This window comes from Salvelinus sp. IW2-2015, linkage group LG14, assembly GCF_002910315.2.
Source record: "Salvelinus sp. IW2-2015 linkage group LG14, ASM291031v2, whole genome shotgun sequence".
Taxonomy (NCBI): Eukaryota; Metazoa; Chordata; class Actinopteri; order Salmoniformes; family Salmonidae; genus Salvelinus; species Salvelinus sp. IW2-2015.
The window spans coordinates 28,230,021-28,301,400 of NC_036854.1; the positions used below are offsets into that span (position 1 = coordinate 28,230,021).

The window sequence follows — 71,380 nt, forward strand, 5'->3', positions numbered from 1 at the left end:
CCCGGGTCGTCCACCTTGAAGCTCTGGAACATGTCCAGGTTCTGCTGGCGGAATTGAAAGTACTGGGCCAGGAGCCGGAAGGTCTCTGCCTGGTTAAACTTGCGCGCCCGCAGAAACCTCAGGATGAAGTCGTCGTCCGTGCGCAGGAAGCCGATGTCGGGCCGCGTCACGATCATGTCGCGCACCTGCTGGATGTCTGCGTGGAGGCTGTCGGGGTTCTCGTTGAGCTCCAGCCGAGCTTTCTCCGTAGTCTCAGAGCTCAGGCCCGCTTGCAAGTGAGTCATTTTTTTTGTCAAGTTCACACTCTATATATCTGTTTTGGATAACTACTATTGTTTACACCTGCTTAGGAAACAGTCTTGATTGCTYTACAGCACATTGCTGTTAGTGGCGTCTAGCCGGCACACGTGTCTCTCCAGTACAACACCTGATCTGTGTCTCCTGTAGTGTCTAGCCTAGAAAGACAGAGAGGTTTAGCATAACTGGTCCACCAGTGCACAAATCCCAGGATCCCGTTTGAAAATTAATCGCATGCATCCTTTCTCCTGTCTTCCTTAGAGTAGGCCTATAGGCTAAGCAAAAGAAAACGTAAGATGCAATAATTTCAACGATTTTACTGAGTTACAGTTCATATAAAGAAATCAGTCATTTTAAATAAATAAATTAGGCCCTAATCTATGGATTTCATATGACTTGGCAGGGGCGCAGCCATGGTTGGGCCAGCCCACCCACTGGGGAGCCAGGCCCAGCCAATCAGAATTAGTTTTTCCCCACAAAATGGCTTTATTACAGACAGAAATACTCCTCAGTTTCGTCAGCCAGATGTGGAGGTCCTGGGCTGGCGTGGTTACACGTTCTCTGCGGATGTGAGGTCGGTTGGACATACTGCCAAATTCTCTAAAARGACGTTGGAGGCTTATGGTAGAGAAACTAACATTAAAATGATCTGGCAACAGCTCTGTTGGACATTCCTGCAGTCAGCATGCCAATTGCATGCTCCCTCAAGGCTTGAGACATCTGTGGCATTGTGTTGTGTGACAAAACTGCACATTTTAGAGTGGCCTTACACAAGTGCACCCCAGCACAAGGTGCACCTGTGTAACTAATGCTGTTTAATCTGCAACTTGAAATGCCACATCTGTCAGGTGGATGGATTATCTTGGCAAATGATAAATGCTCACTAACAGGGATGTAAACAAATTTGTGCACATTTGAGAGAAATAAGCTTTTTCTGCATATGGAAAATTTCTGTGATATTTTATTTCAGCTCATTAAGCATGGGACCAACACTTTACATGTTGAGTTTATATTTTTGTTCAGTATAGATAGGAGAAAGTAGTGTTTCCACCTCATATCTATTCAGTGCTGACTTGGACTGAAGTAGGTTCAGGTACTCATTTTGGGTGCCTGCACTGGTTATATTAAGGTGCAGGAGCTCCACAAGACTTTTGAGCTAATATTCTATAATGCAGGAGCTCAAGCAGTAGAAATGTTGAGGTGTGGGTACTCAGTTCCGTTGAGTTCCTGCCCAAATCAAGCACGGTATCTATTACAGATCAAATCATGTCAGATCAGTAGATATTCCACAGAAAAGGGAGGAAGGAAAAATCCCTTTAAAAATTAAAAAAAATATTCCAACAGTGCCCAGGTTTGGGACATGCATAAGGGCTGACTATTTCAATGACATACACAGAATGACATACACAGACACCGGCGGGTATTACTGACTTCATGGAGAAACCCATGAGCTATATTTTGTTGTGCATAGTCATCAGATCAGAGTTCAATTATAACAGGCACGCATTTGCATTCATTAAAATGAAGCGTGCCAAAATGTAGGCAAATCATAAATGCATTTTATATGATAAACTCAAATATGATTAACAAAAGAGTTTATGAATGTTATGTAATAACACTAATAATAATTATTAGGCTATTATCATAAACCCTATTGTATTATTTTTGTACATGTTACTAATAAGGATCATTAGCAAGACTGACGTATAGCAAGCTGGTACACAAGCAGGTTATCGATGACTGTGATGCTCACCAATTGATGGGGCAAACGCTGCGACAAATATTATGCCAGTGCTCAATAATAAAAATACCTATTCCATCCATCTGCCGTTCAGGGATTAATTGCGTCACATGACGTTCTGCACCCACCACAATGTGAATCGGGACGACCTGCCATGTACCCGTAAAAACATGCCACATATTGATAAATCATTTTTCTATACACATTTTATAAATCCACATTAAGATAAATGAAATACTTACATGAACACCACGCCCTGTAAAACCAGCCAGGTGTCCGATGACGCGCAGGACCGCACAGCAGACGTATCATTTCATTGATAAAGACTGGCCATAGGGGTTTCAAGAAAGACAAAATATCCAGTTGGCAAGGAAACGTTGGCCTAAATAAGGAAAAAGAGAATAATTCTTTGAAAGAATACCCGGTAAAATGTTCTTTGAAATCCTGTAAGGGACTGCTTTGTCCAAATGTTGGCTATCCTCCGGTGAAGGCTGCCTAAAATGATGCTGTGACCCATAAACGAGACAGATTGGCGACCATGCGCGGCTGTAGCTGCTTCGATGAGGGTTGTACGCGCTCTGCCTGGAGGCGGACCAAGAGGACGCAAACGGAGAACATATTGATAGAGACCCACAGAGGAGGTGAATCACCCCGCGGTGCTCAATGCCGTGTGCCGCAAAGTATCACACCATTCTCACGACATAAACCATAAGCTATTCTCATCCCAATGGTATTTTCAAACCTCCAATAAAAAAAATTACGCAGTTTCTATCAATTCCGTTTGCCGCAATTGTGCCTAGTTGGTTAGAATATGGGTTCTGAAGGACGCGCGCATCGCATCCTTGTCCTGTTCACGCTAGTCCRCCCCCCCCCCCCCCCCCCATTTGACAAGTAAGCCTAGTTTTTGCCTTTTCACTAGGCCTAATGTAATTTATTATAGCCTATTGCACAATGCCAGAATAAGCATAATATATAATTTATTAAAGTACTGTATATAGGATGGGTTAGGCTACTCACCGGGTCAATTCAATTTCAATTCAGTCAATTCCAACTAGACTACAAGTGACATTTTTCAAAAATTATTTTCTTTCTTGAATTTGATTTGAAAGAAAACCAGAATAAACCCGCACTGTAAAAAARATTGTGCCCCTTTTACTTAAAAAAAACGTAGGTAACTATTTGCATCAGCTTTTTAAGTAAATCCAACAAGGAGGACCTTTTGTATAATATACTTCGCTTTTAGTGTATTACCAAACTCAAATATATGAAGTGCCAACAACTAACTGGGTCTCAAAACTTTCTTAAATTCAACTTAATTTTATTAGGTTCAGAACAACAAAAAAATAGTTGACCTGCTTAAATCTTTCAAGTCCCAGAACTAATGTTATGGGTTTGATATACTTAATGTAATCAGTTACAGAACTAATATTGTACGTTTAATTTGCTGAATTTACTCAGTATGGTAATTGATATTCTATGTTTTTTGCTCAGTTACTTATGGTACATGTTAGTAAAATGTATTTAAATTGGGTTCCTACTACTGAAATATATACTCAAAAGCTGATGCAAATAGTTACCTCAATATACTTGGGATAATTTACAAAAAAATATTATTTCTATACAAGGGAAAATGCAAAAAACAACAGTGTTCAACTTCAAACTTCCACACCTTTATTTTTAAACTTTAATCTCAAATTGTCCCTTAAACCCTACTCCTTAGGCAATCGTATTTTGTAATCTGTAAGCATTCTGGGTATAACTACACCTTGCCTCCTTAGGTATAGTTACATCCAGATAGCTTGCACCTGACTACAAATACTTTTAGATCTTCACAACTGCATAAAGTTTAGGTGATAGTTTGGGATTAGCATTTTGACCTCACATCTTGTACAGTTTGGCAAGAAATTTCTGGTGGTCTGTGTAACAACAAAGCAATATTTTAACAGAAACGTAAATTAACGATTTGTCTTAATAGAATTTACACAAAGCACAATATGAACTTTAGCTCAAATACAACCTCATTCAAACTGTTTTAGATTAATGAAAACATCGGTTTTCAAAACATACATTGCACATATTGTTACACAATATGTCAAATTGTCCCTTAAACCTGACTCCATATGCACAAGTGAAGCCCGTATGGACATATTATTTTGACAGGTATAAGCATTCTGGGTATAACTCCACCTTGCCTCCTTAGGTTACATCCAGATAGCTTACACCTGACAATTAATCTCAGATATCCACTAGTGCATATGGAGTAAGTTTTAAAACAAAGCGTTTAAAAAAAAACAGGAATTGACAATGTCTCTTATGACTTCACCTTAAAGAGCATAATGTAAACTGTAGCTCCTATACCACCTAGCACCTCTGTTTACTGAGTAGGGTTTAGACTACAGTTTGAGTGGCCTCTCGGATCATGGTGTCGTCAGCATCCTGAGTGAAAAAATAAAGAAATAAGAGACTAGGCTACTAGATTAGCTGTGCAACTTCAGAGAGAGGGAAAGAAAGGAAGATACCTAATTTAGAGATGAATAAGGATACAAAAATATCCCATTCTGTGATAAGGTCTTCAACCCTCTTGCAGAGGTATATGATCAAGCCACGGATCACACTGTCTCTTCTTTCCTGGATGGTGTTGCACTGTAATATGATGTTAAACAAATAATTGCATTTAATACCGGCAAAAAAATGCACAGTATAACCTATATACTATTGTAAAGGTGTTACTGTGCATACCCTGTAAAGAACTTCAAGGATTTTCTGCATGTCTACCTTTACAGCACCTCATTTTGACTTAAACAAGTCCAATAGTTTTGGTGTAAATTCGTCCAGCTTCTGGATAAAGGTGGACTCAAGAGCAATAGTTGTAATTCTTCCTTAATATATAAATATATATGAGAGAGAGAGAATTCTGATCAGATAAGGACAAAAGATGATCTGAGAGCCAGAATACTATTGGGAAACCCCTCCCAAAGCACGTGCATAGTGAGAATGTTCAGACTAATCTTTTAATACATATTTAATTGTAGATTAGAATATTAGGTCAAGACAACACAAAATATTTCAATCAATATATATATATATATTWTTTTTTTTACTTACATTGACTATTTTCATTCAGCTGTATTTTGTACCTGAGTGGGCTCAAACAGGGCTGCCCATCTTTCTTTGAAGTCCTTCACAGGAAGGGCCTGCATGACATCTTGTCTTCAATATGAGAAGGTCTTTGCCATTTTGGCACTCACAAGGTTGTGATTGTCACGTATTTGTACTTCTCCCAGTAGCTCCACTCGCTCCCTCTCCAGGGTCTCATCTGTTTCTCCAGCAGGATGGCGTGGGAGGTAATTTACCTCCGACTTCATTGTTTTTTTTAATGTTCTTGGCAACGGGCCTGTCCTCTGGTGACTTTCTCTTGACAGAGTTCACTTCCAGTTCTGGGCAACCAATTCCTCTCAGTTTCGATCTGTAATTGCCCATCTTGTACTTCAGACTGGTTTGCCATCCGTACAGGCCTGAGAAGGACCCAGGCTCTTTAAGGCATGGCTACGGGCCAAGCTTTTTTACCAAAGCTTCTGCAACCTGCCAAATTTGTAGACTTGAAGGATAGGCTGTTAACTGGAAGATCCTGTGTTTTTCCAGGATGTCTGATTTCACAGACAGATTGTTGAGTAGTGTTCCATCCTTCATGTGTGCTTCATTAGCTGCCTCAAGAATGAGCTCTGTATCATAAGCAAAGCGAGGAACTTCAAACTCAGATGGCCACAGACTGGAGCGTTAGGAAGAGGTACTTTCTGGAGAGGACAATATCACAGTATCACGTGATCCACGGGAGCCCCTCTCATCCCATGTCTCTGTGGAGATGTTATTGAGTTCTTGTACATGTAAAGTAATAAGAGGGGGGGTCAAGGTCAACCACTTTGATGGTGTCTTCATCCTTTAGGTCTTCAGTATCAAGCAAAGAAAATAACTGATCTCCAAATTCACTGTCCATGTACTGTAGAACAAATTATTTTTGAAGCTGAAATGTCTCTTGCACAATTGTGCCAAGCTCAGCCACAGTAGCAGGGATTCCAGAAGGCAATGTACGCTTACGGATATCAGGGCCTTCCAATAGGACCCGTAGCCTGGCAGACATTTCTGTTTGGTTGTAGCGATAGTGATCCTGTCAAGAAAAAATGCATAAATGTTATCAAATCGGGATGATGTCAAACATGGGTATCCCATGAAATCGATATCAGGTGCTGCTTACTAGATCTCGTAATAATAAACGTGCAAAATCAAATCAAATCAAAGTTTATTTGTCACGTGCGCCGAATACGAAATGCTTACTTACAGGCTCTAACCAATAGTGCAAAAAATGTATTAGGTGAACAATAGGTAAGTAAAGAAATAAAACAACAGTGAAAAGTCATGCAGCACATCTGGTGGATAGCCAGACAGCACGTCAAAATGTGTCCGTGTTTCAGTCAAAGCACACTGCTTTTTCACACCATAGCAATATATTAAGGTGGGATTTTCTAAAACTGTGTGTATTTGTTCAGAATGTTGCTGCTTTGTTCTGGGTTGGAATGCCCCAGTTCTCACTTCTTTTATCTGGATCGCAGATAGCTCAGCCAAACAGAACCTGCAGACATGCGTTGCACTAAAACTTTCTAAAAAATCCACCAATAGAGTGGGCTCCAAGATTACAGAAACAGAAACTGCAAGCTCTGCAAATTTCACATTTTAAAAGAAAAGACCTCTCTTGGCCTTACTGACTTGTCAGTTGCATGTTGCATCAACAAATGTACCTTAAAGGAACCCCATGTTTTGAAGGAACAGACACAATCTGGGTGGAGGCAGGGCAGTGGTTGATTATGTCCATGCCTCAGTCTATAGTGCTTCTAAAGTTATGTTTGTTAGAATGCAGAAAAACTGCAGATCTTACATTGCATGTGCCGCCTGATCCCTACGGAATTAAGATAAAATCAATCATTTTTGTGTGTATATATAAGCTTAAAACATTATTACTAACACATCCCATATGCTATCTCATTCTAAAATAAGGAAGACACACATTGTCAATACCTTCCTGGGCGACAACTTTTGCTGTTTTATTTTCCGAAATTCCGTGTTAACTTTTTGTTGCCTAACTTGTTCAATCCATTTGGTTGATTTAAAAAAAAAAACGGTATATATGTAATACCTATTATTCACACGGTTGGGTTACTGTAATAAAAATATCCTGCGTATCCTGTCCGAGGGGTACCGTGTATTCTGTTTACATTTCTGGATTAGTCAGAGTTTTCAGCATTGTGGAAATCATTGGGCCCGACAAGCCCTAATGTGAGCTACAATCAAAACACAGACATTTGAATATATTTACATACCATGTCAATGTATTCTGGAAAATATGGTCTGTCCTGTACTCAGGAACGTCTGAAAACGTGAATACCAATAACGTTACCTAAAGAAGAGGAGTTGTATTAAAATCTATGACAATGTCAGGAAAATAAAACTCGACTTCAGCTTTAGATAGCTAGCAGAAACATCACAATCCTAGCTGACTTGGAGAGCTGCTTGTTATCTATATTACTAGCCAGCCCAGTTATTTCATTTAGCCAGTGTGGCTGTTAGATTATTGACTAGATAACTACTGCACAAGGTGAACGTTTGCAGTGCTGCCTTGAGCATGTTGTGAATACGTGAACAACGAGGTTTCTGCAAGAACAGGTGTAGCTAGATAGCTAGGTGGAGCTAGATACAGTGGGGCAAAAAAGTATTTAGTCAGCCACCAATTGTGCAAGTTCTCCCACTTAAAAAGATGAGAGAGGTCTGTAATTTTCATCATAGGTACACTTCAACTATGACAGACAAAATGAGATTTTTTTTCTCCAGAAAATCACATTGTAGGATTTTTAATGAATTTATTTGCAAATTATGGTGGAAAATAAGTATTTGGTCACCTACAAACAAGCAAGATTTCTGGCTCTCACAGACCTGTAACTTCTTCTTTAAGAGGCTCCTTTGTCCTCCACTCGTTACCTGTATTAATGGCACCTGTTTGAACTTGTTATCAGTATAAAAGACACCTGTCCACAACCTCAAACAGTCACACTCCAAACTCCACTATGGCCAAGACCAAAGAGCTGTCAAAGGACACCAGAAACAAAATTGTAGACCTGCACCAGGCTGGGAAGACTGAATCTGCAATAGGTAAGCAGCTTGGTTTGAAGAAATCAACTGTGGGAGCAATTATTAGGAAATGGAAGACATACAAGACCACTGATAATCTCCCTCGATCTGGGGCTCCACGCAAGATCTCACCCCGTGGGGTCAAAATGATCACAAGAACGGTGAGCAAAAATCCCAGAACCACACGGGGGGACCTAGTGAATGACCTGCAGAGAGCTGGGACCAAAGTAACAAAGCCTACCATCAGCAAGGGCATTGAAGATGAAACGTGGCTGGGTCTTTCAGCATGACAATGATCCCAAACACACCGCCCGGGCAACGAAGGAGTGGCTTCGTAAGAAGCATTTCAAGGTCCTGGAGTGGCCTAGCCAGTCTCCAGATCTCAACCCCATAGAAAATCTTTGAAGGGAGTTGAAAGTCCGTGTTGCCCAGCAACAGCCCCAAAACATCACTGCTCTAGAGGAGATCTGCATGGAGGAATGGGCCAAAATACCAGCAACAGTGTGTGAAAACCTTGTGAAGACTTACAGAAAACGTTTGACCTCTGTCATTGCCAACAAAGGGTATATAAGAAGTATTGAGATAAGTATTTGGTCAATAACAAAAGTTTATTTTCCACCATAATTTGCAAATAAATTCATAAAAAATCCTACAATGTGATTTTCTGGATTTTTTTCTCTCATTTTGTCTGTCATAGTTGAAGTGTACCTATGATGAAAATGACAGGCCTCTCTCATCTTTTTAAGTGGGAGAACTTGCACAATTGGTGGCTGACTAAATACTTTTTTGCCCCACTGTACGTATGGTTTGTTCCTGTCTCTGCCTGGCTAGCTTGCCTAGCAGGCAAATATTAAATTGCAAGGGCACCATGTGTTCCGTTCTACTGTAATGTTTGCTGACGATGCATTTTTTGGTAAGCTAGGTAGGTAATATGTTACATAGCTATTTTGGTTAATATAAAACCTACACAAAAATGGCAAAGGTTAGAAACAGCGCAAAGGCGATTAAATGCACTGCTAACTTACTAGCTAGTAGCATGCCCACCACTAGCTTACTATATAGACATCACGGCCCGTAACTAGCTAGCTTATCAACGTGCAAATATAACATGCTATGGCAATATAGCTAGCTAAATTCTTTTCGTACTTGAAGAATATTATCTAACGTTTTCCACAAATATTTTCGAAATTGTCGAAAATATATGTAAAGAGATCCAAACTACATTCCAGGTTAAAATTAGATCCTTAAGTTACCTGCCACATGACCATTCCAGAGGAGAAAGATCAAGACAAAGTCCGTTGAAATGTTCCAAGCACAATTGACATACAGAACTAGATTTAGCATGTCAGTCCAACATAATAATGATACTTTGAATAATATATTTTTAAGTTGTTGGTTGTTACTTAGAAATATTAGTTATAATTTAGCAGTATATTACCTTGGATTTTTATTTACAAATGCCAGTCTTTTTCAACACATAAATTAAGCATTATATTCCAAAATGTAAGTAAAACCAAAAACCTATTATTTTAAGTAAAAATCATAGATTTTCTTTTGCAATATTTACTAAGCCGGTGGGTCATTTTTTACAGTGCGCGCACGGCTCTTGCTAGTATCACTGCGCTTTATTAAGCTTTACGTATCGGCCTCAAATCCTTCGTCAGAGCTTTCGTGAGCTTTTAATTGGCACCGTTATGTAGACATTGCTCCACACACATCCGTTCAATACATCGAATGGGGATGGAGTCGAAGGAAAATAACCATGTGTTACCAAATATAACAATGTGCATTTCATATGTATTCTAATAAAGTGTGTACATGAAACGTTATTAAGCACCTCTGTAAAACCACAAAAAGGACAGCAAGTTTTCTTAAATCATTCAGTGTAACATTGATGTGGCAACTCTCTTATTCTCTGCCATTGCACATTCTAATTTGTACATAGGTCACAGCTATTGTAGCACAACTCATGAGCCCACATCCTGCACTGCTCACACCTAATCTAGTCCCCATCTGTGACTGAAAACGGGGAGAGATGCTCTCTCTTAAAGAAAGCTCTCTTAAAAACCAAGTTAGCTATCTAGCTATATGACATAAAATGCTGTGGAAACTAGCTAAAGGGCTATAAAGTAACATTAACTGTAAAGCTATCAGTCACCAGTGGAAACATTTACAACTGCAATTAAATTATGTTTCTTTTTAATGTATTTTACCTCAGACGATCTGGTACTAAGGTTTCTAGCTAGCACTCCTAGCAAGCTGGCTAGCATTTACCACTAGTGAAGTTACTAGCTAGCAAGTTAGCATAAACTAGCGCTAACTGGGCTAGTCATTGTCTGACAGATAGAAACACATTCATAACCATAAAGGGGTAACTAGCTCCTAGGGGCCAGTTACCCCATAGTAGGGGGGGCCGAGTTGCCCCCAACAAACTCATCCAACATATTACTACTTTACTCAAAAAAGTATCTACATTTTTTTCTCTAAACAAGTGGATTTTTTATCTTAAGGCTTTCCTACTTTCCTATATTTAAAGAACAATTATAGATCTAACTTCATTGGAATATATCTAGAACAAAAATAAAAAAAGACAAACTTACCACAAAATCGTTTTGTTTAAATATCTCCAAAAGTTATGAAGACACTGAGGACATTTTTTGTTGAGCACCAGGGAAAGTGTTGGGGAAATAATTTGGTGAAATCTAGTTACCCCCTAGTACCCTACCATGTGATTGAGTTTTTTTTACAACATTAGACATTTTCATGATTAAAACAAATCTAAATGATTGATTTGACAAAATCCCAGGTGGAGACAAAAATATATTGTTGTCCATTTTTATGGGTTCCCTATGTACAGAACTGGCGACTCTTTCAAAAAATCTGTTTCTGCTGAATGTAAAACAATGGGTACCTAGCTGTTCAATAGTTGACTCTTGAACCAATAAATGGCTTTGTATACAAATAACACACACACACACATGCACATTATATGATTGTGAACAACGATGTGTGTTCTGCAGGGCTGGTGTCCCCCATCAGAAAGAAGTTGACACACACAGGAAACACTGAAGCGGAGAGAATAGAATAACACACACACACACAGACACAGAGAGAGAGAGAGAGAGACTAGCTAACCTACCCTCACTAGGAGGAAGTAGGAGTAATCTGAAGGTGAGAGACAGGAGACAGCAGCTTACTAAAGTCAGTATAGACAAATTGAGGACAACAGTTCATCATGACAAGTCTTCGAAGAGTGTTCTTTAGCCTCTCTGGTGAGTTCATCATCATATCTACAGAACATAACATAAAGCTTATTTGAAGAACACTGGACATTGTCGCAGTTGCTAAGCAGCTAGTAACTAAAGGGCATATCTGTGTCTGATGTGAACTTGTTGTCTCTCTCCAGCTGCTCTGTGGAGTGTATCTATTGCAGATGGGATCGTAGTATCAGGATATGAGGGAGGAGAAGCAGAGATCAGTTGCTCCTATGGCCATGGGTATGAGAATTACAATAAGTACCTCTGTAATAGGGGCTGTGACAACTCTGATATTGTCATTGAAACTCAATTGGGAGTTCATCACACTAAGAAAGGCAGCTTTTCTCTGCATGATGACGTAAAGAGAAGAGTCTTCACTGTGAATGTCACTAAACTGACCCTACAGCATGCTGGGATATACTGGTGCGCGGTGAGCAGATATGGGAAAGACGTCTATACAGAAGTCAGACTGCGAGTAGTCAAAGGTAAGTTACCTTTTTTATACATGTATTTTTTTCATAATTTTACACGAACATCAACACAAAAATGACACAGGCACATTTAACAATTTCAAAGAAACTCTAAAGACAGTTAGATACAGATGGCATTGACTAAACTCATGACAATTTACTAACGTTTCCTGTGTATTTGTATATAATGTATCTAAAATCGCTTTGTCCAGCACATCCCTTACAGAATGATTTCACATGAAATTTCCGCGTTTTGCACGTAACATTTTATTTCACATGTAAAATTTCACATGTGAAACCATGTGATTTTGGAACGTGTTCACCGTGACAATCACTGGGCTGACCCAAGAGGATTCTGGGATGTATATGTGTGGCGTCCGTGTCGATCGAGGTTTGGATGTCTACTCTGTGGTTCATCTAAGGTCAAAGGTGAAAAGTTTTTTCTCGAACCTTTCAGTCATGTGACCCTCACCCCTACCTGCACTCAAAGATGATCTATAATATTTGACAAGATAGTTTAGTGACAGCTCTAACAATGGAAACACATGTCCTCAAAGATGGAAGGCAGGCGGGAGGAGGCGAAAATCCGGTGGGACCATTCTAGCCAATGAGAGCAGATCCCCGTGTGAACAACTGGATCAACTCTGATATAAAGTCTGTTAGTTTGTTTCCGATATAAAGTCCACTTAGATCAGCACAACAACCTTACATTACAAAACTTATGTTCTATCAAATAAGCCTCACGTAGCAAATTGGAAATAAAAAAATATGTTAACCAAATTCGACACTCTCATTGACTTCCGTACAAAAATTCTTATTTTTGTGGACGTATTTTAGGCGGAATATTTGTATTTATTTTACCAGGCAAGTCAGTTAAGAACAAATTCGTATTTACAATGACAGCCTACTGGGGAACAGTGCCTTGTTCAAGGGCAGAATGACAGATTTGTACCTTGTCAGCTCAGGGATTCAATCCAGCAACCTTTCGGTTACTGGCCCAAAGCTCTAACCACTAGGCTAACTGTAAACCCTCTCACTTCGCTTATTCCTCTCTGCTGTACCCACTACCTGTTTCATAGCATGAGAATGTGTAGATCTTAAAGATTTGATTTGAAGGTACTGTATAATTTATCCAAAAATCTAATCTAATCTGGAATTTTATGCTATATGTATGCATTAGAGAGAAATCTGCATGTATCAATATCAAATGACTGGGATAGATTATTGAAACTACCCCTTTAATTAACTACACTGAACAAAAATATAAACACAACATCTAAAGTGTGGGTCCCATGTTTCGTGAGCTGAAATAAACGATCCCAGAAATTTCTCATACGCACAAATAGCTTATTTCTCACAGATTTTGCACACAATTCAAATCAAAGTTTATTTGTTACGTGCGCCGAATACAACAGGTGTAGTTGACCTTACAGTGAAATGCTTATTTACAGGCTCTAACCAACAGTACAAAAAAGGTATTAGGTGAACAATAGGTAAGTAAAGAAATAAAAACAACAGTAAAAAGACAGTGAAAAATAACAGTAACGAGGCTATATACAGTAGCGAGGCTATAACAGTAGCGTGGCTATATACAGGTACCGGTTAGTCGGGCTGATTGAGGTAGTATGTACATGTAGATATGGTTAAAGTGACTATGCATATATGATAAACAGAGAGTAGCATTAGCGTAAAAGAGGGGGTGGCGGGACACAATGCAGATAACCCGGTTAGCCAATGTGCTGGTTGGTCGGGCCAATTGAGGTAGTATGTACATGAATGTATAGTTAAAGTGACTATGCAAATATGATAAACAGAGAGTAGCAGCAGCGTAAAAGAGGGGTGGGGGGGGGGCACATAATGCAAATAGTCCGAGAAGCCATTTGATTACCTGTTCAGGAGTCTTATGTCTTGGGGGTAAAAACTGTTGAGAAGCCTTTTTGTCCTAGACTTGGCACTCCTTTACCGCTTGCCATGCGGTAGTAGAGAGAACAGTCTATGACTGAGGTGGCTGGGGTCTTTGACAATTTTTAGGTCCTTCCTCTGACACCGCCTGGTGTAGAGGTCCTGGATGGCAGGCAGCTTTGCCCCAGTGATTTACTGGGCCGTACGAACTACCCTCTGTAGTGCCTTGCGGTCGGAGGCCGTGCAATTGCCGTACCAGGCAGTGATGCAACCAGTCAAGATGCTCTCGATGTTGCAGCTGTAGAACCTTTTGAGGATCTGAGGACCCATGCTAAATCTTTTTAGTTTCCTGAGGGGGAATAGGCTTTGTCGTGCCCTCTTCACGACTGTCTTGATGTGTTTGGACCATTCTAGTTTGTTGGTGATGTGGACACCAAGGAACTTGAAGCTCTCAACCTGCTCCACTACAGCCCCGTCAATGAGAATGGGGGCGTGCTCGGTCCTCCTTTTCCTGTAGTCCACAATCATCTCCTTAGTCTTGGTTACGTTGAGGGATAGGTTGTTATTCTGGCACCATCCGGCCAGGTCTCTGACCTCCTCTCTATAGGCTGTCTCGTCGTTGTCTGTGATCAGGCCTACCACTGTTGTGTCATCAGCAAACTTAATGATGGTGTTGGAGTCGTGCCTGGCCACGCAGACGTGGCTGAACAGGGAGTACAGGAGGGGACTGAGCACACACTCCTGAGGGGCTCCAGTGTTGAGGATCAGGGTGGCAGATGTGTTGCTACCTACCCTCACCACCTGGGGGCGGCCCGTCAGGAAGTCCAGGATCCAGTTGCAGAGGGAGGTGTTTAGTCCCAGGATCCGTAGCTTAGTGATGAGCTTTGAGGGCACTATGGTATTGAACGCTGAGCTGTAGTCAATGAAAAGCATTCTCACTTAGGTGTTCCTTTTGTCCAGGTGGGAAAGGGCAGTGTGGAGTGCAATAGAGATTGCATCATCTGTGGATTTGTTTGGGTGGTATGCAAATTGGAGTGGGTCTAGGGTTTCTAGGATAATGGTGTTGATGTGAGCCATTACCAGCCTTTCAAAGCACTTCATGGCTACGGACGTGAGTGCTACGGGTCTGTAGTCATTTAGGCATGTTGCCTAACATCCCTGTTAGTGAGCATTTCTCATTTGCCAAGATAATTCATCCACCTGACAGATGTGGTATATCAAGAAGCTGATTAAACAGCATGATCATTACACAGGTGCACCTTGTGCTGGGGACAATAAATGGTCTCTCTAAAATATGCCGTTTTTTCACACAACACAATGCCACAGATGTCTCAAGTTTTGATGGAGTGTGCAATTGCCATGCTGACTGCAGGAATGTCCACCTTAGCTGTTGCCAGAGAATTTAATGTTAACTTCGCTACCATAAGCCGCCTCCAACGTCATTTTAGAGAATTTGGCAGTACGTTCAACAGGCCTAACAACCGTAGACCATGTGTAACCACGCCAGCCCAGGACCTCCACATCCGTCTTTTTCACCTGCTCGATCGTCTGACACCAGCCACCTGGACAGCTGATGAAAGTGTGGGTTCGCACAACCAAAGAATTTCTGCACAAACTGTCAGAAATGTGTTTGTCATCCTCACCTGCGTCTTGACCTGATTGCAGTTCGGTGTCAAAACCGACTTCAGTGGGAAAATGCTCACCTTCGAGGGCCACTGGCACGCTTGAGGTGTGCTCTTCACGGATGAATCACGATTTCAACTGTACCAGGCAGATGGCAGACAGCGTGTATGGAGTCGTGTGGGTGAGCGGTTTGCTGATATTAACGTTGTGAACAGAGTGCCCCATGGTGGCGCTGGGGTTATGGTATGGGCAGGCATAAGCTACGGACAACAAACACAATTACATTTTATCAATGGCAATTTGAATGCACAGAGTTACCGTGACGAGATCCTGAGGCCCATTGTCGTGCCATTCATCCGCCGCCATCACCTCATGTTTCTGCATGATGATAGACGGTCCCATGTAGTTAAGATCTGTACACAATTCCTGGAAGCTGAAAATGTCCTGCATACTCACCAGACATGTCGCCCATTGAGCATGTTTGTATGCTCTGGATTGACGTGTACGACAGTGTGTTCCAGCAACTTGGCACAGCCATTGAAGATGAGTGGGACAACATTCCACAGGCCACAACCAACAGTCAATGATCAACTATGTGAATGAGATGTCGTGCTGCATGAATTGTGGCCACACCAGATACTGACTGGTTTTCCGATCCACGCCCCTACCTTTTTTAAGCTATCTGTGACCAACAGATTCATATCTGTATTCCCAGTCATGTGAAATTCATAGATTAGGGCCTAATTTATTTATTTCAATTGACTGATTTTCTTATATGAACTGTAACTCAGTAAAACCTTTGAAATTGTTGCGTGTTGCATTTTTATTTTTGTTCAGTGTGGAATGTTTCACTAGCCATGTATGTACTCTACGGGAGGTTGGTGGCACCTTAATTGGGGAGGACGGGCTCGTGGTAATGACTGGAGCAGATTCATTGGAAGGGTATCAAATAGATGGTTTCCATGTGCTTGAAGCTCCGTTCCAGACATTATTATGAGCCGTCCTCCCCTCAGCAGCCTCCACTGATGTACTCATATTGACTGAATTCATGTGAGATATTTTCTGATCTCATTCTGATTTATCCAACAGAAACAACAATGTCTCCATCTCCGATGACCCTAGTCACCACCGTGACCTCAGTGACCTCTACATCATCATTATCATCAGCATCAACATCATCATCACTAATGTCCCCGTCATCAGCAGGCTTCACCAACAGTACAGTAACACTACATCATTCAGACACTATTCCATTAGAACACTAGTGGTTATAATTTGTGTTGATGTGTTACCTGTTAATTGATGGTAGCTGTGCTTGTTGGTTCCCTGTGTTCTAGGGACCTATGTGTTTATTACGTTCACTGTGATGACTTTTTCTGTGAGTCTGTTTGTGTTGATGTTGGCACTCATCATAATATACAGATGCAAGAGGATCCAGGGTGAGTAACAATCTCTCTTTCTCGTTCTCTTTTTTTTTATCTCTCTCTCTCTTCTCTCTCTGTTTTCTCTCTCTCTCTCTGTCTCTCTATTTCTCTTTTCTCTCTCTGTCCAGCTCTCTGTCTTTTCTCTCGCTCTCTTTTCTCTCTCTCTCTCTCTCTTTTTTCTCTCTCTCTCTTCTCGCTCTCTCTGTCTCTCTTTTTTCTCTGTCTCTCTCTCCCCTTCTCTCTCACTCTCTTTCTCTCTCTCTCTGAGTGTGCATGACATGTTATGTGTTCCACAGGGTCTGCAGAACCACACAGAGAAACAGGGCTGTCTGAGTCGGTGTATGAGGTGAGGGCCTTTTCTCTACTCTGTCCACTCTATACATGCTGCTCTGTCCACTACCTTGATCTGATTACTATCTGCTCCAAAGGTTGACACACTAACCACAGTCCCTAGATTCAGTCTTTTGAGTAGATATGCCCATGTGACTTTGTTTCCCCTTTCCCTCTCTTTAGGATGTTTATGAGAATACAGAAGCTGTGTGTGTGAATGTGAAACTGCCTTCCTGTAAGAACCAATACTCCTCCCAACCTTATGATGATGATGTCGATGATGATGACGACGCCCAACAGGAGTCTGTCTATCAAGACATCACACCTTATGACAACATCTATCACAGCCTCAATATCACAACCACAGACAGACACTGAGTGTGTGTGTGTGTGTGTGTGTGTGTGTGTGTGTGTGTGTGTGTGTGTGTGTGTGTGTGTGTGTGTGTGTGTGTGTGTGTGTGTGTGTGTGTGTGTGTGTGTGTGTGTTGTGTTAGATAGTTGTAAGGTAGTGTTAAATGATGATGCAGTGGCATATGAGTTCCAGAGGGGGATGCTGTTTTTTTGTCATAAAATAAGAGGAACGGCTGCTCAACTGAGCATAATATAAGACAGGCTGATTGGACATTGAATGTGTGTGATCAGTGAGAACTGACAAGTTACCAAGTTGCGCAGAGGTAGACTGGCCATTTGACATTTCTGGCAAATTCCAGATGGCCTGGTCCATATTTTGCATTGTGGGCCTGTCATTATCTGGCTAATAATGGGGTCCTCAAGGAAGAAAATGGTCCGGTGGGTTAGAAATGCCAGCGCCGGACGACTGTGTGATCACGCTCTCCGTAGCCGACGTGAGTAAGACTTTTAAACAGGTCAACATACACAAGGCTGCGGGGCCAGACGGATTACCAGGACGTGTGCTCCGGGCATGTGCTCACCATCTGACAGGTGTCTTCACTGACATTTTCAACATGTCCTTGATTGAGTCTGTAAAACCAACATGTTTCATGCAGACCACCACAGTCCCTGTGCCCAAGAACACAAAGGCAACCTGCCTAAATGACTACAGACCCGTAGCACTCACATCCGTAGCCATGAAGTGCTTTGAAAGGCTGGTAATGGCTCACATCAACACCATTATCCCAGAAACCATAGACCCACTCCAATTTGCATACCGCCCAAACAGATCCACAGATGATGCAATCTCTATTGCACTCCACACTGCCCTTTCCCACCTGGACAGAAGAAACACCTACAGGTATGTGAGAATGCTGTTCATTGACTACAGCTCAGCGTTCAACACCATAGTGCCCTCAAAGCTCATCACTAAGCTACGGATCCTGGGACTAAACACCTCCCTCTGCAACTGGATCCTGGACTTCCTGACAGGCCGCTCCCAGGTGTTGAGGGTAGGTAGCAACACACCTGCCACACTGATCCTCAACACTGGAGCTCCCCAGGGGTTTGTGCTCAGTCCCCTCCTGTACTCCCTGTTCACCCACAACTGCATGGCCAGGCACGACTCCAACACCATCATTACGTTTGCTGACGACACAACAGTGGTAGGCCTAATCACCGACAACAACGAGACAGCCTATAGGGAGGAGGTCAGAGACCTGGCCGGGTGGTGCCAGAATAACAACCTATCCCTCAACGTAACCAAGACTAAGGAGATGATTGTGGACTACAGGAAAAGGAGCACCGAGCACGTCCCCATTCTCATCGATGGGGCTGTAGTGGAGCAGGTTGAGAGCTTCAAATTCCTTGGTGTCCACATCAACAACAAACTAGATTGGTCCAAACACACCAATACAGTCGGGAAGAGGGCACGACAAAGCCTATTCCCCTTCAGGAAACTAAAAAGATTTGGCATGGGTCCTGAGATCCTCAAAAGGTTCTACAGCTGCAACATCGAGAGCATTCTGACTGGTTGCATCACTGCCTGGTACGGCAATTGCACGGCCTCCGACCGCAAGGCACTACAGAGGGTAGTTCGTACGGCCCAGTACATCACTGGGGCAAAGCTGCCTGCTATCCAGGACCTCTACACCAGGCAGTGTCAGAGGAAGGCCCTAAAAATTGTCAAAGACCCCAGCCACCCCAGTCATAGACTGTTCTCTCTACTACCGCATGGCAAGCGGTACCGGAGTGCCAGGTCTAGGACAAAAAGGCTTCTCAACAGTTTTTACCCCCAAGCCATAAGACTCCTGAACAGGTAACCAAATGGTTACCCGGACTATTTGCATTATGTGCGCCATTTTTTCAAATGTCTTTTTACTGTTCTTTTATTTCTTTACTTACCTACACACACACACATACCTTTTTTCCCCGCACCATTGGTTAGAGCCTGTAAGTAAGCATTTCACTGTAAGGTCAACTACACCTGTTGTATTCGGCGCACGTGACAAATACACTTTGATTTGATTTGGTCCCAGTCTGCCCCTGCACACACACACTTTGAACAATTACATGTATTCTGAATGAAACTTATTGAATGCCAATATTGTGTAGTATACCTTGATTAATGGTGACCTGTATAGGTGTCTGGCCTACTAATTTACTTCAGAGATAACGTGTTTGTGTTTTTAGGATGATATTGTTAAAAATGCTTGTGAAAGAATAACATACATTTTAAAAACAAAATTGCAAGACTGGAGGCATTTTTTTTATACTTAAAGGAGGCGAATTTTGTTCAGGCGCAGGGTAAGAGCCATATACCGTATATGGTAGGAGCAGGGAAACACATTGAACTGTAGATGACAGCAATGCGCCTGGTTTAACCTGCTGGTTTCCTTTTTTTTCCCGAAGAAGGATCGAACGTCATTTCCTTATTCAGGATGAAGAACCAGAGATACTTTTGAGGAGATGGGAAATTCTATTGAAATCAATTAACCGCGCGGTGCATTTTGGGCGATATCACTCCTTCACGGAGTAAATGGGACTTAATTGGGCGCTAGTTCAAAAAACATGAATTAGCATGAATTGCGTGAGCAACAGGTACAAGATTACAAATATTTTTTCGAGATATGAGATAATTAACTTGTTCTTTATAATATCGTGTAGCTTTGAAATTACGTTATTTTGAAGAAAATAGGCAAGTTTCTCGACTCAAACTCTTGACTTTTAGAAGGGATTTTTTGACGAATAGTGTAGCAAATGCGTGACGCAGTAGAACAACCTGAACGCGATTGGTCAACAGTCTGCTGGGCGGAGCGTTATACGTTGCTCTATTCATTCCCGGCTGAGTTTCTTCTCTTCCTTTTCTAATATCTCTGGAACAACGCAAAGCAGAATTTGCTCTACAGCTCTCGTAAAATCCTTGTCATTTAGCAAGAAATCTGTTCATTAGTGACATTAACTTTATTTGGCTTAAGATAACACATCTTAACGGTTTCATTATCGTGTCTAATTCAGGAAACGAAAAAAGGAGACTGTTTGTCGTCGTAAACGTGTTGCTAACTAAGATTATTGCTCGTCAAGTCCGACATCTGACTGTCTGAATTACTGCTGCTGTCATGGATCAAATAGGGATCACTGCAGAAGGACCAAAGGTGAGTTGGTTTGCTAATTTAGCTAATCAGTCCGACATTCTTGACATGTAATATGGCCCTGGTCGTGGCGAAAACCGAGCCTTAAAAGGCTCGTCTTGGGGAGGACAGATTAACGTGACCTAAATTAGTTTTAAATAACGTTACAGACATACATTAATCGATCTACTGTAGCGCTAATTCACATTTGTATCCATCAACAGCCAACTCTGATAGCGACTAACAGTTAGCCAAAAGGCTAACGTGCTTCAAACGTTGGCTAATTCTGAATAAGTAACTAACGTATTAGCTAGCAAGCTATATTAATGTTAGACAAGTCGCGGCATGTCCCTGGCCTGGCTTTTTTGATTGACGGGATGGCTAACGTGTGTATAGTTAGCTTAGAATGTCAACTAATTGGTTAACTACTGCTTTATTCAAGTAGTTATTCAAGCACATAACGAGTACATCGATATGTTACCAAAGGGAAGCATCATGTTGGACTGTATTTCTGTTTGCTAATTTGAATGTATGGTCTTTCAGAGTCCATGGGGCGCCACCACTACCAAGGTGGTGTCACCCTGCTCCCTCGCTGACGTCATGAGCGAGCAGCTGGCCAAGCAACTGGATGAGGAAAGCAGTGCTTTCCCCGATTCCCCAGAGTAAGTGCCATAATAATAATACCATCAATATGCCAATCCCTTACACCACCGGTCTGTGTTGTTGATTCACTTTAACCAATCTGTAAATAGCACACCCAACTACCTCATCCCCATATTATTACTTACCCTCTCTACTTGCACATCTATCACTCCAGTGTTTATGCTAAATTGTAATTATTTCGCCTCTGGCCTATTTATTGCCTACCTCCCTACTCTTCTACATTTGCCCACAATGTACATAGATTTTTCAATTGTGTTATTGACTGTATGTTTGTTTATGTGTAACTGTTGTTTTTGTCTCACTGCTTTGCTTTATCTTGGCCAGGTCGCAGTTGTAAATGAGAACTTGTTCTCAACTGACCTACCAGGTTAAATAAAGGTGAAATAATAAAATAAAAACTTGAAAGGACATGTTCACCCTCTTGTCTAGTGTAGGCACTGGTGTAGGCACTTCAGTGTCAATTGAAACTAGCACCACACTCACATTAGGTTATTGTGGGGGTGTGGGACGGCATGTTCATGTCCAATATCCTATGTGTTCTAGTGCCAATGCTGCTCTGGATGCCGGTGAGGAGCCAGAAACGGACTGTGATCTGATGCTGGCTCAGATGCTGCAGATGCAGTTTGACAAGGAGTTTGACACCCAGCTGCGCACGGAAGAAAAAAAATTAAATGGGGATAGCAAACGTAAGCCTATGAACAAGTCTGGTATTGGAACAATACAAGGGGCGTTTTCATTAGATACTGAACGGAATATAACAGACTGAAACGGGGAGAGAACACCTGGACCGCTCATTTTAGTTTTCCGTATCAAAACATTTTCAAGTGTTTTGTACCCTAGTAAACATGACCAGGTTTCTAGAATGTGTAAAAAAAAAAAGAATGAACTGTAGTGGAATTCTGAATAATTTGAGAGATAATTGGTCTTTACTGTTGCAGTGTCCATCTCCTTTGAGAACTATCGCATGGTGCACCCTTACGAGGACAGCGACAGCTCCGAGGATGAAGTTGATTGGCAAGACACTCGCCACGACCCCTACAAAGCCGGTAACGTCCATCCCTTTATAATTTTACCCCTATATCAGTATTGATGCTAGGCCCAATACATCTACTTTATACTTGTAACAGGTCAACATCTTGCTGCATAAAATATTGGTTGCTGTTGATTGGTGGTTGTTTTATGTTAAAGCAATAGTCAAACTTACTACATCAACCTTTTTTCAATTTTTTTCTCTAAATGTGTTCCAGATAAGCCCACGACAACTCCAAGAAAAGGCTTTACTGGGAAAGGCAAGAACATCACTACTAAGCACGATGAGGTTGTGTGTGGCAGGAAGAATACTGCACGCATGGACAATGTAAGAGTGATAACATGTTCACCTTTTGCCTTGGTTCAGCGTTATTCTATAGATAGACACATGGGGGAAATTGTATGAGTAGTAATTAGCATCATTAGCATTTGTCTCCATTTAGCGTTGAAATATGTGGCTTAATTTGTGTACACACTAATGTGAACATATCCCAAACTGTCAGCCTTTTTGTAAATCTCCCTCTCTGTCTTGTCCTCCCAGTTTGCCCCAGAGATCAATGTGGGAGATGGGCTTGGCATGGACCTGAAGCTCTCTAACCAGGTGTACAACTCCCTGAAGCAACACTGCTACTCCGAGCAGCGTCGCAGTGCTCGACTGCATGACAAAAAGGAGCACTCCACTGCTGTGAGTCTATGCAAAAGGAGGAATTGACAATACAAAAAATAACTTGAAAATGACAACAAAATGGCCTCATGCCATGTTCAGATCTGTATAGTATTTTAATATATTTTAATTCCATCATGATTATCCACTTCTGCTTTCTTTTCTGTCCTTTTCTCCCTTTTTTCATTCACAGGAACAAGCAGTGGACCCAAGGACCCGTCTGCTCATGTACAAAATGGTGAACGCAGGCGTTCTGGAGAACATCAACGGCTGCATCAGCACTGGAAAGGAGTCTGTGGTGTTCCATGCAGATGGGGGAAGGTGAGGGTGACATCATGACAAGTTGTGTCGCAAGAACCCACACCTTGAATTGACTGACCCAAGGCGATTATCACCTGGCCTGATGAGTCAGATCAGGAACTTTCATTGCCTGAAGTTATGTCATGACATTTACATTGTCATGATTGACAGAGACACTATAGCAGTAGATTAATTTGCCATAGTTGTAGTATTTGTTTAAACGTTTTTGTGTAGAACTGCCCCCCCTAAATGTCTCTGTTAATTAAGTTGTAGTTGGTTTCTAAGGTTTTCCAATACTGTTGTTTTTTCCCCCAGCATGGAGGAGAAGGCTGTCCCAGATGAGTGTGTACTCAAGGTCTTCAAGACCACACTCAATGAGTTCAAGAACCGCGACAAGTACATCAAGGACGACTACCGCTTCAAGGAACGCTTCAGCAAGCTGAATCCCCGCAAGATCATCCACCTCTGGGCTGAGAAAGAGATGCACAACCTGGCTCGGTGGGTGGTGGTGACGTCACTTAAATGGACCAACACCAATTCACCTCATTTATCTAAAAACTCAGTTCAAATAACTTATTTTATTTTTTATATCAGATTCCAATGCTCCAACTGTTACGGCTCACTCTCTCTTCCCCACTCCATCAGTATGAAAAAGGCTGACATCCCATGCCCTGAGGTGGTGCTTCTGAAGAAGCACATCCTGGTGATGTCGTTCATTGGCAAGGACCATGTGCCGGCTCCCAAACTTAAAGAAGCCATGTTGGGCTCTGAGGACATGAACAGGGCCTACTACCAAGTGCTTCATGTGAGTGCAGTTGCTGTGCCGCCATGCACTAATGTAGACGTTACTTATGTTGTGTATTTACGTACGTCATAGTAATATCTGGTTGTGTGTACTAGTTTCAAAGAGATGAGTATCCTCAAAACACGCCCTGACTGAGAAGTATAATTCTGGATTATGACCCCTGGGTGTGTCTGTCTTTGTAGATGATGCAGCAGTTGTATCAGGAGTGTAACCTCGTTCACGCCGACCTGAGCGAATACAACATGCTGTGGCATCAGGGGAAGGTAGGTCAATCTACACCTTATTTTTATACCTGATTCCTCATGGTTAATTTTAACTGGAAATTCTGGCATGAGATTTTACCTTCATTCAGCATGAGTGATTTAATCATCTTGTTTTATGTAGGTTTGGTTGATTGATGTAAGTCAGTCCATTGAGCCCAATCACCCTCACGGCCTTGAGTTCCTGTTCAGGGACTGCAGGAACGTGGCTACGGTAAGTTGGCTCACAGTGATGCAAGTACTGTAGGTTTAAATTGCCTGTTACTTACAGCTCATAGTAAATACTGACTAAAGTCCTGATTTGCACAACAGGCTCTGTCTCACTGCAGAATTCATGTGCTTCCACGTTCTCCAAATGTCAAATTTCAAAGTGTTTTCGTTGCTCCTGCTGCTCTCTCGTTTCCATTTCTTCAAACGTCAAATCCTGAAGTTAAGGTTTGAGTTTAGTCACTCATTCTGAATGGTTGAGTTTAGTCACTCATTCTGAATGGTTGAGTTTAGTCACTCATTCTGAATGGTTGAGTTTAGTCAATCATTCTGAATGGTTAAGGGAAGGGTTCAGGTACATTTGAATGGATGAGGTCCTGTATATTTAGCTGCCACACCTCAAAACATACGATAAGTGTTGGTGGATACTGAGCGACAGTCAAAACAAAATATGTCCACTATTCTTACATCCGGTTTTGTATCAGTGACACGCTGGTGGTTTTAATAACAAGATATAGTTTTTATCTCATCTCTGCAGTTCTTCCAGAAGGGCGGGGTGTCGGAAGCCATGAACGTGTACGAGCTTTTCAATGTTGTGTCTGGGCTGCAGCTCAGCGGTGACAGCGAGGCAGAGTTCCTTGCCCAGGTCAGAAAACATTGAGGCCCCTATGAGGGTATTATTTCTCTGTTGAAGATTCATGTAGTTGCATTGAATTTACAGAACTAAGTTTTACAGGCAGTTTAAAGTGGGCTCTTGTCTTATCTAGAGTCCCACACACAGCAAAATCTATCATGCACTGAAGTGTCCTTTTGGGGTGGGAAATGTTTATACTACACTGAACAAAAATATAAACACAACATGCAACAATTTCAAAGATTTGATTTACAGCTCATATAATGAAAACAGTCCATTGAAATAAATTCATTAGAACCCGATATATGGATTTCACATGACTGGGAATACAGATATGCATCTGTTGGTCACAGATACTTTTTATTTTTAAAAGGTAGGAGAAGATCAGAAAACCAGTCAGTATCTGGTGTGACCACTATTTGCCTTATGCTGCACGACACATCTCATACGCATAGAGTTGATCAGGCTGTTGATTGTGGCCTGTGGAATGTTGTCCCACTCCTCTTCAATGGCCGTGTGAAGTTGCTGCAAATTGGCGGGAACTGGAACACGCTGTCTTACAAGTCAATCCAGAATATCACAAACATGCTCAATGGGTGACATGTCTGGTGAGTATGCAGGCCATGGAAGAACTGGGACATTTTCAGCTTCTAGGAATTGTGTACAGATCCTTGCGATATGAGGCCCTGCATTATGCTGAAACATGAGGTGATGGCGATGGATGAATGGCACGACAATGGGCCTCAGGATCTCATCACGGTATCTTTGAGCATTAAAATTGCCATCGATAAAATGCAATTGTTTGTCTGTAGCTTATGCCTGCCCATACCATAACCCCACCGCCACCATGGGGCACTCTGTTCACACCGTTGACATCAGCAAACCACTTGCCCACATGATGCCAAACACTCTCTCTGCCATCTGTCCGGTACAGTTGACATTGTGATTAATCTGTGAAGAGCACACCTCCAGCGTGCCAGTGGCCATCGAAGGTGAGCATTTGCCCACTGAAGTCGGTTATGACGTTGAACTGCAGTCAGGACAAGACCCTGGCGAGGATGACGGTCACCAGATTAGCTACCCTGAAATGGTTTCTAACAGTTTGTGCAGAAATTCTTCAGTTGTGCAAACCCACAGTTTCATCAGCTGTCCGGGTGGCTGGTCTCAGATGGTCCCGCATAAGAAGCCGCCGGATGTGGAGGTCCTGGGCTGGCGTGGTTACAGGTGGTCTGCGGTTGTGAGGCCGGTTGGACGCACTGCCAAATTCTTTAAAACAATGTTGGAGGCGGCTTATGGTAGAGAAATTAACATGAACTTCTCTGGCATCAGCTCTGGTGGACATTCCTGCAGTCAGCATGCCAATTGCACGGTCCCTCAACTTGAGACATCTGTGGCATTGTGTTGTGTGACACATCTGCACATTTTAATGGCCATTGTCCCCAGCACAAGGTGCACCTGTGTAATGATCATGCTGTTTAATCAGCTTCTTGATATGCCACACCTGTCAGGTGGATGGATGGATTATCTTAGCAAATGAGAAATGCATACTAACAGGGATGTGCACAATTTGTTAGAAATTAACTTTTTGTGCGTATTGAACATTTCTGGGATATTTTATTTCAGCTCATGAAACATGGGGCCAACACTTTACATGTTGCGCTTATTTTTGTTCAATGTACAATTTGACCCTATTCCATCAAATCAAATTGTATAGATATAGTGCTTTTTGTCAAAGTGCTTACCAGAAACCGGGGATTATAGTATTTACTTTCATACAGTTTGTAGACTACCTGTATGCACATAATTAAGTTGATGGGTTACTTTCCTCTACGTCTTTGTGATTTTTGTATTAACACTGTCCTCACTTGTCGTTTTATAGATCGAGGCACTGGAGAAGATGAATGAAGACCACGTGCAGAGAAGGGGCAAGAGAACCTACTCCTCCAGCACCAGCGACGGGGGGCCTCCACTATTACACCACGAGGATGATTAACGATGAGATGTTAGACACCATGATTAGCTCCATGGATCCTGTTCAGTTGATTCTGTTTGAGAGAATGGGCGAGTAAACCCCCCCCAAAGGTCTTTCATCACAATGAGGGACACAAGGTCGAAAGGTCACTGCATCCCAAGATGCTGCACTGGGGGCAGTGGGCTGAAAAGCCTCCCATACACCTCCGTGAAATGTCAACATCTCATTCCATTACTACGATTGTAGATGGAATGGATGGGGACGTCTAAGGGGGGACATGACGGATGCATCTACATGCGTACACAATTATTGCTTTTTTTAAATTAGATGGTATTCAGCATTCGTGACATTAAGTTATCTTTACAGGTGAACTGAGCTCGAATGAAAAGAGCTTTGCGTTATATGAATGGAACAAATTGCAATCCAACATTTGGTGAAGAGCCCTAGTACGTGTCAATGAATATTTTAATCATGAAAGGTGCAGTCATGAATGAAGACACAATGAATTGTTTGTCATTGGCTCCGAGATGCATTGAGGTCCATTGATTGTATAAGGGAACTGTGTTTTCTGTGATCTTCAATATAATGGTGGAAATAAATGGCATAAATTTTAGTTATGCTTTGTGTATAATTTTACTTTGCTCTGGACAAATTGAGCAGCAGCTTGACAGGAGACACCAAACTAATCTTAAACTAGGAGTTATAAAACCATACATACAACAAGCAATCTATATTTAACTATAACATGTCAATATTACTCAGCCAGTCCAACTTGTATAAAAGCCTGCAGAAACTACCAATATCTTATTTGAGTGTTCGATTTCAGTTTGACAATCGACTTTTATTTTGAAAGTAGCGTTTAGCCTGCATTTGTCATGTTGGAAACTCGGAAATGTCTGACTTGCTAACCTAGGCGGAAGAGTCGGATCACGAGTTTCCCACCAGGAGGTACCAGAATCAACAAATAGGAAGCTTTACGGAAATGTAATTTTAACTCGGAGGTCCCTAGTTTTCGACATGACATGAACGCAGCATTACCACAGACTGCGTTACCAAATACTTTTATAACTAAACCAAGAGACCAGTGTCGTTTCCTATGGGAATAAATGTGTCATTTTGGGCAGAACAAGGAGGCATCTGTATATTTCCGTTAGAGAACGCCTACTTTGTGAAGTGCGCGTGTGCAATAACTCAATTCGCCTTTGCACTCCTAAATAACGCGATATAAAAAGTGTTTTGGCAAAGGGTAAAGTCTACAAAACTTATTCCACTCAGTTCATAACATATTTTCGTTTTAGAAAACGAAAACTGTATTGAGATCAAATGTTTTGTCGATGAGAAAAAGTCGGCCAACGTCAAGCGTTCAGATTTATACATCCGGTGAAATATCTTTCATTGTTCTGTGTGGCATTAATATCTTGTGGGATTCACGTGACTGTCACATGATTTTGAAACCGGAACTTGCCGTAGAGAGGCTTTGGACAATTAATTTATGAAATGCATAGCAAACACTGACAACTAACTGCAAGACATAATAGTCAGCAAAGCTAAAGGTTCATAATGAGTGATGAACACTACTACCTAGAACTTTGTGATAATCCTGTGCAATTTGAAAATGCCTCAAGCGTCAACAATGTGTTTTTTGACGAAGCAAACAAACAGGTACATTAACGTTACTAACGTTAGCTGCCAAGGCTAGCTAGAAGGATATGCTCAGCTATGGTGGTTACTCCAGATACAGCTAGCTAGATGTTAGCGCGATTATAGCTAGCTAAATAAATCATATTTTGTCTGGATTTTACATTCAGCTAGGTACTTCAGTATGCTGGTTTATGTGAACGCAAGTACATATAACTAGCTATGACGAGGGTGGCTGTCAAACTGTTGATTCCCATGTTGCAGCATGGTGAAGGTCCTAAAGTGTAGCCATACAGTATGGCTAATTAATATGGTAGGTATTAAGGAGGTAGACGAATTAGTGAACTTCAGTCAACATTTAACGCATGTCTCTGGCAGTACATTCACCAGCTAAACAAGGCAGATTAGATGAGCAGTAACCCTCATAACCCTCATATTGCTTCAGGCAGAAGTTACACTGTCCTCCTAATGTAATGTATACCAGGCTCCAAATCCTTTTATATATTGATTGTTCTCTATTTACCCTGTTTGCTCCTTCAGGTGTTTGCAGTGCGATCGGGGGGTGCCACTGGGGTTGTGGTTAAAGGACCAGAGGACAAAAGCTCAGTTGCCTTCAGGTAACGAGACGATGCATATATTGCGACGATGAGGAGCATAAGCTTGGATAATGGTCTCTAATGCAGTATATACATTTTCTTCACAGAATGGATGACAAAGGAGAGGTGAAGTGCATCAAGTTTTCGATCGGAAATAAGATTTTGGCAGTTCAGAGAACACCAAAATCTGTGGTAAGCATTACAGCAATCATTCTCAACTCAATGTTATTCAATTATTGTGTTTTCTATCCACGCTGATGGCCTGACCAAAAGCCTCAGGTTTTTTTTCTCGTAGGATTTCATAAACTTCATACCGGATTATCCACACTTGGAATTCTCACAGGAATGTAAGGTATGCAAGCATATCCAGTGTCAAATGTTTGAAGTTCAAAATAACTGTTAATTTCTTCATGTTGTAACTAAGCATGAGTCAATCTTCTATAGGTGTGATTTGTTTTATGTTCTCCTTTTTGATTGACAGATGAAGAATGCCAGTATTTTGGGCTTCTGTTGGACTAACTGGAATGAAATCGTTTTCATCACTGACCAGGGAATTGAGTTCTACCAGGTAACTATGTTTCACATTAATCAAATTTCTTGTGATATGTAATAAAGCCAGTCGTTTTTGTGATTTAGGATAGGAATGCACTACCAGGAAAGTTGCACACTCCTAGATTTGTTTCATAGGTTATTGGATCGCAGCACTATCAATTGAGTTTGCCCTGTATTACTCTTTCTTATACTAAAACATTGTCGCATGACACTTACGTGACTGAACTCAATTCAAACTACAACCACTAGATGTCTTAATGTACCACTGACTGAGAAATAAAGTTGTCAGATTTTGCAGTACTGCACAGTATTAGGTTGATTGGTAACGTTACCTCTTTATACTGGAATACGAAAAGAGGAAGACTGCAATTTGAACAGGGATGCCTGTTAGGCTCAAAATGTTCTACAAAAAGGTGTCTTGTGCCAGTTTTTCATTTGAGTTGAAGTTGTCAATGAGATGCTCTCTGTGTTTAGGTGCTTCCTGACAAGCGTAGCCTGAAGCTGCTGAAGAGTCAGAGCATCAATGTGAACTGGTACATGTACTGTCCTGAGACAGCAGTCATTCTACTCTCTACCACCTTCCAGGGCAATGTGCTGCAGCCGTTTGCCTTCAAAGTAAGTGTTCACAACTGATGTCCACCTGCTGATACAGTAAGACACGATATATACCACCAAAAGCTAATGTTCATGTTTGAGCAAGCATTAGCATCCTAAAGTCGCTGGAAATATAATCATCAAACCTATTGTTGTTTTTTTTGTCCCACCAGAGTGGGACCATGTCTAAAATGTCCAAGTTTGAGATCGAGCTTCCGGTGGTTCCCAAGCCAGCCAAGCTCAATCTGTCAGAGAGGGACATTGCTGTGGCCAACATGTGAGTTTGTAACTGTTTTGAATTGATATTTCACATTTTGGCTCGATATTCAAGTAACAATTTCAAACAAAAAGCAAAAGCCCTTTGGGCTGTAGGAAGCAGTATGAACGCTGAATGAGTTGTTCACTTTGTTTCTAATGGTAGTTACGGTCAGCTGTATGTAATGTATCTGAAGCATCACTCCAGAACTACCGACAGTCCCTGTGCTGAGGTGGTCCTCTATCAGCTACCCAGGTACATCTTATTTAGCATATTCCTAATGGGCATTCCTCTAAACATGCTGAAATTCCTCCTAATTTAACATGGTCATGCAGCAATCATATCGTCCTTATATTCAGAGTTTCTTGTGTAACTAGAGAAACAAGGACTAGCTAGAGTAAGAAGCTACTCATAGACATTTACTGGATCAATCTTGAAATGAAATATCCATGGTGTAATTTATACATAGGGAATACCTGAAGGGCTAAATTGGTAAATTATGTCTGGCCTAACGACATGTTGTTCCCAGGGAGGGATCCTGTAAGAAGACCAACGTGTTAAAACTCAACACCACAGGGAAGTTTGCCCTCAACGTGGTGGATAACCTGGTGGTAGTGCATCATCAGAGCACTCAGGTGAGTTCTTTTGGCAAGAAATGACAATTGGAGCCTTTTGAGCCGGGTTCTCACCAAAGAATGTAAGAGGGGTGCTGTGCCACTATGTTTATGTATGTATGTTTTTCTGGATTCCAGAAAAATACTTTTTACAGGTGTTCATAAATGCTAAATCTCTTGAGTCCAAAGGGGGACCACCTTGTTTAAAAAAATCAAGGCAGATCCCTGCTTGAGGTTAGACAGGCAAACTACTACTACGGTTGTGTTGTTTCATATCCAGGGTCCAAACCCATTAAGTCTGGCATGATGTAGATAATGTCTTATTTCAGACCTCCATCATATTTGACATCAAGCTGCGGGAGCCCGACTGTGCCCTGAACGTCCACCAGCCTGTGCTGCCTCCTCGCTCCATACACCCCTACAGGATTCCCCTCACAGGTATAGGCTACTTGGATTTACTCTGTATGTACACTCATTGGCCAGTTTATTAGATACACCCATCTAGTACTGGATCTGATACCCTTGTGTGTTCAGAGCAGCCTGATTTCTTTGGGGCATGGAAACGTTGCTCAATTGGTCTCAAGAGACCTAACATGTGCCAGGAAAACATTCCCCACACCATTACACCATCAGCCTGTACTGTTGACACCAGACAGCATGGGGCCAGGACTCATGCTGCTTACGCCAATTCCTGACTGCCATGACGCAACAGGATCCAGGATTCATCAGACCAGGCAATGTTTTTCCACTCCTCAATTGTCCAGTGTTGGTATTCGCCTGCCCACTGGAGCCGCTTTTTTTCTTTTTTAGCTGATAGGAGTGTAACCCGGTGTGGTTGTCTGCTGCAATAGCCCATCCGTGACAAGGACTGACGAGTTGTGCGTTCTGAGATGCCGTTCTGCACACCACTGTTGTACTGCGCTGTTATTTGCCTGTTTGTGGCCCGCCTGTTAGCGTGCACGATTCATTCTCCTTCCACCTCTCAACTAACTGTGTTTTCACGTACAGGGCTGCCACTGACTGGATGCTTTTTGTTTGTTGCACCATTCTCGGTAAAACCTAGACACTGTCGTGCGTGAAAAGTCTAGGACGCCGGACGTTTCTGAACCGGTCGCTTAGGTCACTGGTTTTGCCCACTGGAATGTTCAATCGAACAGTAACTGGATGCCTTTCTGCCTGCTTTATATAGCAAGCCACGGCCACGTGACTCATCATTTCCGTGAACGGAGTGGTGGTGTTATAACTGGCCACTGAGTGTGTATGGACAGGCCAGACTTTACCAACTGCTTGGCTGTTTTGGTCACTGACTGGCTGACTGTATGTGTGTCTTTGCCTGTCTTGTCTGCCTGTCAGTCACTCCAGTTGTAATTGTGTCACTCTCTTGTGTGACAGACAGAGGTGTCTCTTTCTACCCATGTGTCATTCTGTCTGTCTGAGACATGACATAACCTTCTGTCACTTGTGGTGGCATATTTCTGCTTTACCAAATGAGGAGAGTTACAAACTACACACCAGTCAGAGTAACACTTAAACTACATCTTTAATAATAATAAGCAATAGCATTTGACTTTCAACAATTCACTATTTCTAAAGAACCGTTGAGAAGTACCAACAGAAAAGTACAAAGATCTTTTATAGCCAAGATACACCCCTCTCAACTTACATGACGAATCACAGATCTTAGGAACTGTTCACAAAGAAAGAATTTTCTTGAGAAAGGAGTATCCCTTAGCCAGATAACATTCGCTATTAATTATCGTTGAGTTTGGTCCCTCAGACGAGGCTCTAATCTCGTTCCTGGTACTTCATAGTACAAAAACACCAACTCATCCAATGGCATATATAAATTATCAACTCTAGATACTCCCATCTCATGTAAACCCCCTCTTGACCCCACTCCTGGACAAGCTCACTGAGGGGAGTGAGCCTCTAGGTCATACACTATCCCAGGATAAGTGTAAGATCAGAGAGGACATACAATGTTTCCAGACACTGCCATACACCTCCCCCCAATGGGAAACGGAGGGAGTGACTGGCGCACAGACATTGTGGAGACAAGTAATTGGTTCCCCATTAATCACGCCATCCCTTCACATGGTTTAAGAATAGGCAAAGACACATTCACATATGAAGACAATGTTCCATTATGTCCTCTTCCCTTTCTGATATTCTGCATAGCACCAGGGACATGTGATAGACAAGCCTGACCTCTCCCCTCTCTGGGCCCCAAGTGACTGAGCCCCAGCTTAGGGAAAAGTGCAACTGCCAACACTATAGTCCAAAAGGATATATTCTAATGACAAGTATCTCACATAAGCATATTATGCAAATAAAACATCTTAATTATCTATGTTACCCAACTAATTCTGATTCATCTGCCACACACTTCACTCCCATCTGTCGCTTTTAGAATACTCTCTTTCCCTCCCTTCCTTAGTTTCTGTCAGGGCTTTAAGAGACATAACTTCACTTCTCCATAGGTCCTTCTGCTGTACCCAGCCAGCCTCCAGTGCCTTGTGAGCTCTGTATCCTTTATGAAACGCAAGTCGCTAGATGAGCTGCGGCGGGCACTTGTCAATGACAATTGGAACAGCTAGCAGGGAAATGGTAGGTGGTGGTATTACTGATGATCATGGATGCTTCCCTTGACCTTCAGACTCCTCATCTTGGAGCGTCTTTCAACCCGACATCATCATCAGTGCAAGCGAAGGTGAGTGAGAACACCCACACATCTAACCATAGACGGCTATGTCCCGGCTTACTGTCTGTTATCATCTGGACCAGAAACAACCACTAACCCCTATTCACTGTAGATCAGATGGGTGCATAGTAACCAACGTGGTAGTAGAGCCGCCACCTCCTCTTCTAGGCTATGTAGTTACCATATTACTTTCACTTATCCACATTTCTCATCTACAGTTTGTTTTGGATGGTGCTCATGTTCTTGCATGGTTGTCTGTCCTGTTCTGTGTGTTCCCCCTCTGTTTCAGGGTGTCTGTCCTGTTCTGTGTGTTCCCCCTCTGTTTCAGGGTGTCTGACCTGTTCTGTGTGTACCCCCTGTTTCAGGATATCAGTGGTATCTGCAGGTGAAGCTGCCGCCTACCGTCAACCTCCTGCAGGACAAGGGCAAGCTGATCGACTTCCTCCTGCGCAGACGAGACTGCAAGATGGTCATCCTGTCCGTGTGCTCACAAAGTAAGACTGCCTTGTGAAACAGATAGGGGAGACTGTGTTCGTCGCTGAAGGAAGCACACTAAAATAACAAGGTTGTAGAATAGACGATTAGAGAAGCCTGAACCATAGTGAACATAGGCAGTGTTCACTCAAGGCCTCTCTCTCTGTGTGTTTCAGTGCTCAACGGGGAAGACAAGGGGAGCTTACCAGTGGTGGCCACAGTGTTCGACAAACTCAACCAAGTCTTCAAAGAGTACCTGGAGGCAGAGCAGACCTACACTGTGGTGAGTACTGCCTACTAGGGTCAGGACCATACCAGTATCGAGGAAACAAAACAAACACTTTAGGACTTCTTTAGGAAAACAGCGACTTCTTTAGGAAAACAGCCCTAATGTTGGAAACAAAGTCAAGTGACACAAGTGAAAAGTTATTTAGGACAGTAGTGGTGTCTTACTAGTAGATCCATCTAACCATTTTGATCTTGTAACTTGAATAACAAAAAGGATGAAGAGGGATATAATCAACTGAATAGATTTGAGTTGTACATATTACGGATTATCAGGACAGTAGCCCATACACTGTCTGTTGCAGTTACTTGACTTTGTTGTTACTAGGGCTGTTACAGTGACCCTATTATCGCAACACCGGCAGTCAAATTCCATGTGACTAAGTTTAGTCACGGTAATTAGGCTTCTCCAAGCTCTGCTGCTGATGGTCATTAGTAGCCTACCAAACTTGCTAACTGTCTGGTACTCAGCACTCTATTGTCCCTCTAATCACTCTGATCGAAAATCTAATCAAACACTTCATGAGAGCCCATGAGCTTATGTTGCACAACATTTCTATAGGCTATGCAATTACACAAGAAAACAGAGTGATGGGATCTTCCTCTTTTTAAGAGGCCATCAGCTTTCTATAGGCTAGACCTAGTATATTTATTTCTCAACTTTCCTAATATTAAGCACATTGCTTCTCTTTACAACAGGAGTATAGCCTACCTGGCTGGTATGAAAATGAACCATAGGAAAAGCGACCTCCATTCGTTATTTAAGTGCATAGATTTTTGCATAGATTTTTTTCCACTGCCCCTGTTATGAGACAGGTGCATGATAATGGTCCATTCTAAATCAAAAATGTAAAACATATATATTATTTAGTATATGTAAAGATGAGATTAAATCAAGAATAGTCTGATTGGTGACAATATTAGCATATCACTTGTGAATTATATATTATCACTTGTGAATGATTCCCAGCGTAAGGCAAGAAACAAAGCTTTCCCCCCCCCCCCCGACTTTTTCTAATCATAGTCGCACACCTCATGTAGCCTAACCCATAGGCCTATATGTTTTAATAAGGTTTGTATCACAACTAAAGTGGCAAAATAACATCTTAAAATTAAGCACATTTGATCCTCTTTTACAAGGGCTGTAGAGCTTAACTGGCATATATAAGCATCGTGTGAGTTTCAAGTTTGGGGAAGATAGTTTTCCCCATAAAAATGTACCTTTATAATTAAAGCATTACATGCATAATTGCATTTGCGGTCACTTTTGATAATGGTGTTTTCCCGCTAATGGAACATTCGCGCTTATACCCTACTGCCGTGTACGCATTTCTGCGCTTATAATGTGAAGAAATAGCCTAATAGTTTATTCAATTTTAAGCAAAATGTTCTAATCTGTTACGTGAGCCACATTGCGTAAAAAAGGTTTTTGATACTAGTGGTTGTATTAATTTGGGATCTATTGCATCCCACAACTGTTCCAGACTATGTTTGGAATATTTATTTCTCGCACAGAATATAATAGGTCAACTTTTGTACTATGGGAGATAGTAGATTGACATAGGCTAGTGCTTTTGCTGTTCATTAAGCCTACTCATCTTGTTGGCTGACGAAAAGTAAATGCGGACATTTCTTCCAATATCTTAAATATGTACCTCGGAATTGGATAATGACGCGCACAGTTGCGTCCCCAAAGCGTCTGTCTTCACTTTTAGCCTGTGAGAAAGACCCGATCACATGATGGAGAGCCATGTGAGTGAGAGGTGCTTTGGAGCCCGCAGCACTCCGGGAGAAGGGAATTATAATTATTATATTTACCCCAAGGGCACAACGGCCACTGGCTGCAAAAGGCATGGATTTTTTTTAGGGGTCATTACGGACACACAAAGGGGATGCCGCCGGGAAATTCACGGCATTATCAAGTGCATGTCAAATTGTGAATGAGAGACTGATGAAGTGTGTACAGCCTGCGCAAAAAAAACAAAGCAGAGCTCATGCCTTTTCAAGGGACTTTTTTTCAAATCATCATTAGTCGTATCATGCAGCCTTACAATGTATTAAAAATCAAAACATATAGCCCAACGTTTGTAGAACAACTAAAGTTACATTAATAACTCTAAATTTAGCATATAGGAGTACGTGTTTCCTTGTTAACCGCTCAACACAGAATATTCGCATGTGCTCACTCAAATAATTTGGAGAAAATATCCTTTCTATTTTATTCAGCTTTGTTCAATTGTATTCTTCATACTATAAAATAATGCCACAGAAATATAAGCAAATCTTGTCTACTAAATGAACTAGTGTAGCCCACAGCCATATGACTTAGCCAGATTTAAGGACAACTCAGAGTATGCTGTTCTGTTCTTCTGAAATAGACTACATTTTCTTCATATGTTTTAGACCTGTCTAAAATAAATACAATTTATTGTGAATGTGTAGGCAATATTACATGGATTTATGTTACAAAGGTCTGCATCAGTGGCTTGTAGGCTACGTGTGGGAGCCAGGAGATGCTAAATCTGATAATTACCATGAGACCAGAGTTATTGGCTTGATAATCATAGGCTAACAAAATGTTGTGACCGCCACAGCCCTAGTTGTTACCTGTTGATCTCTTTCAGGCTATGGAGTCTGGTCCCAGCCGAGGCAGCGCTGCTCGGGAGAGGCCTGTCCGGACGCAGGCGGTTATCGACCAGTCCGACATGTACACACACGTCCTGTCCTCCTTCACAGAGAAAAAGGTGACGTAACCTCCTTCCTGTGATCCCATTTCTCACCAGCTAACTGTTTGTTGGAAGTGAAAGGTACAAGGCTACTGTAGTGTTGGTGCCTTATTTGAATTGAAAGTAATTTTTTCTCAATTGCCTGTTAGATGACTGAACATTATATTGTTTCACCCCTCCAACAGGACGTATCTCACAAATTCATCATTGCTGTGCTGATGGAGTACATCCGCTCACTCAACCAGGTCCAGATCACTGTGCAGGTAGGTACTCATTGCAGAAAAGTATTTTCGGGAGGCTCTATAAGAACAGAGTTTTGTGTTGTTTTATCATAATGGTGGGATGACACTGTTTCATCTTGTAACATGTTGTCAGTGCTACATTAGTATGCTTTGTGTTCCTGTAGATTCTGCATATTTATTGTCCCATATTGTCATCAAATTACCTTTCAATTGGGATCCGTGATGTTGAGTTGTCTGAAATATAAGGTCCACTTTCCTCTCCTCTGTTTCTCCTCCAGCATTACCTGTATGAGCTGGTCATTAAGACGTTGGTTCATCACAGCCTCTTCTACATGCTTCATCAGTTCCTCCAGTACCACGTCCTCAGTGACTCTAAACCTCTGGTGAGTCCTCAATTACTATAAACAAAGCGCAACTATTTCATGGTAGTTTGATCCTGTAGGTTTTGGGTATTCAGAGGAGTTGGGGGTAAAGTTTAATACAAAGGGCTAGCAGGCTGTTACTTCTAAAGATGCAATGCTTCAGAAAATATCTAGGTCAAATACTTATCTTCAGCTGCACGTCATAAGATTTGCCTGTTCCAATGGAAACAATATAAAATCCTTTTGACATATGCGTTTTACCCCGGTCTTTGAAAGTTAATTCCTATGTAATATTTAATCCAACATAATGCGTGGGAACCTTCTTCCTGTGATCCCATTTCTCACCAGCTAACTGTTTGTTTGGAAGTAAAAGGCACCAGGCTACTGTAGCGCTGGTTGATTATTTACTCTCTGTTACATTGGTTGAGCAGACCTTGGATCAGTTCTACTGTATGATCTTTATTTTGATTGGTTGTGAAATTAACATCTGTAGTGTCTGTATTGTCTTAAGGCCTGTTTGCTGCTGTCTCTAGAAGGCACTTACCCCGCTGCACACCAGCTCTCCCTGGACATGTTAAAGGTATGATGCACACACACGCTAACATGCACGCGTCACACACACATGCAGACTATTTTAAACAGCTATCGGTTATCACACAGGACATCCCCAAAGTCCTTTGTAGAATTGGTTGTTTTTCCAGAGAATCCTGTCAACTAATTATAGAAAGAAAGGAGCCTTCATGTGAACTTCATTCATGGCTAACTTATAACAATAAATCCTGGTACTCATAGACATGTTTAACATGCTGATCTGTAACGTCCTACATCTATCTGTGTGTGTGACAGAGACTGTCCACGGCCAATGATGAGATTGTGGAAGTACTCCTGTCCAAACAGCAGGTGCTGGGTGCTCTGCGCTTCATCCGCAGCGTGGGAGGCAACGACAACATCTCCGCTCGCAAGTTCCTGGACGCGGCGCTCCAGACGGCCGACCAGATGCTCTTCTACACCATCTTCCGGTTCTTTGAGCAGAGGAACCTGCGCCTGAGAGGCAGCCCCAGCTTCAACCCAGGTGAGGTGACACCTCTACACTAGGGCTTCAGCTGAAATGGCTCCCTATTCCCTATGTAGTGTGCTACTTATCACCATGGAGATCACTTACTCAAGAGCCACATTGTCTTAGGTCTGGTGGCTTGACCAATAGCGTGACTTGTCTGCACCGATAGGTGGAAGGAATGGCTCTGCGTAGGGTGACACTAAATTCCTGTATTTCCATGGCTCTGGTCTGACTAACTCCTTTGTAATGACCGTAGAAAGAATTCACACATTGACTCTAGAATGTTGTAGAAATGTTGATAACGCCATAGTTTTCAATAATGAATGAGTAACCTCTGTGTGATTTTTCTATTAGATTACCTTGACCCAAATAATAACTCTATTAAGCCAGGAACAACAGGCATATGCTGAAAGGTGCTGAAGAAGTTTATTTGGCTTCGCCTGCTGTTGTGTGCTCCTATTGCTTTTTTATTCATATGAATACATTTATCCTAGTTGCATGGTTTCTTTGAAACGTAGGAGAGTATCAATGATTGTGAACCTGTTTCCTATAGGTTTCAGGTTTTGATAGACGCCAACATTATCAACGCAAACTGAAATCCTTGACAGAGCAAAGCATAGACCTGTCTAAATATCCAATAAAAATACATTTTAAAAAGTATAAATTAATAAGGACCCAATCGGTACCAATGCTAAAAACACAACTAACATGTGGGTAATAAGTAAAACTTGGAATAAATAACAAATTATTGAATGAACTGCTAATAAATCACTTCCCACCCAACTGCCACTGGTGTGTATTGACTGACCTTTGACCCAATACTCTGTTTTGATTGGCCTTTAGGTGAGCACTGTGAGGAACACGTGGTATACTTCAAGCAAGTTTTCGGGGAGCAAGCACTCATGAAGCAAGCAACAGTTTGAGCTGTGACATTTCATCTTATCCCACAGCCCATTTAACTTATTGTAAATTGTTGAAATCATGCTAATAAAGTCATTTGTACATACTCTAACAATCAATTTTGTATTAAATGTCATGCTTTATTCTGCMTGACAAAATGTCCTTCTGACTAGCCCTGGGTCATGTTCATTAGGGCACGCAACGGAAAACGAAAAGGAGTGTTTCTTATTGGACAAGTCAAGGTAGTCCCTCTGCCTAATCAACACAAACTTGGCTTATGGTTTGAAAAATGATCAGCTTCTATTACAGATGGAAAACCTGATAAATAACCCATACAGTGTAGATTAAACTTTATTTTACAGCATCGTAGCATCTAGGACATAGTGGAACGGTGTCATTTTTTTAATGTGTGAAGTGCACAATTGAAAGTGATCTCCTAAACAGAATACTACTAGATACAGTATACAAACACAGGAAGAATGTCATGGTAACGTGTCAAACACTTTTGGCTCAAAGAGAGTGTAGTAGTCTCACAATTACCAACTGCTTGATTGAGTTGAATTGCCAACTTTCTTCTACTTGCATGCATTAGACTTCTAACCACTATCATACACAATCACAAAAACAGGGCATGAGCCGCCTCTGTTATTGGTTCAAAAAAGGCAATGGACAGAGTCACGGTGAAGGGATTTCCAGGAAATGCTCATTTACGTACAAGTATCTAACCTAACATTGCTTAAGACTAACTTCTAGTGAAATACATTTGAATTGGTATTGTACCTTCATACCATATGAACAGAAAGTGAATTTGCATGTGGATGTGCAATTCAGAGATCGACAGAATCATAGGTTGTTAAAACAACCACCAATGTATCACATTTTGGTTTTGTTAGTCATTAAGGAATTTCACAAACAATGTGACTACATCTATTGTTAACAAGAGCGAAGAGTCTATGACACACTTGACGTCCTCAACTAGACCCTTACAATGAACAATGCTTTATGTATTGTAAACATTTCTAACATTTGTACATTTTTAGGGTTCAATGTTCCCTTTCAAACAACCCGCATAAGTAATATTTTTCCTCAAATGATGTATCTTCATTGCCAGTGAGCTATTGTGAATCTAAAACCAGCACTTAACATACTTTAGTTCACAGTAGTAGGTTTTATCCATTATTGACAATGATGGAAGTAAACTAGTGCACATTCAAAAGTACATATACATTATTTAACACCTATTCAACGCTATTTTAAGTGGAGAATACGTTGACAATGATTTGTGCTTAAAATCTGGAAAGGGCATTTTACTAGGTCACTATGTGCAAACATTTAATTACATTGCTCTTTTGAATATCTGACCCAATTATTGCAAGTCCAAGAATGACAATCAAAATTGAATTGTCAGCCCAGGCTTGTGACTGACCCCAACATTTCAATAGTAATAAACAGGTATAGACAACAATTTAAATTCAGCTTAAACGTCTGCAACAACCATTCAATACCATACACTGTTTGGTGAGCTTCTTTCCCCATCAGCCTCAGTATCTAAGGAAAGTAAAGAGAACACTGATGGTAGCAGAATATAACCTCTAGATACAGCATCAACACCTTAACCCGAAAGAGATTCAATATGTTAACATTGGCTGTACATTTGTGTAGTTATGGTACTTTATAGTATATATTTGTACTCTTCCAGTGAAGTACCTGTTCAGTATTGTATTACTTTATATTGTCACCACGGCAATGACGATTCTCATCAGAAAACAAAGTTACTATCACATATGTTGGGCTCTATTCAATCTGCATCGCTGGAGTTCAGCGTTTATTGGGTGATTTGACATTTTAAAGGCAATGTCCCCTGCATTCACAGTAAACACTGCAGATGTCAGCTTGATTTGAAATGACCTTTACATTTCTATTCCGCAATCAGTAACGCTTCAGCGATCCAGATTGAATTGAGCCCTAAACGTATGTCTTTATGGTTACTACGGCCTAATTTAAATGATTAATACTAGTAAGAGGTAAGTCTTATCGTTCCAAGACAGCGTGAAACCCAAATAACCTAGAATAAATAGTTATTTACTGTCTTGTGGGTCTTGTGCGAGATGCATTGATCTACACAATCTGTACATCTGTGTCATTTTCTAAAAGCCTTTGGATTGACTCTGTTAGTTACCGGTAGCTTGTTACACCAAATTGAGTCTTGGCATTCAAGTGTGTACAACCAGAGAACAGAGCTGTAAAGAATGATGTCCACAATACAATGTAAGCACACGGTCCATCAGTGTCCAGCCTTAGCGGTCTGTGTCTACTCCGTCCTCTTCACATTTCATGGCAAGACAAGTAAAAATAAAAACTGTTCCACACACTCGACCCGGACTGTAAAATGTATTTGCATGACATAATTGTTATGTCAAGGCTTTGGCTCATTCTTCTGATCGGAAAGTCACTCAAAGTCATCTAAATGGATGGTTGATCCATGGATTTGAAATAGAGAACATATTTTCCAGGAGCATCAGTTCATGGCTGACATCTCCATGGAGCCTATTCCCTCCAGAAATAAAGGGACAACCACAGGAGAAATTCCTCCAAAACCTCACTGATGTCCCACATCTGTCTCCATCCAAGTTTCTTCAGGTCCCATTGTTCCTCACTGTCCCTTGTGTTCTGTGGGGGAGTCCTCTAGCGTACAGGGGTGTGTACAGCAGCGCTCAATCCAAGGTACTCCAGGTTCTCTGCTGCGGGCAGGAAGTGACTACTGGTGGGTGTGGCCTGAGGCAGGAAGTCCTCCTGGTAGTCTGGGTTGTCCATGCTCTCACATACAGAGCGAGGGAGGGTACTACGGGCCATGTTGAGATACTCGGGTCCCTCCGGCACGCGCGGCAGGGAGTTGAAGAACTTGTTGTCCGGGTCGTACCCAGAGGAGGTCCGAGTAGCCCAGGCTGGCTCGCTGGGGTCCTCATAGTTAGGGTTGAAGACATCAGAGAGCTTGGTGTTCTGGTTCATGTATTCTAGAATACGGTAAGAAAAAAGTTAATACCCAGGCTTACAGTAGAGAGCATTGATGATGCATGCTGCTGAACTGTTACGCTCTCAATGCATTTGTGTTACTGTAAGTTGAACGTTAAGTCAATAACTCGCCATGGATACAGTTTGTACTGTACCTGGAAGAGCAGAGAGATCTTGCTCTAGAGAACCACCGTGGGTGGGGACTGTGATGTCTTTCTTTAGAGAACCACTGTGGGTGGGGTCTGTGATGTCTTTCTCTAGAGAACCACCGAGGGTGGGGTCTGTGATGTAGCGAAGGATCACACTGTTCTCTCTCATCAGATGGCCATTCTGTGGTGAGCAGATCGAAAATTCAAACATCAGCCGTGTGTGTGTGTGTGTGTGTGTGTGTGTGTGTGTGTGTGTGTGTGTGTGTGTGTGTGTGTGTGTGTGTGTGTGTGTGTGTGTGTGTTGTGTGTGTGTGTGTGTGTGTGTGTGTGTGTGTGTGTGTGTCTGTTTGCACGTGTGTGTTTACCCCTGAGTTGTGGTGCTGGGTGGTCTTGTCGGGGAGAAGATACTCCTCGGCATCTACCACATCCTCCATGTCCTCTGATGTACTGATCAGGCTACGGTAGAACTTAGAGTCCGTGGGACTGGGCAGGTACATGCAATCATCTCCCTGAAATGTAKATTTAAAGTGAATTAGATATAAAATAGATGCCATTCTCAATTAAAAGCTTTATTTTATTTTTGCTTATGTAAAAACGTTTCGGCCATCAACTGCCTTTATCAGAAAGTGAATTAGTCACAATCATGGGTTCAAATACCTCGTCTGTAATGTCCCATCAAAGAAATAAGAGTTGATGCAACTATCTAATAGAATAATAATAATAATAATAATATTTTCAATTACCTGAATGACCAGATAGCGAGATGGATCCCGGGCCATTTTGGAGAACTCCGAGATGAGCTCCCTGAACCGTGGTCTGCTGTCTGCATCGATCATCCAGCCTGAAGGAAAATAAGACTGGCATCAAACCCCTTGTGTGTGTGCGCAATACATATATATCTATGGCGCACATCACTCACATTTGACCATGATCATGTAGACGTCTATGGTACAGATGGGGGGCTGAGGTAGGCGCTCTCCTTTCTCCAGGACTCCAGCGATCTCCCTGGCCGGGATGCCATCGTAGGGCTTCGACCCAAATGTCATCAGCTCCCACAATGTCACACCTTGTTTGTCATTACAGGAACATCATCAGGAAACCTTTCAGAAGCTGCAGTTGTTCAGAAGTTCAGTTTATTTGACTATTTCCTCAAATACGTGCTGTACTGTTTGTCCAGTTGGACTTACCGTAGCTCCACACATCGCTCTGATGGGTATAGGTCCAGTGAAGGATGGACTCCAGTGCCATCCACTTTATGGGCACCTAGCAGTAAAGATTATTGGTCAGCCATGGTTGAGTGAGTATTTTCACTCACTTTATTCACACAGTTAAATCCATTGATCATCCAGTACAAGTTTAACTGAATTCAATGTTTATTGTTCCAGTAGGGAAATTAAATGTGTTGTACAAAAATATATGTGACTATTGGAATGGTGAGCGGTGTCGGCTGCTCCAACCTTTCCCCCATCAGCGTGGTACTCCTTCTCGTCGGCGGTGAGCAGCTTGGCCAGTCCAAAGTCTGTGATCTTCACATGGTGAGGCGTCTTCACCAGAACGTTCCTGGCCGCCAGGTCACGGTGCACCAGGTGACGCTCCTCCAGGTAGTTCATACCCTGCAGACAACATCCAAAAGACTCCTTGTGACTCTGAGGCTGTCCTGATATGGACACTACATACACAGTGGTAGTAGATGAGGTCATTTGTTTCTCTCCATACAATGTAAAGCACTGTATAAATTCAACCCATTATTATTATCAGTAGTAGAATTGGGGGTGATATGTAGGTGCAAAGAGAAAATCATTTTGCCATGTAAAATGTTTTTTTGATCTGAATTCCTATTGATTTTACAGTGGTGAATTCACAGATACACTACATGACCAAAAGTATGTGGACACCTGCTCGCCGAATCATGGGTATTAATATGGAGTTAGTCCCCCGATTGCTGCTATAACAGCCTCCACTCTTCTGGTAAGGGATTCCACTAGATATTGGAACATTGCTGTGGGGTCTTGCTGCCATTCAGCCACAATAGCACTGATGTTTGACGATTAGGCCTGACTCTCAATCGCCATTCCAATTCATCCCAAAGGTGTTCAATGGGGTTGAGGTCAGGGCTCTGTGCAGGCCAGTCAAGTTCTTCCACACCGATCTCGAACAAAGCATTTCTGTGTGGACCTCGATTTGTGCATGGGGGCATTGTCATGCTGAAACAGGAAAGGGCCTTCCCCAAACTGTTGCCACAAAGTTGGAAGCACAGAATGTCATTGTATGCTGTAGCGTTAAGATTTTCCTTCTCTGGAACTAAGGGCCCCAGGCCATTATTCCTCCTTCAAACTTTTCAGTTGGCACTATGAATTGGGGCAGGTACCATTCTCCTGCCATCCGCCAAACCCAGATTTGTCTGTCAGACTGCCAGATGGGGAAGAGTGATTCATCACAACAGAGAATGCGTTTCCACTGCTCCAGAGTCCAATGGCGGCCAGCTTTACACCACTCCAGCCAACGCTTGGCATTGCACATGGTGATCTTAGGCTTATGTGCGGCTGCTCGGCCATGCAAAAGCCATTTCATGAAGCTCCCGATGAACAGTTCTTGTGCTGACGTTGCTTCCAGAGGCAGTTTGGAACTCTGTAGTGAGTGTTGCAACCGAGGACAAATWATTTTTACGTGCTAAGCGCTTCAGCACTCGGCGGTCCCGTTCTGTGAGCCTGTGTCGTGTACCATTTTGCGACTGAGCCATTGTTGCTCCTAGACGTTTCACCCTTCACAATAACAGCACTTTCAGTTGACCAGGGAAGCTCTAGCAGGGCAGAAATTTGACGAACTGACTTGTTGGAAAGGTGGCATCCTATGACAGTGCCACGTTGAAAGTCACTGAGCTCTTCAGTAAGGCCATTCTACTGCCAATGTTTGTTTATGGAGATTGCATGGCTGTATGCTTGATTTTATATACCTGTCAGCAACGGGTTTGGCTGAAATAGCCAAATTCATTAATTTGAAGGGGTGTTCACATACTTTTGTATATATAGTGTATTTCACCCCAAATTCGACCGCTGGTTATCATTATCAAAATGAGGCAAATGAGTGTTTATCCAGAGGTAAGCATTTGTACAAACAAAGCCCTTTTGACCAGGAACTTTAACATATAACCTCCCAACACGTAACCTTCCATGGAGGTCTACTTTGAGGGGGGAATAAACAGCTTCAGATGCCTAATTCACTAATATTTATCAAATACAGCCTTTATAGCTTTTTATGCCTGCTTTGAGCCATATTTCCATAGAATCAATAAGACAAGCTGCGAACAGATAGACACCTCTGTGTATTCAATAATTAGCCCTCAGCAGGCTTACTGTACAAATAGACTAAGTATAGCTAGAGGCAAGGTCCCAACTAAGGCTGGGAAGAGACTGCTGCTCAGGCCTGGGAGGTTGATGGGTGTGTGTGTGGGGGGAGGTTAAGCTAATCTTTCAGATTAAACATCCATTCCTAACTACACCTGAAATAGTGGGAAGGCAGAGCGAGTATCAAAGAAAGCAAACTTTGCTCCCATTTGTAATAATCTATCAAATCAAATCAAACTTTATTTGTCACATGTGCCGAATACAACAAGGGCAGACCTTACCGTGAAATGCTTACTTACAAGCCCTTAACCAACAGTGCAGTTCCAGAAGAGTTAAGAAAATATTTACCAAATAAACTAAAGTAAAGGATAATAAAAAGTAACACAATAAAATAACAATAACGAGGCTATTTACAGGGGGTACCGGTACCGAGTCAGTGTGCGGGGTGTACAGGTTAGAGGTTTTTATATTTATTTTTTTATTTCACCTTTATTTAACCAGGTAGGCTAGTTGAGAACAAGTTCTCATTTACAACTGCGACCTGACCAGATGAAGCAAAGCAGTTTGACGCATACAACAACACAGAGTTACACATGGAATAAACAAGCATACCGTCAATAATACAGTAGAAAAAGAAAAAGTCTGTATACAGTGTGTGAAAATGAGGTAGGATAAGGGATGTAAGGCAATAAATAGGCCATGGTGGCAAAGTAATTACAATATAGCAATTAAACACTGGAATGGTAGATGTGCAGAAGATCAATGTGCAAGTAGAGATACTGGGGTGCAAAGGAGCAAGATAAAAAAATAAATACAGTATGGGGATGAGGTAGTTGGATGGGCTATTTACAGATGGGCTATGCACAGGTGCAGTGATCTGTGAGCTGCTCTGACAGCTGGTGCTTAAAGCTAGTGAGGGAGATTTGAGTCTCCAGCTTCAGTGATTTTTGCAGTTCGTTCCAGTCATTGGCAGCAGAGAACTGGAAGGAAAGGCGGCCAAATGAAGAATTGGCTTTGGGAGTGACCAGTGAGATATACCTGCTGGAGCGTGTGCTACGGGTGGATGCTGCTATGGTGACCAGTGAGCTGAGATAAGGTGGGTTTTACCTAGCAGAGACTTGTAGATTACCTGGAGCCAGTGGGTATGGCGACGAGTATTAAGCGGGCTTTGGTGACAAAATGAATGCACTGTGATAGACTGCATCCAATTTGTTGAGTAGAGTGTTGGAGGCTATTTTGTAAATGACATCGCCGAAGTCGAGGATCGGTAGGATGGTCAGTTTTACGAGGGTATGTTTGGCAGCATGAGTGAAGGATGCTTTGTTGCGAAATAGGAAGCCGATTCTAGATTTAATTTTGGATTGGAGATGCTTAATGTGGGTCTGGAAGGAGAGTTTACAATCTAACCAGACACCTAGGTATTTGTAGTTGTCCACATATTCTAAGTCAGAACCGGCCATAGTAGGGATGCTGGACGGACGGGCGGGCAGGTGCGGGCAGCGATCGGTTGAAGTTCGGTTCGGTTGCATTTAGTTTTACTTGCATTTAAGAGCAGTTGGAGGCCCCGGAAGGAGAGTTGAATGGCATTGAAGCTCGTCTGGAGGTTAGTGTCCAAAGAAGGGCCAGAAGTATACAGAATGGTGTCGTCTGCATAGAGGTGGATCAGAGAATCACCAGCAGCAAGAGCGACATCATTGATGTATACAGAGAAGTGAGTCGGCCCGAGAATTGAACCCTGTGGCACCCCCATAGAGACTGCCAGAGGTCCGGACAACAGCCCCCCCCCCCCCGATTTGACACACTGAACTCTATCAGAGAAGCAGTTTGGGTCTAGAGTGTCTCCCCCTTTGAGGAGGGGGATGACCGCGGCAGCTTTCCAATCTTTGGGAATCTCAGATGATACGAAAAAGAGGTTGAACAGGCTAGTAATATGGGTTGCAACAATTTCAGCAGATAATTTTAGAAAGAGAGGGTCCAGATTGTCTTGCCCGGCTGATTTGTAGGGGTCCAGATTTTGCAATTTCAGGTAATTTGTACATGTAGGTAGGTATGAAGTGACTATGCATAGATAATAAACAGCGAATAGCAGCAGTGTACAAAACAAATTGGGAGGGGGGGGTTCTAAGACTTGGGTGTCTGGAGTTTCTGACAATTCTATGGGCTTTCCTCTGACACCACCTATTATATAGGTCCTGGATTGCAGGCAGCTTGGCCCCAGTGATGTGCTGGGCCGTACGCACTACCCTCTGTAGCGCCTTACGGTCAGATGCAGAGCAGTTGCCATACCAGGCAGTGATGCTACCGGTCAGGATGATCTCGATGGTGCAGCTGTAGAACTTTTTGAGGATCTGGGAACCCATGCCAAATCTTTTCAGTCTCTTGAGGGGGAAAAGGTTTTGTCATGCCCTCTTCATGACTGTCTTGGTGTGTTTGGACCATGATAGATCGTTGGTGATGTGAATATCATGGAACTTGAAACTCTCGAACCGCTCCACTACAGCCCTGTTGATGTTAATGGGGACCTGTTCGGCCCTCCTTTTCCTGTAGTCCACGAACAGCTCCTTTGTCTTGCTCACATTGAGGGAGAGTTTGTTGTCCTGGCACCACACTGCCAGTTCTCTGACCTCCTCCCTATAGGCTGTCTCATCGTTGTCGGTGATCAGGCCTACCACTGTTGTGTCGTCAGCAAACTTAATGATGGTGTTGGAGTTGTGTTTGGCCACGCAGTCGTGGGTGAACAGGGAGTACAGGAGGGGACTAAGTACACACCCATGAGGGGCCCCAGTGTTGAGGATCAGTGTGGCAGACGTGTTGTTGCCTAACCTTACCACCTGGGGGCAGCCCGTCAGTAAGTCCAGGATCCAGTTGCAGAGGGAGGTGTTTAGTCACAGTGTCCTTAGCTTAGTGATGAGCTTCGTGGGCACTATGGTGTTGAACATAGGTGTTCCTTTTGTCCAGGTGGGAAAGGGTAGTATGGAGTGTGATTGAGATTGCGTCATCTGTGGATCTGTTGGGGGCGGTATGCGAATTGGAGTGGGTCTAGGGTATCCGGGAGGATGCTGTTAATGTGAGCCATGACCAGCCTTTCAAAGCACTTCATCGCTACCAACGTGAGTGCTGCGGGGCGGTAATCATTTAGGCTGGTTACCTTCGCTTCTTTGGGCACAGGGACTATGGTGGTCTGCTTGAAACATGTAGGTATTAAAGACTCAGTCAGGGACATGTTGAAAATGTCAGTGAAGAGATTTGCCAGTTGGTCCACACATGCTTTGAGTACACGTCCTGGTAATCCATCTGGCCCCGCAGCTTTGTGAATGTTGACATATTTAAAGGTCTTGCTCACATCGGCTGTGGAAAGCGTTATCACACAGTCATCCAGAGCTGGTGCTCTTGTGCATGCTTCAGTGTTGCTTGCCTCGAAGCGAGCATAAAAGGCATTTAGCTCGTTTGGTAGTCTCGCATCACTGGGCAGCTCGCGTCTGGGTTTCCTTTTGTAGTCCGTAATAGTTTTCAAGCCCTGCCACATCCGATGAGTGTCAGAGCCGGTGTAGTAGGATTCAATCTTAATCCTGTATTGATGCTTTGCTTGTTTGATGGTTTGTCTGAGGGCATAGCGGGATTTCTTATAGGCGTCCGGATTAGTGTCCTGCTCCTTGAAAGCGGCAGCTCTAGCCTTTAGCTCGATGTGGATGTTGCCTGTAATCCATGGCTTCTGGTTGGGATATGTACGTACGGTCACTGTGGGGATGACGTTGTTGATGCACTTATTGATGAAGCCGATGACTGAGGTGGTATACTCCTCAAAGCCATTGGATGAATCCCGGAACATATTCCAGTCTGTGCTAGCAAAACAGTCCTGTAGCGTAGCATCCGCACCATCTGACCACTTCCGTATTAAGCGAATCACTGGTACTTCCTGCTTTAGTTTTTGCTTGTAAGCAGGAATCAGGATGATAGAATTATGGTTGGATTTGCCAAATGGAGGGCGAGGGAGAGCTTTGTATGCATCTCTTTGTGTGGAGTAAAGGCGGTCTAGAGTTCTTTTTCCCTCTGGTTGCACATATTTGGTCAAACGTATTTAAGTTTGCTTGTTTTAAAGTCCCCGGCCACTAGGAGCCCATTTTCTTGTTTGCTTATGGCCTTATAGAGTTGATTGAGTGCGCTCTTAGTGCCAGCATCGGTCTGTGGTGGTAAATAATATAGATGAGAACTCTTGGTAGATAGTGTGGTCTACAGCTTATCATAAGGTACTCTACCTCAGGCGAGAAATACCTTGAGACTTCTTTAATATTAGACATCGCGCACCAGCTGTTACTGACAAAAAGACACACACCCCCACCCCTCGTCTTACCAGACGTAGCTTCTCTGTTCTGCCGGTGCAATGAAAATCCCTCCAGCTCTATATTGTCCGTGTCGTCGTTCAGCCACAACTCGGTGAAACATAGGATATTACAGTTCTTAATGTCCCGTTGGTAGGATAATCGTAATCGTAGGTCTTCCATTTTATTTTCCAATTATTGCATGTTAGCAAGTAGAATTGATGGCAATGAGAGTTTACACGCTCACCTATGGATTCTCAAAAAGCAGCCTGATCTGCGTCCTCTTTTCCTCCGTCTTTTCTTCATGCAATTTAATTTTTTTTAACCTTTATTTAACTAGGCAAGTCAGTTATGAACAAATTCTTATTTTCAATGATGGCCTAGGAACAGTAGGTTAACTGCCTTGTTCAGGGGCAGAAAGACAGATTATTATTATATATAGTGGGGCAAAAAAGTATTTAGTCAGCCACCAATTGTGCAAGTTCTCCCACTTAAAAAGATGAGAGGCCTGTATTTTTTTATTTTTTTTATTTAAATTATTATTTTTTAAACCTCGTCAGCTCGGGGATTCGATCTTGCAACCTTCCAGTTACTAGCTACCTGCAGCCCCAGGTAGTCTAGTGGTTAGAGCGTTGGACTAGTAACCGAAAGGCTGCAAGATCGAATCCCCGAGCTGACAAGGTAAAAAATAAATATATACATACTGTATATATATAATAATCTGCCGCCCCAGGTAGCCTAGTGACGGGGATCTGTTCCTGGGAGAGCAGTATATCTTTCTTGTCGGACTCGTTAAAGGAAAAAGCTTCTTCCAGTCCATGGTGAATAATCCCAGTTCTGATGTCCAGGAGTTATTTTCGATCATAAGAGACAGTAGCAACAACATTATGTACAAAATATGTTAAAAAATAAGTTACAAACAACTTGTCGCGTTAGTCAGATCCAGACTGACTGACAATGTAGCTACATATTTGACAGAGGCTTGCTAATGATTTGTTAGAAGGTTCTGTATCCCCAGAAGTAATGGGTACAGTATACTTGTATACAGAAATAAGACACAAATGTAAGTTAACACAGCAGTTATTTCCTGTTTGCTCACCTTTGCGATCTGTACACACCAGTTGAGTAGGCACTGGGAGCCGATGAGGTCCTTGTTCTCCTTGACATAGTCCAGCAGGCAGCCATAGGGCATGATCTGGGTGATGAGCTGCACCGTGGACGTCAGGCAGATGCCCAGCAGACGACATACGTGGGGGTGCTCCACACTGGCCATCACATACGCCTCCTGAAGACAGAAAACATGGGGAAGGGGGGTCATCTTCAGATCTCACAACGCCTGAAGAAGTGTTTAACATCTCAGGAAGGAACCACATGAATATGATATGGCAATCTGCTGAAAAGCGCAGCCCAACTGCAGTTAAAAGGGAACATTGACCGCTTGGGCTTCATTCAGGATATCTACTATACAAACAATTGACTCACATCTAGAATCTCCTTGTTGGCTTTGGGAGATGTGGCCTCCCTCAACACCTTAATGGCAACAGGGATCTTCATGTTTTCTCCCTCAGGAATCCACACGCCCTGGGGAGAAAAAACACACGTTTATTAGGTCTGGAACGATACCAGTAGCGCAATAATTTTTCCATGCCAAAAATGTAATCACAAAGCAGACCAAACTCTTTGTTCCTTTAAAAATCTGCTGTATGGAAAATATTGTGTGCTCTAGCTTGGAAAAGAAATTTGACTCTGGATGACAACATAATGATGTTTGTTTCCAACATTAATAACCTATGTGTAAATGTAATCTGTTGCTGTATTTTTTTGTGTTATCTATGATCGTTTTGTTTGTCTTGTGTAGTTTCTTAATCATTGTACCTTAACTGTATGTGTAAACATGTATACGCAGGGCCCAGCTGTAAAAGAGACCTTGGTCTCAGTCTGTGTTCCTTGTTGAAATAAAGGTATAATAACAATTAGGGCTGTTCTCCTAAAGAAGTTAAATCCTCTTCGTGTTTTGTTTCCTTGCCACGATACTAATGAGTATCGCGATACTTTTCTCTGGAAACAATGTTCATATACAGTATACTCTTTTAACCTTAGCGTATAGAATAGCCAATTATATTTCCACGAACCATTTAATTTGTTTGGCTCCTTTTCTAAGCCTTGGGATCAATTTGAGGATTAAACTAATGCATTCTGGGAATGTTGTATTTTCCCAATATTTAACCAATTTTAAGTGATTAATGAAATATAATAACGTAGAATATTCACATCCAGGTTTCGTTTTCCTTGATCATTCATTGAAGAGTTTTTCCTGTAAATAAATGGTTTCAACAATATTTTATATGTACAGTGCATTCGGAAAGTATTTTCCACATTTTGTAACGTTCCAGCCTTATTCTAAAATGGATTTTAAAAATAATAATAATCTTCATCAATCTATACACAATACCCCATAATGACAAAGCAAAAACAGGTTTAGACATTTTGCTAATTTATACAAATAAAAAACTGAAATATTTGTTGAAGCATCTTTGGCAGCGATTACAGCCTCGAGTCTTCTTGGGTAGGATGCTACAAGCTTGGCACACCTGTATTTGGAGAATTTCTCCAATTATTTCCTGCAGATCCTCTCAAGCTTTGTCAGGTAGGATGAAGTGTCGCTACACAGCTATTTTCAGGTCTCTCCAGAGATGTTCGATTGGGTTCAAGTCCGGGCTCTGACTGGGCCACTCAAGGACGTTCAGAGACTTGAATCGAAGCCACTCCTGCATTGTATTGGCTTTGTACTTAGGGTCGTTGTCCTGTTGGAAGGTGAACCTTCACCCCAGCCTGAGGTCCTGAGCGCTCTGGAGCAGGTGTTCATCAAGGATATCTCTGTACTTTGCTCTGTTCATCTTTCCCTCGATCCTGACTAGTCTCCCAGTCCCTGCCTCTGAAAAACATCCCCATATGCTGCCACCACCATGCTTCACCGTAGGGATGGGGCCAGGTTTCCTTCAGACGTGATGCTTGGAATTCAGGCCAAAGAGTTCAGTCTTGGTTTCATCAGATCAGAGAATCTTGTTTCTCATGGTTTGAGAGTCTTTAGGTGCCTTTTGGCAAACTCCAAGCGGGCTGTCATGTGCCTAATGAGGAGTGGCTTCCATCTGGCCACTCTACTACAAAGGCCTGATTGGTGGAGTGCTGCAGAGATGATTGTCCTTCTTGAATGTTCTTCCATCTCCACAGAGGAACAACAAATCTCAAATTTCCACTCATCAGACCAAAGGACATATTTCCACCGTTCTAATGTCCATTGCTTGTGTTTCTTGGCCCAAGCAAGTATCTTCTTATTACTGGTGTCCTTTAGTAGTGGTTTCTTTGCAGCAATTCAACCARGAAGACCTGATTCACGCAGTCTCCTCTGAACAGTTGATTTTGAGATGTGTCTGTTACTTGAACTCTGTGAAGCATTTATTTGGTCTGCAATCTGAGGTGCAGTTACCTTTAATGAACTTATCCTCTGCAGCAGAGGTAACTCTGGGTCTTCCTTTCCTGTGGTGGTCCTCATGAGAGCCAGTTTTATCATAGCGCTTGATGGTTTTTGCAACTGCACTTAAAGAAACTTTAAAAGTTCTTGAAATTTTGGGATTGACTGACCTTCATGTCGTAAAGTAATGATGGACTGTCATTTCTCTTTGCTTATTTGAGCTGTTCTTGCCATAATATGGACTTGGTCTTTTATCAAATAGGGCTATCTTCTGTATACCACCCCTACCTTGTCACAACACAACCGATTGGCTCAAACGCATTAAGATGGAATTAAATTCCACAAATTAACTTTTAACAAGGCACACCTGTTAATTGAAATAAATTCCAGTTGACTACCTTATGAAGCTGGTTGAGAGAATACCAAGAGTGTGCAAAGCTGTCGTCAAGGCAAAGGGTGGCTACTTTGAATAATCTCAAATATAAAATATATTTTGATTTTGTTAACACTTTTTTTTAGTTATTCTACAATGAAGAAAATAGTAAAAATAAAGAAAAACCCTTGAATGAGTAGGTGTGTCCAAACTTTTGACTGGTACTGTGTATAATGACATTTGATGTTTTATATACAATTGTTTGTATATTTGTATAGACTACACATCATATAGAATAGAAGAGGCATTTACATTTAATTTAAATTCACTGAATTAAATTATATTTCCTTTAATACAAATTCGAATTACAATTCTGTATCCTGTTTACTACTTCAATTCAAGTTCAAGAACTGAATTGGAAATGATGAGGCATTCTCAATTCAATTCTGAATTGAGCCCAACCATGTTGAGAGCGAACGCAAGTCTTCAGGTCTCATGTAAGATTACTCATTCACGATCTGAACCACCTCCATTAAAAAAGTATTGATCACTCTGCTTACCTTAAAGACAGTTCCAAAGGCCCCTGATCCCAACACTTTGATCTTCTTAAACTCGGTCTCCTTCAGAATACGGAGCAGGGCCTGGTTGGGTGCCTCTCCACTTGGGGTCAGGGGTTCAACCAACTATGGGACCAACAACAAAGCAAGTGTAATTATCTACCTACTGTACGTCATTGCGGCCCTGTAAAGGTGTTAACGTGTATGTTGGCCCCTCTTGTTGAATGATCAACATGAGCGTGTCACGTCTGTGACTGAGTCTATATGTGTCCATGTCTGATGCATGCCCAAGTATACAGTTTGTGAACAYTACAGTTTGTGTCCTCCCTCTGGCAGTGTGGTCTCTGTCTGTTACCTCTCTTTCTTGCAGCAGGCGGCGCAGCGTCCTCTTCCTGACGATGTGACGTCTGCGGACTAGCACGAACACACCCAAGGCCAGGACCACAAACACCAGGAGGCCTCCCACCACACTGGCAGCCACCGCCGACGGCACGGGACCACTGGGAAAGCAGCAACAACACAAGAGGTGAGTTTCCTGCTAGCTTCTTAATAAAAACATCTGATATCAAACACTTTGTGACAACTGCTGATGTATAAAATGCTTCATAAAATACATTTGATTGGTTGATTGATTGATCTTTCTTCTGTTGCCTATACTGGACTTATATAAGGTTACATCAACCTAGATCACTTAGCACTTGATCTATCTTGATCTTTCACTATGATATGGTTTCGGCGTTAACCTGATCCCAGACGTGTTTGTGTTTATTACTATAGTCATTGTCACACCAAACAGCACAAACAGATCTGTAATCGAACTGGTTTCATGTTGCTTTATTTGAAAGATCTCGCTCACCCTCTGGCATTGCAGCCATTCAGTCCAGGTCCAGAGCATCTATAGAAAGAAAGGAGGGAATACTATTCTCAGAGTGACTACTTCACACAATCCTGACCATGGTAAACACTCATCATAGTTTCTGAATAGACAATCATTCAAAAAGGGCTGACATTGCCTTTACAACGAGGAGTTAGAGATTGCTGTGTAGACTGTGCCTTACCCGTCGGTGCAGTTCTCATGGCAGAGCTGACATTCTCTGTTCTTGTCAGCGTATTTCCAGATGGGCCTGTCCACGTCCCCGAGAACGCCACGTGGGCACCGATAGACACAGTGGGGGCCATCTTTGACGTGGGTGCACTCCACACACTTGTCAGGGCCCTTCAGAGTGGAGGGTCAGAGGTTAGAATTGTTGATCTAATTGTTGTCTTGAGTGAAAATACAGCTGACTTTGCAATATTTGCCAAATCACACAGAATTCTCATCAAATTTTCAGAATTTGTTACACAACTCAATAGCTATCACACCTGAATGTCAAAATAATTAAATTAGATGAGACAATTCAGATGAATATAAAGTTAAAGGAGCATACAGATCCAAAGCAGCTTCCGGTTCCATTCTTCACCATACACTCTCGGTCACACTCTAGGCACATGTTGTTCAACACATACTCTCTTGGCGCCCTGAAAAGGCAAGAGAAAGGCGAGGAAAAACGATCAAAACATTGACACAGCACAACCCTCCATCTCGAGTAGATATAGTCAACATATGAGCAGTATCAGTAGTATTGCCCTTGGTGTCGTTGGGTTAACTCACCCCTCCAGTACGTGACAGGCCCCCACACAGCGGCCCCTACGGGCATAGTACAGGCAGGTTAAACACATGGTTGGACCGGGCCCCCAGCAGCCCTCCTTAGTGCACATGTCATCACAGGTACTGTTCAGCTGGGCTGTAGGGAAGAGAGGGGAAGACTATAGGCTCCATCCAGAAACAACTCCTAGACCAGGACTGTTCAATGTCGGTCCTCGAGGGACGAAACACTTCTGGTTTATATCCTCTCCAGACCTGGGACATCAGGTGAGTGCAATTAACTGCCAGGTAGAAACAAAAAACTGAAGTGTTTCGCTTTCGGCCCTCCAGGACCGGAATTAAACAGTCCTGTCCTAGACCCAACCCACTAGGCTAGGTTAAATCTGAATGGATATGCTAGGTCTAAGCTGTAGTGCTCAAAATCTATCTAACCTACCAGAGGGTGGAAGTAGAGCCACAACCACATTGTTTATATCCAACAATGGCAATGTTAGGTAGCTAAGCTAACTGCAACTACCTGTGTCCTATGTGTATATGGCTGTTGGGATGAATGTTAGCATTTGGCCATTGAAAAGCAGTGTTTGCAAAGGCGTTGATCAGAGTTTATACTTGATGCTTGTCCTTGCTTACCACATGTGCTGATGTTGGCGTTGTTGTCCACCCTTGCGAACTGTTTGTCCAGTCTGAACAGGCCATTCCAGTGGCCTCCGTTGGTGTAGCAGAGGTGGGGGTTGTTCTTCACCACAATGTTGCCATCGCTGATCTCTCGTAGGGAGCGGAGGCCTAGATACTTCAGATGGGCCACGTTGAGGGCAGCAAAACTCACCTGACCACTATGGGAAGAGGGAAGGTAATGTTAGCTTACTGCTACTGTAGCTAGCCCATACGTAACATTGAACAATGTTTCTGTGACATTGCTATAATATCATACAGCAGAGTTTCTCAACCCAGCCCAGAGTTGACCTCCTAGGTTATTGAGTATTTACTTTCTATCATGAACAGTACTCCACTGACAAAACACACCAAAAACCATGTTTCATAGTCATTACAATAGCAGAGCGTTAGACAGAGATACACTTACAACTGTTTGGTCCTTCCCCTGATAATCTCCAGGTTTTCAAATGCACTGAGAGAATCAAGGTGCTTTGGCCAAGCCTGTATGAGCAGAAACCCTTTAGGGAAGTAACAAAAATACATTTAATCAAGCATTATCTTTGCTTTGATTACCCTCAGCTGAATTACATAGCAATTGAAGATAAGTTAAACTTTGTTCTACCTGAAATTTCCTTCACAGTTCTGAAATAATCCAGTTTGGCAGGGTCCATTTTTGGTGTTAATGTGTACCTATCACTGAAAGAAGCAATTACAAAGATACATATCTTAGACAAGTAGTTCAAACACTCATTTAAAGTTGAATTAATTTGAATGAACACATGGCAAATTGCATTTTGTTTCAGTGCTACGGTGTCCATATTAGGACAGCCCATGGACGCTGTACAATGCTATTGTTATTCCTTACCCATTCAAAGAGGTTCCAATTATTGAAACATCGCCATTGATTTTGGTGCAGTTTTTGAAAGAATCAATGTTAGAGGCGTTGATTGACAAGACGGCAGTAAGCGGCCCCATTCCAAGTCCATTGCACACTAGACGAGAAGAACACCAAAACATTAAAATCATTGACGATCTAATGCAACATTATGAGGTTTAAAAACCACACGGCTAGCAAAGTTGAAAAGAATGTACAATTATGTTGTCCAGCTTACCACGGACAAAGAGTTACATTTGCAATATTCAGACCCCTTTACAGGGGCAATTTTAGCATGTAAATCTTGGTGGAGCAAACTTCCCACCATTTTCTTTTATGCATGCTAGCAAAGCCACTACACAACACAACTCTAAACAATACATTAATTGCACTATAACAGTGACAAACGGTGCCCACAAACTGTTAGGGCCTACATAAAGCAGTCCCAACACCTTACCACTACTACACCTGGCTATCAGCGGAGCCTTGCCTGGCAGCGAAACAGTTCATTCAGCCTCATTTAGTGCCTTTAAAAAAACATAGCTGATATGGCTGACTTGCTTAAACAAATGTGGTTTCTACTGACAATTGAGATGTGCAAACTATGGCATAAGGGAACGACGAGCGGATAATATGCAATCCGTAATTTCGATTAAGACATTAATGCGTGAGTTAGGACGGACGTAGTCAGTATAACTATTTGTTCAGCACTTTGAAATGTACAGCGACAGAATTCAGAACATGAGCCATTCTTACAGTATTCTCCCTATACAGCAAGTCAGATAAATAAAGGGGGCATATAAGCAGACAATGAAAGCTCTTACAATATTCGATGATGACATTTCTCTAAAACAGGCTATAGGCTACATGTGCACCACCAAGTCAGAACAGTAGGCTAAATTACGAGAGGAAAAATTGACCAAATTAGTAGGGTGAGGCACATGGGCTACTAACAGCTTACTACATAACATACACTTAGTTTTACTTTCTTAGCTACAGTATACATATCTTCCTGGCATATTACATAATTTATGCAGCAGCATACACAACATTTTTGGACTCACCTTGTGCTCACTTGAACAGGCAGGTAGCGCGGCCGTCCTTCCTGGACAAATTTGGTCATCAAACTTTGTCATCGAAGTCTGGCATTCTCTGGATTTATAGTGCTTTCAAGACAACTGGGGCCTCGGGGAAAAAACAAGGTCGAATCATGATGATGTCAGTGATCTTCAGGTTGGAGCTCTAGAAAGAGGTCAGAGTTCCCGACTTGCAATTCTGAGTTGGATGACCGTTCAAAAAAAAGAATCCCAGTCGGAGCTAATTTTTTTCAGAGTTCCCAGTTGTCTTGAACTCACTGAAGTCTGAGATTTCCCAGTTCCGAGTTTCCAGTTGTTTTGAGCGCGGCAGAAGTCATGCTGGATTGACAGCATGGCTAATGTTGAATGTTTATCCTTTTAAGCTTGGAAAAGAGACCCTTAAACCCAGACTTGGACCACACACCCACTCCACTGAATAGCAGGCTAGTGATTGCTTTGAAATGCTTGCAGCTAGCCACTGATTCCTTTCAAACCACTCGTTGTTAAATTTGAGATTTCCAACTTACTGTGTAATGTTTATGTCCAATGGCTAATGAGCACCGATACGTTTTATCTATAATTTCTCTTCATTATTTCTCTTCATATCACAAGGCTTGAAAATAATTTGCCAGTAAATTGTCGACTTGATTCATGATGATGACTGCTAGCTTGCTAGCTAAGATCCAATCAAAGCTACTGTAGATACAACGTGATTTGATGTCATTTTATCTGTGGCCAATGACGTTGAGCCTTCTTGGATAGGCACTTCTAATGTAATTCTATTGTAGCACCCAAGGGGCTTGAATTTTCAAGCTCAAGCCGTAGATTTCGCAGGGAAGTAGTGTCCCCATGAGTGACAGAACACAGCCAATCACGATGCAACTAAAGAACATTACCAACACCTATGCTCCGTATTTTCCGCTGGCTGCCCCACCACCACAGACAAAGCATTGAGCTAGGCTGAAACACCTGCATTTTGAAGCTGCCTTACTCAAGAAAGCAAAAAAGAGACCAAGTTTGTATGTGGCTTCATTAACTCAATTGTGTTTTTTGTTTGTTTTGTTTTTACAATGTTTGCAAACTGATATTTGACACGTATTAATGCCAAAATAACATGCAAAACAGGCAACAACAAAAAATTTGGTTTTAGCTAAACAGGTGGGCCTCAAAACTGCCCAGTTTGACTGGTCACCACTCCCCCTTCACCTTTTGGACAGATTCCATCACACTTCTTGCACCTCCTGACACCATTCTCCTCCACCTCGTGTGTGTTGCCACTGCATGTTCGGACACACGCCCCGTGGTCCGTCACCACATAGTTATCTGCAAGAGACAACCAATCACAGGACAGGTCAGGGGTCACCCAAAGACACCTTCACCACTCCAACCAATTATAGGCAAAAGTCTCTTCACCATGTAGGTACAGTGGAGTTGTCTAGATAACTGGGCTGTATTAAGTGAGGTGAAACGTTCTGAAAATTGCAGAAAGGAAAGTAACAAATCTAGCACAATTTCTAATTCTACCTGACAGACAAGCATCTGTTCTTTACATTTCTATCTGGGCGATCAGTAACATTGCACCTTTCTGAGCAGACCTCTGAGTGCATCTGTATTAATAATGGATCATACAGATGGACACTATTGGCCTTACGTGGGCAGGTCTTCACACAAGTGGCCCCGAACGTGTACTTGGCGTTAGGGTTGGAAGCCAGCTGGTGGGTGTTGGGATTGTAGATCATGGTAGGAGGGCAGGCATCCTTACATGTGCCATCATCCTGGAAGTCTCTGCAGGCCTTTGAATACAAGAATGAAAGACTAGGATCACAATAAGTGTGCAATATTGTCAACCATATCTGTTTTCTAATGTGGAGCAGCCCAGGAGTGGGTCGTCTGCCTGTTGTCTTTTAGATGTGTTTCCTATGTGATTATAACTTTTGCAAATGATAAATTAATTGGAGTCAGAAGAGTCCCTCACCAGGCACTCTGTAGGCCTAGGGCCGGTGCAGCCTGCAGCACAGTGTTCGTTACAGCAGTCACTCGGTTTAGGACCCCTACACCTTCCAGAGCACTGCTCTGCACACTTCAGCTTGGTAACTGAGGATAGACAGAGAGATGAAGACAGAGAGATAAGGACCAGTCAGTCAACAGAACACACCCTTCACTGAGAGCAAGGGTCTGTGGGAGAAAATGAGCAACCAACAAAATACTTTCAACATCAACAAAATGTTGAGAAATAGCATGTGAGGTTTTTGTGTGACTACTCTCATGCTAATTTCAGGTAGAGAAGAGTGTATTCTTACATGTTTGACAGTTCTCTGGTCCTGGTGTCCAGCATGATCCATTGTAGCATCCAGGGTCACACTTGCCACCTGTCAGGTGGGAAAAACACTGCTTAACTTCTGAATGATCTCATTCATAGAAAACTATTATTAACCAGGTAGTTTGGATCCTGGAAGCTGATTGAATGAAACGGCATTTCAGCCGTGTGTATATCAGACAATATACCACGGGTATGATGCACAAACACTTGTTTACTGTTCTATTTATGTTGGTAACCAGTTTATAATAGCAATAAGGCACCTCGGGGTTGTGATATATGGTCAATATACCACGGCTAAGGGCTGTGTCCAGGCACTCCGCGTTGCGTCGTGACTAAGAACATCACTTAGCCGTGGTATATTGGCCATATACCACACCCCATTGGGCCTTATTGCTCAAGTGTAACACATGGCAAAACCTGTCCATGCAAACCCGAAATCTGTATCATATGGAATAATCATAGTAGTTGTGCAACATACTGTACATCCATATTACAGAAGCTTCAAATGAAAAACAACAACCCTAAATTATTCCACTGAACACAACTGAGAAAAGGATTCATTACTTTACAGTGTTTCTGTTTTTAAATTAAGCTAGCATACTTACAGTAACGGCCATAGCTCTCCAGTTTGAACTCCATACTGGGGTTGCCGGCCTTGTTTACCATGTCCCACCATTGGATGGTCTCCACATTACACAGCAAAGGATTGTGGGCAATTTTCACCCCTCCCTTGAGAATGTCTGTGCAAAATAGAAGGACAGATCCGGTGCCTTCAGAAAGTATTCATACCCTTTGATTTATTCCACATTTTGTTGTGTTACAGCCTGAATTTAAAACAGATTTTTTTTGTCTCACCCATCTACACACAATACCCCATAACAACAAAGTGAAAACATGTTTTTAGATTTTTTTCTTCAATTTATTTCAAATGAAATACAGAAATATCTAATTTGAATAAGTATTCACACCCCTGAATTAATACTTTGTAGAAACACCTTTGGCAGCGATTACAGCTGTGAGTCTTTCTGGGCAAGACTCTAAGAGCTTTCCACATCTGGATTGTGCAACTTTTGGCCATTATTCTTTAAAAAATTCTTCAAGCTCTGTCAAATTGGTTGTTGATCATTGCTACACAACAATTTTCAGGTCTTGCCATAGATTTTGAAGTAGATTTAAGTCAGTATTGTAACTCGGCCTCTCAGGAACATCCACTGCCTTCTTGGTAAGCAACCCAAATGTAGATTTGGCCTTGTGGTTTAGGTTATGGTCCTGATGAAAGGTTAATTTGTCACCCAGTGTCTGGTGGAAAGTTTTCCTCTAGGATTTTGCCTGTGCTTTGCTCCATTTGTTTTTTTTTATCCTGAAAAACTCCGTAGTCCTTAACGATTACAAGCATACCCATAACATGATGCAGCCAGCACTATTCTTGAAAATATTGAAAGTGGTACTCAGTAATGTGTTGTATTGGATTTGCCCCAAACATAACACTTTGTATTTAGGACAAAAACATTTTTTTTTTTTTTTGCAGTGTTACTTTAGTGCCTTGTTGCAAACAGGATGTATGTTTTGGAATATTTTTATTCTGTACAGGCTTCCTTTTCATCCTGTCAATTAGGTTAGTATTGTGAAGTAACTACAATGTTGTTGATCCATCATCAGTTTTCTCCTATCACATGAAACTCTGTAACTGTTTTAAAGTCATCATTGGCCTCATGGTGAAATCCCTGAGCAGTTTCCTTCCTCTCTAGCAACTTAGAAGAGGAAAGACGCTTGTATCTTTGTAGTTACTGGATGTATTGATACACCATCCAAAATGTCATTAATAACCACCATGGTCAAAGGGATATTCAATGTCTGCTTTTATTTTTACTCATCTACCAATAGGTGCCCTTCTTTGTGAGGCATTGAACAACATCCCTGGTCTTTGTGGTTGAATCTGTGGTTGAAATTTACTGCTCGACTTTGGGGCTGCTTGATGTGTGGGGTAACGTGTTATGATACTGGGTGTCAAGTAAAGTGTTACCAATAATTGTATGTGTGGAGTACAGAGATGAGGTTGTCATTCAAAAATCATGTTAAATGCAACTTATTATATGACATGTTAAGCACATTTTTACTCCTGGACTTATTTAGGTTTGTCATAACAAAGGTGTTGAATACTTATTGACTCAAGACATTTCAGCTTTTCATTTTTTTGCCAAATTCAGGCTGTTACACAGCAAAATGTAGAAAAAGTCATGACTGTGAATACTTTCTGAAGGCACTGGAGCTATATTTTTCTGGCCTGCGCAATGGAACCAATGGGATAGACCCAAAAGTTCTAAATCCACACTAAATCACGCGCACCTCAAATACTTCAAATACTTCAAAGTAATTTAAATAACATGATATAATGTATTTGACCCACTCAGATGTGGACAGAATCCTGGATACAGTCACTGAAGTGGACCCCCTAGTCACCCACTAACCTGTCAGTCCTCTCAGCATCAGCTCCCTCAGGCCCCGTGTGTAGTTAAGGGTCACAGAGGAGTGGTTCTTCTCGTAGTTGGACATGACAGCCAGGGCATACTTGTTGTCGTAGAGGGAGTGTCCTCGGATCAGACGCAGGTTCTCCAGTGGGATAATGGCTGCCTTGTTGACGGCGATCAGAACATAGCCTCCAACCTCCTGAATGGACTGGAGGGCAAAACACCATAGAAATAATGAAAATAATTGCTAACAGGATGATAAAGTTTGGTCTAGTAGTAGTGCAGCCATCTCCAGAATACATGTTGCCCCTGAAGGTAATGCCAGGTTTGCAATACCATCATTGTTCAGTTGGTGTTAGTAAAGGCACAAATGAGAGAAAAGCTTTATTCGGACCATTACATTGACATTGTAGTCATTTAGCAGACTCTTATCCGGAGTTATTTACAGCCAGTGCATTCAACTAGGAGCTAGATGCCACGGCAAGAAAGGGACTGAAATGGCTGATACACAATTTTCTCTCGTCATTTTAGATCTGCGAGGGGGAGAGGAGCTAGGACATAAGAATGGTGGATAGGAAGCCACTGCAAACAATGTGTTATAATTGAACCCTCCATCTCCTCACCTTGAGGAAGGACAGGTCGTGGTAGTCCTGGATGTAGGTGAGCTCTAGGTTCTCCAGGACCACGGTACAGTTGCTGTACATCCTCACCAGGTTGTTGTAGTGGTCGTCTACAGTCCCCAGCAGCGTCAACCTGTTGCTGATCCCCTGACACACTGAAACCACAGGACGACACAGCTAAAGGGAAAATGTATTTCACTATGAAAGTTTAGTTGCTCATCGTTTACGTCCAATTTTGGCTTGAATGTTGGCTGTATGAGTGAGTCATTTACATAATGAACAAAACAGAGTTTCACTTCTGGACGAGAGACATCATTCAGTGGGAACCGTACATTCCAAACAGGTTCCCACTGAACATTAACATGGAAACCCAACCTACTGTGGGCATAGCTAATCGTGTTGAGGTGCAGGTGACTGACTGTCAGCTCTGATATACACTGAGTGTACAAAACATTAATCTACAAGGTGTTGAAAGCGTTCCTCAGGACTGCTGGCCCATGTTGACTCCAATGCTTCCCACAGTTGTGTCAAGTTGGATGGATGTCCTTTGGGTGGTGGACCATTCCTGATACACACGGGAAACTGCTGAGCGTAAAAAACACATCAGCGTTACAGTTCTTGACACAAACCGTTGCACCTGGCACTTACTACCATACCCTGTTCAAAGGTACTTACATCTTTTGTCTTTCCGATTCACCCTCTGAATGGCACACATACACAATCCATGTCTCAATTGTCTCAAGGCTTGTAAATCCTTCTTTAACCTGTCTCCTGCCCTTCATCTACACTGATTGAAGTGACATCAATAACCGATCATAGTTTTCACCTGGATTCACCTGGTCAGTTTATGTCATGGAAAGAGCAGGTGTCATTAATGTTTTGTACGCTCAGTGTAAGTGAGATATGAACATCTCCACAACAGGTTGGACAGGTTCTGAGGAGATGAAAGGTTGACACATCATTAACCTTTACACAGCTGCAGGCTACACAACAACCAAGGGGAAATGTTCACCAATCCATAGGTCTCTCAGATAGTAGTGTGTGCTTTGGGGAGTGGTTGTCGCTGGTACGTAGAGTTAGGCAGCATGTACTAGGATATCATGAGTTGAATGAAGACACACACGCACATACACAGACACACACAGATACACACACGCACAGTTTTAGAGGCAGATGCTGTAGTCAGTGGGAGGTGAAGCAGCAGGTTAGGGAATAGCCAGTTCCTGTGTAATTTATCTTGGGATAAGACAACAGGGCTCACAGCATGATCATGGGGATGTAGCCAAACAAATCATTTAATAAGTCTGATATACTTGTGGTTCATATTAGCTGTTTACGTAGCTTGTGAGAAAGCTTTTCAGTGAGTCATGCTGTGGTTTGCGGTAGACAGGCAAGTTCTTCTTCAAGAAACCGCTTTTAACTTAAAAAATTACAAGCCCCTAGGCTTAGAACAAACATTATAACATTATAAGTAAAATCGTAGACCATCCTCGCTTCTTGACTAAATCAACATACGAGTGTATGTATGGCTCCCTCACCCTAACCACTAAGTACCCCCCTACTGTTCCAGTACCCTCCCCTTCCTGTTCCAGTATCCCTCCCCCTACTGTTCCAGTATCCCTCCCCCTACTGGTCCAGTATCCCTCCCCCTACTATTCCAGTATCCCTCCCCCTACTGTTCCAGTATCCCTCCCCCTACTGGTCCAGTATCCATCCCCCTTTTCTGTTACAGTCCTCCCCTTCCAGTTCCAGTATCCCTCCTCCTACTGTCCAGTATCCTCCCCTACCTATGTTCCAGTATCCCTTCCCCTACTTGTTTCCAGTACCCTCCCTCCTGTTCCGTACACCCCCTCCTGTTCCATATCTCCCCCCTGTTCCGTATCACTCCCTCCTGTTCTGTATCCCCTCCCTCCTGTTCCGTATCCCCCCCTTCCTGTTCCAGTCACCACCCTCTCATGTTCCGTACCCCACCTCCTGTTCGAGTACCTCCCTCTACCGTTCCGTACCCCCCCCCCCCCCCCCCCCCATTCCTTTTCCAGTACCCCCCATTCCTGTTCCAGTACCTCCCCTCCTGTTCCATGCCCCCCTCCTGTTCCAGTACCTCCCCCCTTCCAGTTTCCCCCCCTCCTGTTCCGTATCCCCCTCTCCTGTTCCAGTATCTCCCCCTTTCCAGTTCCCCCCCTGTTCCAGTATCTCACCCTCCTGTTCTGTATCCCCCTCTCCTGTTCCATACCATCCCTCCTGTTCCAGTATCTTCACTCCCTCCTGTTCTGTATCCCCCCTTCCCTGTTCCAGTACCCACCCCCCGTTCCAGTACCTCCCTCCTGTTCCAGTACCCTCCCTCCTGTTCCAGTACCCACCCCCCCGTTCCAGTACCCTCCCTCCTGTTCCAGTACCCTCCCTCCTGTTCCAGTACCCACCCCCCCGATTTTTTTTCCCAAGTTAACCCCTCCCCCCTGTTCCAGTACCACCGCCCCGTTCCAGTACCCTCCCTCCTGTTCCAGTACCCTCCCTCCTGTAAAAGTGAAAGTCACCCAGTAATATACTACTTGACTAAAAGTCTAAAAGTATTTGATTTTAAATATACTTAAGGATCAAAAGTAAATGTAATTTCAAAAATATAAAATAATAAGTATCAAAAGTAAAAGTATAAATCCTTTCAAATTCCTTGAATTAGGCAAAGCAGATGGCACTATTTTCATTTTTTATTTATTTTACTGATAGTCTTAGACACTTACAAACAAAGCATTTGTGTTTAGTGAGTCCACCAGATCAGAGGTAATAGAGATGACAGGGATGTTCTCTTGATAAGTGTGTAAATTGGACCATTTTCCTGTCCTGTTAAGCATTCAAAATGTAACGAGTAATTTTGGGTGTCAGGGAAAATGTATGGAGTAAAAAGTACATTATTTTCTTTAGGAATGTAGTGAAGTAAAATATAAATAGTAAAGTAAAGTACAGACACCCCAAAAAACTACTTAAGTAGTACTTTAAAGTATTTTTACTTAAGTAGTTTACACCACTGAACTCATCCTCCCTTCCCACTCCTTCAATCACACCAGTGTGTTGAACTCATCCTCCCTTCCTCAAAAACTCTCCCCTGCACTCTGCTGCTGCTCGTAGCACACTGGCCATCTTATATGCTCCAATTTGAATAAAATTGTGAATTATTCAAGAACACCAGTATGCTGGTTTCTTCTTTTTCAAACATACACAAAGTAGGTGTGCAAGGGCTATTTTTTTCAATGACTGTAGTTCACAGTTGACTATTAGAGCAATTAGTTAAAAACCTTAAGTGAAAGAGATGGGGCATGAGAAGATAAATTAGACTGCTAATATGACGTTGGATTCCAGTGATGTAAAGCGTGCTATCCTCTCTGGTTTAGCTCTCTATGATCCTCCTGCTTTGTTTCTGAAGAACAGGTTTTAGTTGATTGTTTGACTTGGAAAGCCTCCACTGCAAGGCCATGCCAGACTGCATAGGAAGAAGTTCCTGTGTGTGTTGTACTGGGTGGGGTCTATATGAGAGAGATTTTGCAACTCAATGGTTTTATTTCTTCTGTACACCCACCGTATGTGTTCATTTAGCTGACATTGCAAGTTCAATGTTTGCTGTATGAGGCATTGCACTTCATTTGTCTTAGCTGGAAATATAGAACTAGAGTTTATATTCAATTTCCAAATATGATATGTTACAGGCTGCAGCTGGATGACTCTGAAAGGCCAAATGAGACACTAGAATAGTTTCGAGAGTGAGCAAGTTTCCTTCTGTTCAAGTGCTATGGGACCCATCACATACAGTGCCTATAGAATGTCTACACCCCCTTGAACTGTTTTAACATTTTGGTGCATTAAAAAGTGGGATTGAAATAGATTTAATTGTAATGTTTGGTCATTGATCTACACAAAATACTGTAAAAGTGTATACAGTACCAGTCAAAAGTTTGGACACACCTACTCATTCAAGGGATTTTCTTTATTTTTTTTACTATTTTCTACATTGTATAATTACAGTGAAGACATCAACACTATGAAAAAACACATATGGAATCATGTAGTAACCAAAAAAGTGTTAAACAAATCAAAATATATTTTATATTTTCCGTTCTTCAAAGTAGCCACCCTTTGCCTTGATGACAGCTTTGCACACTCTTAGCAATCTCTCAACCAGCTTCATGAGGAATGCTTTTCCAACAGTCTTGAAGGAGTTCCCACATGTTGAGCACTTTTTGGCTGCTTTTTCTTCACTTTGCGGTCAACTCATCCCAAACCATCTCAATTGGGTTGAGGTCGGGTGATTGTGGAGGCCAGGTCATCTGATGCAGCACTCCATCACTCTCCTTACACAGCCTGGAAGTGTGTTTTGGGTCATTGTCCTGTTGAAAAACAGATGAGAGTCTCACTAAGTGCAAAGAAAGCTGAGGATGGATCAACAAAATATTACAAAATATGCATGTGTACAGTACGCAACAAGGCAGTTTAAGTCTGCGTGAAAATCTATGGCAAGACCTGAAAATTGTTGTCTAGGCATGATCCCCAACACCTTGACAGAGCTTGAAGATTTTTAAAAATAATAATGGGCAAATATTGCACAATACAGGTGGGCAAAGCTCTTATGAGATGTAGCCAAGAAGACTCACAGCTGTAATCGCTGCCAAAGGTGATTCTTACATGTATTGATTCAGGGGGGTGAATACTTATCTTAACAAGGTATATTAGGTGTATTATCTTTAAAAAATATATATATACTTTTTCTTCCACTTTGACCGAGGTATTTTGTGTAGATCGTTGACAAAAAAAGTTTGAATCCCACTTTGTAACACTATACAATGTGAGGGTTGGGGGGGTGTAGACTGTAGACTGTATATTCACTGCCGGAAGAAGTCCTCTGTGTGAGAATATGTGTTGCAATGTAAGGCTGCAAAACATTTGAAACAAAATATTTGTCTATATATTTCTACTTGAATAGCCTCAATAGAAATCTGAGCAACAGTTGACTGTCATACAAGTTCTGTGCTACTATGGGTAGCAGAGTGGGAACCAAGACAAACTATAAGTCATACTTTCCATTCGTATACAGTCCACAGATGACCTCTCTCCTCCTCCAGAGTTCTCCTCTGCCCACTCCTGTGCTCCTGCCTCTCCCCTCGCTCCTCACAGAGAAGTGTGGAATTTCCTGAGTCTGTGCCATGTATCCTCTGCGCAATGGTAGAGCGGGAGGGATGGGGGGAACGAGGAGTGAGAGGACACTGATGGACACTCTCTCTTGCAGAAACACGTAGTCGCACTCATTCAATTCACACAGAAAATGGGTTGGCCTGCCCACTCACCACTGATGTCTCTTTAAACAGTCTCTCAGACTGCTGGCTGAAGGAGGGAGGAGAAAGAAGGAAAGTAATGTCCCTTCCTGTTTCATTCATTGCTCCTGCTGAAAATGTCCTATCTTGCTGAATTGCCCTCAGTCCTGCTGTCTAAATGGCTAAGGGCATCTTGAACATCTCTATTTTAATGTTTTATGTAAGTACAAACAACAAAGCAAAAATGAAAGTGAAATAAACAGACACACCACAAAAACAACACAACCACCATACTTGATACATACCACAACATGCCCACACGTGTGGCATGTATCAGTCTAAGGGCATCTTAAATTATGTCTTCCAATTGACAATAAGTCTGAGTTGAACATGCATATTGCAACTCTGAATCGGGCCCTAAGAGAATGACAGTAGGACATTGACGATAACACTTCTTCTTGTGTTGTACCATGAACCTGGTGGTTGGATAGCTTTGGTGGTCCTAAGTTAAAGATGCAAGTAGGCTGTATATTACAGTAACAGTGGTCATAGTGTATGATACAGTCTGCCCTTCAGCTCCATGGTGTTAAGTCTATTCTCATATCCTCCAGCTTTTAATATATATATTTTTTTAAACTTGGCAAGTCAGTTAAGAACAAATTATTATTTCCAATGACGGTCTACCGGGGAACAGTGGGTTAACTGCCTTGTTCAGGGGCAGAGCAACAGATTATTACTTTGTCAGCTCGGGATTCGATCCAGTAACCTTTCGGTTACTGGCCCAACACTCCAACCACTAGGCTACCTGCCACCCCAGTTGGCTGGGGCTGCCTTACTGCACCAAACTATCTCATTTAATAATAGCGAATGCTTGACCCCATCTCCTGCCACAGTATCCCCCTAACGTAATCTAATAAAAATAGCCTC

General features: G+C 42.3%; 4 protein-coding genes across 4 annotated transcripts in view; 2 read left to right on the forward strand and 2 right to left on the reverse strand.

Annotated features, from left to right (window-relative positions):
• The window catches only part of LOC111972784 (clavesin-1-like), a 12,006-nt gene extending 9,409 nt beyond the window's left edge, over positions 1-2,597 (reverse strand). The window contains exons 1-2 of the mRNA XM_023999862.2: positions 2,281-2,597; positions 1-455 (exon numbers count right to left, since the gene is read on the reverse strand). The exon at positions 1-455 is cut by the window's left edge and continues 105 nt beyond it. Of these exons, the coding sequence (XP_023855630.1) occupies positions 1-284 (284 nt within the window). The 5' untranslated portion in view covers positions 285-455; positions 2,281-2,597. The remainder of the gene's footprint in view (positions 456-2,280) is intronic.
• Positions 2,598-20,468: 17,871 nt separating this feature from the next.
• Positions 20,469-27,889, forward strand: LOC111973116 (serine/threonine-protein kinase RIO3). The gene is made up of 13 exons (XM_024000357.2): positions 20,469-20,766; positions 21,286-21,404; positions 21,949-22,091; positions 22,344-22,451; positions 22,653-22,762; positions 22,976-23,119; positions 23,292-23,419; positions 23,714-23,896; positions 24,044-24,203; positions 24,386-24,466; positions 24,588-24,677; positions 25,209-25,316; positions 27,184-27,889. The coding sequence occupies exons 1-13, from the start codon at positions 20,731-20,733 to the stop codon at positions 27,295-27,297; spliced, it is 1,524 nt and encodes a 507-aa protein (XP_023856125.1). The 5' UTR covers positions 20,469-20,730; the 3' UTR covers positions 27,298-27,889.
• Positions 27,890-28,738: 849 nt separating this feature from the next.
• rmc1 (regulator of MON1-CCZ1) lies at positions 28,739-40,392 on the forward strand. The gene is made up of 20 exons (XM_023999868.2): positions 28,739-28,938; positions 29,455-29,531; positions 29,618-29,702; positions 29,806-29,862; positions 29,992-30,078; positions 30,537-30,677; positions 30,830-30,933; positions 31,078-31,167; positions 31,442-31,547; positions 31,856-31,964; positions 34,007-34,051; positions 34,183-34,236; positions 34,593-34,721; positions 34,878-34,984; positions 37,611-37,730; positions 37,898-37,975; positions 38,233-38,337; positions 38,828-38,896; positions 39,163-39,388; positions 40,217-40,392. The coding sequence occupies exons 1-20, from the start codon at positions 28,837-28,839 to the stop codon at positions 40,294-40,296; spliced, it is 1,971 nt and encodes a 656-aa protein (XP_023855636.1). The 5' UTR covers positions 28,739-28,836; the 3' UTR covers positions 40,297-40,392.
• A 2,037-nt stretch (positions 40,393-42,429) lies between these two features.
• LOC111972787 (melanoma receptor tyrosine-protein kinase) overlaps positions 42,430-71,380 on the reverse strand; it is a 40,995-nt gene continuing 12,044 nt past the window's right edge. Inside the window, exons 2-27 of the mRNA XM_023999867.2 lie at positions 65,160-65,311; positions 64,537-64,744; positions 62,674-62,808; positions 62,049-62,117; positions 61,724-61,842; positions 61,400-61,541; positions 60,955-61,071; positions 58,664-58,790; positions 58,421-58,494; positions 58,226-58,316; positions 57,775-57,977; positions 57,151-57,283; positions 56,927-57,017; positions 56,558-56,715; positions 56,356-56,394; positions 55,855-55,999; positions 55,503-55,625; positions 52,580-52,678; positions 52,197-52,382; positions 44,892-45,047; positions 44,622-44,697; positions 44,354-44,500; positions 44,178-44,275; positions 43,800-43,943; positions 43,441-43,615; positions 42,430-43,287 (exon numbers count right to left, since the gene is read on the reverse strand). Coding sequence (XP_023855635.1) covers positions 42,959-43,287; positions 43,441-43,615; positions 43,800-43,943; positions 44,178-44,275; positions 44,354-44,500; positions 44,622-44,697; positions 44,892-45,047; positions 52,197-52,382; positions 52,580-52,678; positions 55,503-55,625; positions 55,855-55,999; positions 56,356-56,394; positions 56,558-56,715; positions 56,927-57,017; positions 57,151-57,283; positions 57,775-57,977; positions 58,226-58,316; positions 58,421-58,494; positions 58,664-58,790; positions 60,955-61,071; positions 61,400-61,541; positions 61,724-61,842; positions 62,049-62,117; positions 62,674-62,808; positions 64,537-64,744; positions 65,160-65,311 — 3,536 coding nt within the window. The 3' untranslated portion in view covers positions 42,430-42,958. The remainder of the gene's footprint in view (positions 43,288-43,440; positions 43,616-43,799; positions 43,944-44,177; positions 44,276-44,353; positions 44,501-44,621; positions 44,698-44,891; positions 45,048-52,196; positions 52,383-52,579; positions 52,679-55,502; positions 55,626-55,854; positions 56,000-56,355; positions 56,395-56,557; positions 56,716-56,926; positions 57,018-57,150; positions 57,284-57,774; positions 57,978-58,225; positions 58,317-58,420; positions 58,495-58,663; positions 58,791-60,954; positions 61,072-61,399; positions 61,542-61,723; positions 61,843-62,048; positions 62,118-62,673; positions 62,809-64,536; positions 64,745-65,159; positions 65,312-71,380) is intronic.

Excerpts from the sequence above, each read along its gene's own strand:
- LOC111973116 (XM_024000357.2), top strand. The coding sequence starts at position 20,731 with ATGGATCAAATAGGGATCACTGCAGAAGGACCAAAG. Across the intron at positions 20,767-21,285 it reads TCACTGCAGAAGGACCAAAG|AGTCCATGGGGCGCCACCAC; the intron begins GTGAGTTGGTTT and ends ATGGTCTTTCAG. Across the intron at positions 22,092-22,343 it reads ATTAAATGGGGATAGCAAAC|TGTCCATCTCCTTTGAGAAC; the intron begins GTAAGCCTATGA and ends TTACTGTTGCAG.
- rmc1 (XM_023999868.2), top strand. The coding sequence starts at position 28,837 with ATGAGTGATGAACACTACTACCTAGAACTTTGTGATAATCCTGTGCAA. Across the intron at positions 29,703-29,805 it reads AGAGAACACCAAAATCTGTG|GATTTCATAAACTTCATACC; the intron begins GTAAGCATTACA and ends TTTTTCTCGTAG. Across the intron at positions 34,722-34,877 it reads CCTGTCCGTGTGCTCACAAA|TGCTCAACGGGGAAGACAAG; the intron begins GTAAGACTGCCT and ends TGTGTGTTTCAG.